Source organism: Mercenaria mercenaria, chromosome 15 (genome assembly GCF_021730395.1).
Source record: "Mercenaria mercenaria strain notata chromosome 15, MADL_Memer_1, whole genome shotgun sequence".
NCBI classification, from domain to species: domain Eukaryota; kingdom Metazoa; phylum Mollusca; class Bivalvia; order Venerida; family Veneridae; genus Mercenaria; species Mercenaria mercenaria.
Window position 1 is genome coordinate 25,695,109 of NC_069375.1, and position 72,089 is coordinate 25,767,197.

The window sequence follows — 72,089 nt, forward strand, 5'->3', positions numbered from 1 at the left end:
TCATACAGTACTAACTAGACTAATAGAAGCATGGCTTTCAGGTATAGATTCTGGTAAATATGTCGGAACTGTATTTTTATATCTACGAAAAGCTATTGATCTTGTTGATCATAACATTTTATAACATAGCTCTGAGTTAGAGCTTTGCCAGTTAAAAAAAATCCAAGTTAAAAAGGGACATAACTCTGTCAAAATTCAAACAAAGATATGGGAATTGTGTCTCCTGGTGTAGACTTTGATAGTAAATAACTATTTTGAGTTTGAAGTCAAAAGCTTTAATAGTAACAGAGATATTTGACTTTATCAAAAATTAAAAAAAAAATTCTAAGTTAAAAAGGGGCATAATTCTGTCAAAATTCAAATCAGAGTTATGGGGATTGTTACTTCTGGTGTAGACTTTGATGGTAAATAAGTGTTCCAAGTGTCAAGTGAAAGGCTTTGATAGTAACAGAGATATTTGACTTTTTCAAAAACTTTAACCAAACATTCTAAGTCAAAAAGGAGCATAATTCTGTCAAAATTTAAATCAGAGTTATGGGGATTGTTTCTCCTGGTGTAGACTTTGATAGTAAATAACTATTTTGAGTTTCAAGTCAAAATCTTTAATAGTAACAGAGATATTTGACTTTATCAAAAATTTTAATAAAAAATTCTAAGTTAAAAAGGGGTATAATTCTGTCAATATTCAACTCAGAGATATGGAGATTATTTCTCCTGGTGTAGACTTTAATGGTAAATAAGTATTTTAAGTCTCAAGTCCATAACTTTGATAGTAGCAAAGATATTTGACTTTATCAAAGAACTTTAACCAAAAATTCTAAGTTAAAAAGGGTCATAATTCTGTAAAAATTCAAACCAGAGTTATGGGGATTGTTGGTACCTAGTATATTGAACAAGCGATAATTTATCTTCCATCGTGCACCAGTCACATTGTCTCGATATTCCATATTGCTGAGATTATCAACATATTTTATGCGTTCGTCAACGTTACAGAAAAAACTTGCTTGACCTTCCCTAATGAACATCCGGTTCATCTTGTATATGATCTTTAATTTGAAATCGTATATTGGTCTGCATCTGTTCTGTTTATTTTATTCATTTTGCACATTTATGCTGCATTTTCACATTTTAGCGAACACGTATAGTAAAATGACGATTGAGATACATTTTCACATTAGCCAATCAGAATGGTTTTGTAATCTAGAACGGAACTTCACCAGGGAAGTTCAAGCAAGTTTTTTGAGTAACGTTGAAATAACTATAAACTACGCGTTGTTTTTCTAAGATAAGATGTATTGAAGAAATGTGACCAGTACACAATGGAAGACTAGAGCTATCACTAAAGGTGATGAATGTACCCCCCTCATGCACTGACACAGTACATTGCAATTTGACACACACAAGATTGCATAATTATGTGGACTGTATGTATACAGACTGTATGTATACAGTATAGTAACAAAAAACAAAGTCCCATAACTATGCAGAATATTTATCTAAAAGAACGTAACATGCCCATGCACAACTAGGGGTTGGTACTGATCACTTGTGTTGAAGTTTCATTAAATTATGTGCAAGGGTTCGGAAGATTAGGGCGCGCACAAGATTGCATATGCAGACTGTATGTAAAATAGATGTTAACAAGAAACAAAGTCCATAACTCCCGCAATTTTTGTTGTTTTAAAGAACCTAACATGCCCCATGCACAAACTACTGTTGTTACTGATCACTTATGTGAAGTTTCATTAAATTGTTGGGCAAGGGATAAGAAGAGATGGTGCGCACAAGACTGTGTCTATGTATATAGTATAGTAACAAAAAGCAAAGTCCCGTAACTCTGCAAAAAAATTTTCTGAAAGAACCTAACATGCCCCATGCACAACTACTGTTGTTACTGATCACTTGTGTGAAGTTTCATTAAATTGTGTCAAGGGGATGAGGAGAGATGGAGCGCACAAGATTGTGTCTATGTATATAGTATAGTAACAAAAAACAAAGTCCCGTAACTCTGCAATTTTTTTTTCTGAAAGATACTAACATGCCCCATGCACAACTACTGTTGTTACTGATCACTTGTGTGAAGTTTCATTAAATTGTGTCAAGGGGATGAGGAGAGATGGAGCGCACGAGATTGTGTCTACGGACAGACGGACAGACGGACGGACAGACAACCTGAAACCAGTATACCCCCCTTACAACTTTGTTGTCGGGGGGTACAATAAATTACCACTTGTTTGATATCCATAGTGCACATTCACCGAACTGCGTGTTTTAGGTATGAAATGCGCGATTGAAACGGGTTAGTATGTTTTTCCCTTCATGACCATGGTTCTTATAGAATACCTAGGGGCAGGGTATAACATGTACAGAGGCATTGTCTTTCTGGTCTGGTGCCAGTGGTTCTGGTAACCGGACTTCTAGAGTAAACAACCCCTACAGGTCAGACTAGAGGTCCGGTAATCAATATGAATACTGAGAATAATATTTACCTAGAGGAGACTATCACGGTTTTATCTTTAAAACCGGGAGATGATTTCAAATGTTTGCTCTCGTATTTTTCTAATCGTTTTAAATCCCTTATAAGTGGCAGAAAACAAGTAGAATCTATTGATAATAATTCAATCCCGAAATAAATACGATCGCAAGTTCGATAAATAATAAAATAAGTGTCATTTTTTTACGCCGTAATCGGAAACTGTTCTCAAATGATTTGATACTAGTTCGCGGGATATTTGCAGGTAAACTGTTAATGAAGAGCTTTGATAAGAGCAGGTAATTGTTGATCAGTTAATTTGTAACATTATCTGTAAGGTCATAGTATGAGTCTGATAAGTTAATGACAACCAGATATTTTGGACATGTTTAGAGGAAAATCTGTATGCATTACAGACCTTTTTCATTTATAAGTGAAGGATGAGAGGAATATATTCTTGTTTGTGGTAAGTCAGAAAATTTTAGTTTAAATATCTATACTCATATATCTGAATAAACATGAGGAATTTTGAAAATAAAATAAATGCTTAAACTTTTGCAGAGCTGAAACAGATTATCTAAAAATAAATATAAAACTAACTATGACAATTTCTAAGCTTCATAAGTTTGATAATTAACATGTAAAACTATGACAGATTTGTAGTCGTACATATAACTTATAAGCGGTGTGAAGAAAAAACATTGGAATGAAATGAATACATGCACTGAGACACTAGTTGTTATTGAATAAATACAAGTAACAGTTAAAATTCAAGTATATTTCATTAAAGTTCAAAATGCACCAAATAGGATATGAAAAAAATAGATATAGAGAATAGACATAGATATATCAATGCCATATAAAAATAATCTTGGATCCATCTAATGAAATCCTAAGTTATGTAATGGGGAATACAAGGAAATGCTGCGTAAATGAATTCTATTGTACTGAACAAATTCAGATATCAATATTTTGCATTATACTTTGTATATTATGTAATTAATAATTTTATTGTAAATGTATTAAATATGTTATAATGACATTGCTCATGTAATTTGTAAGATGTTTTCTGTGTATATATTTAAATAGTTGTTATGTCAGTTACTGAAAGTGGAATAAAAGAATATATATTGATTAAAAGAAAAAATATTCAACAGATCAAACCCCGCCATGCGCATACGAATGTAAAATTGGAGAGTTCCAGCTTACAGATGAGGTTCAACGTTATTGGCGAAGTACAGCCAAGGCATTGTGGTCCTACCTATATGGTGGTTTAATGCTGTACGTTATAGCATATAAGTGCTGAGCATCCAGGAGTCAGGGCAATCATATTGTGTTGCAGCTTCTACTAAGAGAACATAGGCTGAAAATCTATGCGAAATGACTCGTATGTTGTCAATTCAAAGACATCGTCTGACAGGAACTTAAACAAAAAAAAACAAAAAAAAAAAAAAAACAGTATAGTATCCCCAGCCTATAGGAGTTTTATTAGTCGAAGGTTGCTCGTTTGAAACATTGAGCGATTCACCTGATTATCATTTACTGAAGACTGAGTTATTCGCTTGATCCCTGAAATTATCTAGCTTATAATTGAAATAAGTTTTGAATTATTGGTACACAAAACATTAGGCGAGGTAGCCAGAGAAATATTTTTTATACGGGGTATAAAGTCTCACCATCTCTACGTTTAAACAAACGACTTTCTACATAGTTTGTCAGCTAGTCTGATACATAGTCACCTTAGCGATTGGACCGGCATTACATTGTTCAAGATACTAAAGGCGTAGGCACTTTCCTGGGCCATCCTGACATACATGATATCGAATAACATTTCATTACTCAATCAAACTGAGCCTGCTATTATTCTTCTTGGTTGCATTCTTTGCTTCCAAAAGATCTTTTTACAGATTTTATTATATATTAAATAATGGTTACCGATTGCCTACCTGCCTGGTGCCTGGCATTATAAAATAGGAATCGGGAAGTAATGCTGTTCAATGTATGTAGGTGTCTCATAAGCCAACTTGGCTGGCCCTTTCAATAGGGGTGAGGGGCCTCCGTGGCCGAGGGGTTAAGGTCGCTGACTTCAAATCACTTGCCCCTCATCGATGTGGGTTCGAGCCTCACTCGGGGCGTTGAATTCTTCATGTGAGGAAGCCATCCAGCTGGCTTACGGAAGGTTGGTGGTTCTACGGAGGGGCACGGAGGGGCACCTGGGGTCTTCCTCCACCATTAAAGCTGGAAAGTCGCCATATGACCTATCATGTGTCGGTGCGACGTTAAATCCAAAAAAAAAAAAAAAAAATAGGGGTCACACTATAATAAACAAACTCCTTACTGCATTTTTATCGATTATATATATGCTATGTGGAAGTGTTGTTATGATATAGATTTCTATGTTATTGTGAATCGTATTTTAGTTTAAATGTATTCAATTAATGTTTTTGTTAAAGGTTATAACACACTTAATAGCTTAATAGCTGTTGTTCTTTATTCTGTATTAAATTCAATCTACTGCAGCACACATCAGCACCTATTTTGAATGTCTGTAACTAACATTTTCTTGCAGAATATTGTCAATCCTGAATAAAAATCAAAAGAAAAGCGGCGTCATGTTTGATGCAGGAAAAATACATACACTGCAAAAATTAGCTAAACAATGAGACCCCAAATTGTAGTGGTGGTGTATGATCTAAGTATACATGACAAATTCTGTAGTGTTGTTATTTCATTATGAAAATGCTACCTACATGTCAAACATAGATAGGTCATGTGATTTCATCAAACTTGCAAAGAAAATAAGGAAAATAGCTCTACAGGGCAAACAAAAAAAAAAAACAAGGAAAAAAAAACAAAACAAAAAAACAACAACCTGAGGACTATTTGAATCCGCCTATATATTTGTAAAAAAATCTCTAAGATTGTGCCAGTTTCATTTTAAATGTACAAACAACCTAAATGCATGAAAAAAAAAATACAAGGTTTTAACTTGATACCAACAATTTCTAAGGTTTTATGGCAATTTCAGTAAAGTATGACAACTCGTCAAATTTTGTCAACAATAGCTCTCGCGACATAATTTCAAATCAGTTATCATATCACTGTAGCCTACTTTTGCCCTGTTTTGTCATTTTCTACACTGATCTGCATACAAAATACACATTTAAACTGTTTAATATGTTCAATTTAACCTCTTACTACTAGAAATTAGCAATTTTTAGGCTACCAATATGCAGTTTTGAGAAAAAATACTGTACACCCAAAACATTGAAAACGTGATATTTTTGTGTTTTATCAACATTTAACGCAACATTGCAATACATTTGTCATTTTCTATCAAATTCTAATCAACGTAGACCTTTTCCACACTCGTCATGAGCTTAAATGTTTTATGTTATGATTCTCTACTACCACGCAAAATTTCGCTTTCTTAATAAGAATATTGACATTATTATGGGTCGATTCCAGAAATTCACAGTTTCAATTATATTTTTATAGTTTGTACCCCAAAAAATGCATTTTGCACCATGACATTTTTCTATACTTTTAGTATGCTGTTACATACATCTTGTGTAATGCTTTCACCAAAAATCAATTCTTCGCGAATTTTACCCCCTATTTTCATAAATGGCCTTTACTAATTATACCATTAAATTTATATTGAGAAGAATGTGTTTTATATTATTACTTCAGTTTGAACACGAAATAGTAAAAGTAAACAAGGAGGCAATAAATTACGTAACTATAAATATTTGAAAGTAGAATATGATCCAGAAAACTATTGTAAAACTATACTATCCCGATTACAATGATCCACTTTGGCTTTTAGGTGTGGTTTGGCACCGTTACGTATTGAGGACGGAAAATATGAAAGATTGCCCGTAAAGAAAAAAATATGTCCCTTTGTAAAGACCAGATTGAAATGGAAAAACATGTTCTTAAGGTATTAGATCACTAATAGAGAACCTCCTTTTTGAAGAGTATTCAATTCCTACCATAAACCTATTTTTACTGCAAAAATTCTTAGTGGGCGTAGGTTCAAGCCTAACTGGACAAATTTTTTTTCGTATTTCCCTTTTTTAACTATAAGTATTTACTTCTTTTTCAAACTTTCATTGATTTTTTGTACAAAAATGAAATAAGATGATCCTATAAGCAATTTCTTGGTGTTACAAAGAGAATTTACTACTTAAACAGAAGATTAGAGTTACAAATCTTTAAAAAATATTGGTTACGTACGGTGAAAGTTTCTATTTTGCTTTCAACTCTTGTTTATACATTGTGGAGGAATTTTAGGTAGGTTATACGTCTTCCCTAAAGTAATTTTTAAATGGAGTAAGCAAAATTCAAAACGTGAGAACACATCATTCGGCCTTATTTTTCAATGTTGAAGTATGAATTCTGTCTCATTAAATTCATTTACTTGAGGCACCATAGAAATAATGAATTGACATTATATAAATTGTGATTTTATAATTGTTTACCAAAGTTTGATGTTTCTTCTATTGAAATTAATGGTAAAATGAGTTTCTGCAAACATTTTGGATGTGCCTATCACTTTGAAATTTGTCTCTACTTGAGCTTGAGGGAGGTAACAAAAGTTATTCAAATTTTTTTTAAAACAGACGTTAAAAGTTGTTTAAAATTTGCAAATAGTGCAAAACCGGTTACCTTTCAGAATATACCAAGCAAAGGCCATTTTGTAAACATTACTATTAGTGACCTAATACCTTAAGAAATGTGAATTATATAGTGACATCCAAGATCATATGTACACAAAATTTACATACATAAATGAGAACTGTATAAATATGTCTGAAAATGATCAGTTCATATTTATTTTTACTAGTGGAGAAATAACATTTTATACAGCCAAATCCTGATTTTTTTATTCTGAGAAGACTGAACAAATTCATGTATATATAATAATGTCCTCTGTATTTTATGTAATATTATAGTTTAAAAATGTTAGAAAATTTCTTAGTTATACACATAAAAGCAATGTTTTTCAGTTCTTCCCATGTAATTTAAAATTGAATGTCTTTATGCGCTTTACACTGTTTTATTATGTATATGTAATTGGTGTACACTGATGAGATGTAAATAAATAAATTCATTCAAAAAGTATTTAAACAAAGTCAGACACCATCTTTCGTCTAGACATTAACAAACTGCATGGGAAGGTGGACCAGCAAGCGACTGAAACAGTGGGTAAATCATTTAACTCTAGGCATTTAAATGTTGTTGTTCGCGGGCTCCATGAAAAGGGAAAATTTAAATAGAAAGTCCATGATTCAGGAGGGTCTTGGTCTGAGGGCTGTGAACATTGTCAGTGCGGAAAGGAAAGATTCAGACCGTGAGAGCAAGCCCGGAACGGAACGATGATTGCTACTTTACAATCAGCTGAGGACAGGAAATCTGTTTTGTCTACAAAATCAAAATGAAAAACTCAATATAAGGACGTGAACATTATGAAGGATCAGTCATACGAGGAAAGAACATCTAATAAAAATCTGAACGTCATCATTGGCGCATTACGGGAGAAAGGATGTAATGTTCGGCTCCAGGGAAACCATGTTAGGCGTAACACCAGACGATATGATTCAGGGAGCAATGGTGCACGTCCCCATTAGGCCTAAAAACCTTTGTTTCCGGTAACATGCTCAAAAACATTAGGGTAGGTAGGTCAGAAATATTTTTTGTTTTGGATTTTTTTTATTAAGTGAGACTTTCGGAAATTATTTTTGTGTCAAAAAAATGAATACAAATGAGGAGTTTAAGCCTTTAGAGCATCAGTAAGTTGATTTCTAACATAACTAACCATGTTGCAAGAGATCATGATAACAATCGCAATAGGCATTCTGACAATGACAGCCTTAGCTCTTTTTCAGGAAAACGTGGTCGTGGTAACAACAGAGGCCATGGTAACAACAATGGAAACAGCTACAGAGGTCGTGGTAGAGGGCAGAGATCCAACGGGAACAGAAGAAGTCAATATTAGGTTCAAGCAGGTTTTTGGAATGTCAGAGGGTGGAATTTAGATAACAGTTCAGATAATTTTATGCTTAGAAAACATTGTATAGATTTTTTGGATTTTGATATAATAGGAATAGCTGAAAGTCATCTATTAGGCTCAGATACTATTGACATAGAAAATTACACTTGGTATTGCAACAACAGAAAAAGCTCATTAAAATGCAAAACATGGTTCTGGGGGTGTTGGTTTTTTTACTAAAGAACAGTCTTTTAAGTGATTGTAATGTAAATGTTTTAAATAGTTCACATGAGGGCATACTCTGGTTAGAACTAACACATAAATATGAGGATGTGTCCATATACCCATGTGTCTGCTACTTGCCCCCGTTTCTCTGACGCATATACTTTTAATGAAGGTCTATTGCAAGATATCTATGAAAATCAAAAATAGGGGTCTGATTTTTGTTTGCGGTGATTTAAACAGCCGCTGTGGTGATAATGAGGATTTTATTCTGGGTGTAGATAATATTATACGGCGTGAAATTGTTGATTTTACTAGTAATTCGTATGGTGACTTGTTAATACAATTTTTGATAGACTGCAGTATGTGTATACTATATATGTAATGACTATACATCTGTATCCACAAAGGCTGTGCATTTGTCGACTATTGTCTTGTCATATATGAAAGCTAGAGTACTTTTCAGACTTTAATGTCACACATACTGTGGAGTTTCTACAGAATATTGGTTTACAGAATTGTGTTGCAAGAAATTTACCAGATCATTCTATGTTATCATGGAAAGTCAGTATTTTTGACGGCCATCATTCGGAAAATATGGATATTTTTTCAAATGCGGAAGAGTGTGCACCCAGTTTTGACAAATTTAATTTGAAAAATATTCCGCATGCTTTTTTGCTGGATAGTCATACTTTATCAGAATTTAATCGTGTTATTGAGGCGCTTGATCAGGGTATGCGAGTGCAGGCCGACATAGATACTGCCTATAATGGTTGGCGTAAAATTGTGGAACATGAAATATGTGATAAATTGTCTTTTAAAACAGTACACCCTGGTACTGTTAATGAAAAGAGAAACAGGTGTACAAAACCTTGGTGGAGTCCGATTTTAACTGATATTTTTAAGAGAATGCATTTAGCTGAAAAAGAGTGGCTGAAATGTAAAGTAAGAGCCCAGAAGTCTGTTTTAAAACGTAAATACACATGTATGTATCTATTAGAAATGAATTTGATAGGGAAGTTCAGAAAAGCAAGCGTTTTATTGGTATAAAAACAGAATGAATTGTTATCTGAACTAAGTAGTAACAATACAGAACATTTTTGGAAAAGTATTGGAAAAGTTGGTATTATAACTAACTGTAATTCTTCTATCCCAATGCAAGTTGTGCTCGAGGATGGCACTGTTTCTTATGAATTGAAAGCTGTTTTAAATTAGTGGAAAACTGACTTTTGTAATTGATTAAATGTAGAGATGGCTGATAATAGTACTGTTTTTACTGATTCTTTAGAAATGTATTATGCGATGCTCTTGAGAGTAATATTGACCTATTATAGAAGTTGTAAAAGCTATAGAGACTGCTACACTAGGTACAGCAGCAGGTGTAGACAAAATACCGTCCGAAGTGCTTAAAATGATAAATCCTTGTTTGTATTGCATAGCTTGTTCAATGTATGTTTTGAAACAAGTCAGGTACCATCTCTGTGGACCAAGAGTATCATAAAAAGGATAAAAGAGATCCTCTTTCATATCGAGGGATATCGCTAGCAGCAACCATGTATAAGATGTACACTAGTATTTTGAATAACCGTATTGTAACTTGGGCTGATGAGAGAGATGTTATTGTAGATGAACAGAATGGGTTCCGGAAAAAGCGTAGCACTGTTGATCATATACTAGTATCGAGCTGATCTAATATCATTGATACACGCAAAAAAAACCATCTGTCAACTTTCTGCGCCTTCGTCGATTTCAGAAAGGCTTTCGACCCGATTAACAGGGACCGTTTGTGGAAAAAATTAGCAGATATAGGCTTGTCGACCAAAATGCATTCTGCAGTAAAATCTCTCTACAGTAATATTTCATCTTGTGTGCGTGAAAATGGTTATTTTACCGATTTGTTTACTGTTAATATTACGTCAGAGCTGTTCGTTATCTACTGGTCTCTTCAATATCTACATTAATGATCTTGCATTATTGTTAAAAAGTAAACAATAGGGTTTAGACATTGATAATGAAAAGGTGTGTATCCTTCTGTATGCGGACGATATTGTCCTGATAGCAGGAAACGAACCTGACCTGCAATTTATGTTAAATGTATTGAGTGACTGGTGTAAAACATATTTCCTGTCAGTTAATGCCAATAAAAGTAATATTGTGCACTTCAGACCTAACTCTGTACAGAGTTCAGACTATGTATTTACATGTGGAGAGTCAAGAACTGATTATGTAAATAAGTATTTGTATCTCGGTATTATTTTGACTGAGCATCTTCATTACTAGTATAATGTTTCAGCAAATGTTATAGCTTAAAGTGCTGGGCTTGCCTTGGGGCTTCTCATTGCACGGTTAAATACAATGGAGGTTTGCCGTATGATGTTTACACAAAATTGTATTACTCACTTGTTGTACCTATCATAACATATGGCTCCTTCGTTTTGGGGGACTAAATCCTTTTCCTGAATAAATGCAGTCCATCACCGAGCAATGAGATTCTACCTTGGCACTGGTAAAAATACACGCCAAATGCGGCTGTCTATGGTGAAATGGCTTGGAAGTCAATATTTGTAGATCAATGGATATCAGTATGTAGTCATTGGCATCGGTGTCTGAGCTATGATGATACACGTACAGTTTTAATCATGATTTTTTTTATACATTACTTGTACATAATCAAATAATAAAACACAACATATTTTTATTGTGTTTATTTTTTAAACATAATATTTTAAATTTTATTTCAAATTTGAAATAAATTATTTGTCTAATAACAACATAGTATCTTATGTCTAAAACATACATAAATGATAACAGAATCCAAACATAAATGGCATACACGTAGTTGTATTAAACAATTGAGCTTGCTATTTAGTAAACTTGAATTAAAAGACTCCCTGTCATATGTGACCTTTTATGGATGGTCTCGTGGAAAGTCACATATGACAAGTTTGACTGTACATGTATTAATAAAAAATAACTGGGCTTGTACTAAAGGTGACTGTAGATGTAAGAATTGGTCTTTTAGTTTATACAGTTTATACAAAATTTCCTTTAGGTTGATTGTGAAAGAAGTTCTTCAACTTATATTAATCACTCTCCACATCTCATTCCTGATGGAATCCATCGCTACGAGGGTATGAGAGAAGAGACCAGTTCCCTTTTAATGCTGAGCGATAAGCAAGGGAGCTACTGGTACCATTTTTCACGTCTTTGGTATGACGCGGCCTGGGATCGAACCCACGACCTCCCGCACTCGAAGCGGACGCTCTACCACGAGGCGGTCTTTTATTGTCAGGGATAAATTCAGATGCCTAGGGTTAAATGATTTTGTACAATTACCATTCTCAAGAAAACATTTGATTGATACTATATCTACTGCATTGTTAGATGCTCATATTGAATAATGGTCAATTGATATTGCACGGGTGACTGGTGCAAACGGCTCGGGTCGGAATAAATTACAAACATATAAAATGTTTAAGAATGACTATTCTGTAGAACAGTATTGTAAAATGCATTTACCACTTGCACACAGAGCTGCATTGGCGAAATTTCGAAGTGGCGTTGCACCCATAAGACTGGAAACCGGCCGCTATGAAGGGTTGCCTGAGAACCAACGTATGTGCCCCTTTGGCTGTAATGTTGTAGAGTCAGAAATGCTTTTCATTTTGGACTGTCCACTATACACAGTTGAGTCAAATTTTTTATTACAAAAGATCACTTGTGTTGTTGAAAATGTTGAAAGCCTAAGTAACGAAGAAAAGCTTACACTTATTTACTCACTCAAATTTGATAAGAATTGTAGCAAAAATCTGCTTCAACATACTTAAGCAAAGAAATAATACTCTGTAGAGTAAAACACAGTTAAATAGATAATAGGATATTTTATACCCACTTACTCAACACCCATATATTCATGCACTCACTTGGTCATTTATTCAACATACATACATATAGTCAGGTACTCATTTGGTCACTTACTCAACATTCGTGTATTCATGTACTCACTCGGCCGCTTACTCAACATCGGAACATTCATGTACCCACGCATTCTCTTACTCAACATTCGTGCATGTATTAATGTACTCACTCGATCACTTACTCAACATCCGTACATTCATGTACTCACTCGGTCACTTACTCACCATCCGTACATGTATTCATGTACTCACTAGGTCAATTACTCAAAATATATACATGTATTTATGTACTCACTCGGTCACTTACACAACATACGTACAATCATGTACTCACGCGGTCTCTTACTCAACATCTGTACATGTATTTGTGTATTCACTCAGTCACTTACTTAACAACGGTACAGCCCGCCCGCTTAGCTCAGTAGGTAAGAGCGTTGGTCCACGGATCGCGGGGTCGTGAGTTCGATCCTCGGGCGGGGCGTATGTTCTCCTTGACTATTTGATAAACGACATTGTGTCTGAAATCATTAGTCCTCCACCTCTGATTCATGTGGGGAAGTTGGCAGTTACTTGCGGAGAACAGGTTTGTACTGGTACAGAATCCAGGAACACTTGTTAGGTTAACTGCCCGCCGTTACATGACTGAAATACTGTTGAAAAAAAACGGCGTTAAACCCAAAACCAACCAACATAACATGTACTCATTCGGTCACTTACTCAACATCCGTACATTCATGTACTCACTCGGCCACTTACTCAAAATTCTTACATCCGTGTACTCACTTAATTGGTCAGTTACCCAACATTCGTGCATTCATGTACTCACTCAACATCCGTACATGTTTTCATGTACTCACTTGGTCAGTTATTCAACATTCATACATTCAGGTACTCACTCATTTTATTTGCAACTTTTAACTGTTAGATAGTCTCATCTTGAACAGAGATTTTTTATTCATCTGCGTTGCATATAAAACAAATTTAATTCTTAACTGGTTAAAATGTGTTTTTGAGAAGATTTTAGTTCATGTAAGCATATATATAAATAGCGGACATGATTAGCCCAAATATTGAATTTTTTGTAATATCATGTATTTTCCCTGTAACTGTCAATTTTATGTAGTTTCATATCAGAGATGTTTTTTTTATATTTATAAATAATACAGAATATAGTACACATGATTTTTTATTCTGTAGGGATAACGCATGTTTTTTCAAGTTATAACATCTGAAGAATCCCGAGGGATTCTGCAAATGTTATAACACGAAATGAACATTCGCTAACGCTATTCTAGCATAAAACGCGTAGAAACTGCTGATAAATGGATAAAATGTCTCTCAACGTCATTAATTTTCCACCAAATGCGCGGGAATGTCTAAGTTGTCTTTTTACGTTGACGTCATTTTGTTTTGAATTATCCGTTTTGGGGTCGAATGACGTTTACGCTTTGCCACAGAACGCGCATATAGAAAAAGGTGTTATAACAGCACGCGAGCGCCAGAATCTCTCTGTTAACACACGTTTTCTCTCCTGTTAAAACACCCCCGAAAAGTGACAAGAACAGCAGTTTTGTGCTAGAATAATTGTTAAAAATGTTTTAGAAGGTATAGATCTATTGCCTCTTGTAGTTCTAGTTAGAACGGTCATTTACAATTGTTTTATGTTGTATGCAAATTTTTATGTTTGTAAATGAATGAGGCATAAATAAACTATAAAATCTGCAAAAGTCAGTGGCATAGACACCACTGGTAAATTTAAGCTTGTTTATGCTGCATATCTAATCTCGTTTATAAAGCAAGAAGTTTCTGAGTCTACTCCCTATCCTCTACGTATTAATAACGACTATGAAACATTAGCTCGCCGTACTCAGATATACAATTAATATTTTATTCCATCAGCAACTTCTCTCTCTTTGGAATAGTCTTGAACCAAACATAAGAAACTCGGACTAAATAAATATTTTTAAAACTATTTGAACGACAAAATTTATTAAAGCGCATACGATTCCTAAGTCTTATAATAGGTGACAGACAAAATTCAGTGCATCATGCACGCATGCGTAATTATTTTGTTATAATCTAAATAGCGATCTTTTTTGTAATCACCTTAGTAACAATCCTATTTGCAAATGTGACCATCAAAATGATGAGGCAGAACATTTCTTCTTCAGCTTTTATTATTACTTTCAAACTCAGAGAATTAAATTATTTTGCGATAGTTTTTTATCCGCTTAATTTAGAAGTTTTGTCCTTTGGTAGCGATAGATATACGGATGAAGAGAATACATTTATATTCCCACAGGTTAAAAAATACATAAAACAGACTTGAAGATTCAAAGAGTAATGCACTAACTTAAAATGGGATTAAAATGTTTTACCTATACGACTGACTTCCCGAGAAGCTGGACAATTTCTATCCTCTATCTCTCTCATAAATATTTCATTTTTCATATTTACATAAGCTTCGATTCAGAATAAAATCGGCAAATCCAAGAATTGTGCTAGCTATCTTATAGTTACAGTATATTTCCTTTCCGTTTGTAAGCATGTTTATTTTGTAAATTGCACATGTTTTGTTGCATGTGTAATATTATCATCAGCTTCCCGGTCATTCTGACTAGACATAACAACTACATCGTCATCTAAGGAAAGTTCTCCCTGACTACACATGGACGTCGTCAAAACACTTGCACGTTATATCGCAACCTTTGCGCCTTTCCTTTTGCGGTTCATACAAAATCAACGTCATAATTTTCAATAGAGAATGGGGAGAATGTACATATACGTATGCATTTTATTGCAATCAGACGTCAATAGATGAATTAATTAACAACGCGGTTGGTTGTCCTTGTTGTTTTACCAGAAGTTTTGATTTTAATTCGCGTGCACTCTTTACGTGTGGCAAAAAGACCGCTCAACAATAAGTAAACATACATATAATCAAAATTACGAATTTTATTGCAAAAATAAAAAAGATTTTGATCATACAATATGTTGTACAGGGTGCCTTGATTAAAGACAGATATGCCATTAATCATTTCTTATATCTCAGGCTAGATCCTCTCACAAAACAAATCATGTTATGAAATGTCCAAAAAAATATTAGCTTTATTTTGATGGTTAATATCAGTTTCCCATTTTTCTTCAACCTATATCTGTGCAAATGAAAGATCAATTTGGCTGATAAATAGTTTACATCCTGTTCATTAAATCAATTATTATCATTTATAATGCGCATTCTAGCATAAAACTGCTGTTATTGTCACTTTTCGGGGGTGTTTTAACGGGAGAGAAAACGTGTGTTAACAGAGAGATTCTCGCGCTCACGTGCTGTTATAACACCTTTTTATATATGCGCGTTCCGTGGCAAAGCGTAAACGCATTACGGCCCCAAAACGGATAATTCAAAAGGAAATGACGTCAACATGATAACAACGTAAACTTTACCGCGCATTTCATGGAAATTTAATGACGTTGAGGGACAATATATCCATTTACTTGGTATTTTACGCGTTTTATGCTAGAATAGCGTTAGCGCATATTCTTTTCGTGTTATAACATCTTCAGAATCCCTCGGGAATCGTTGGTACCCGAGCCCGGCGAGGGTACCAACGATTCCCGAGGGATTCTGAAGATGTTATAACACGAAAAAACATGCGTTATCCCTACATTAGTCGAAGTTTCTTATTCTGAGCAAGGTAGTTGTTTAACATTATATTTTTCTTTGTCTTGCACTAGTAATTTATTACGAGGGGTGTTCATAAATACCCGGAAAAGTGCTCTAATATCTTTATGTATGGTCCCACTTTGCTAAAATTTGAAAATATGACAGATACGAACATATTAAATGCGAACGTTTAAATTACAGCTTTTAGAACATGCACATTAATTATTTATCATCTCCTAGGCAACGTCACTACATCAAAAACGGTCCGATAACATTATGACCTTGTCATATCACACACAATTAATCAATACAACTCGTTATTACCATTGGTTCAATGTTTATCACCATGAAATGCATTTTGTACAATTTCCTACGAATAAATGGATTGTGTTCATATGATATTCCTGCCGATTTGATGAAATGGGACACTTAACTGTGATTCTGCATCAAGGAGCTCTTTAACTTATAAAACTCGACTAAACGTTATTTTTCATGTATGTACCACGAGTCGTAAGCAATATTCGCCTGGTCGCTTTTAAACGTCCCGTTCCAGAAATAATATGTTGTTTCCTTCAGGACATTGCCTCTTAAACCTTCTACATCATTGCATTTGTCTGTTTTCCTTCAGTTTTGATTCAAAACACAAAATTTTATCTCATGTCTCCGTTCAACACCGCTTTTCAAGTGATGACCAACACAAAATGTCTGCCAAACATTTTGATGATGTCTCATTTATAAGTTGACGTTATTACTTCACATTGGTTTTCACCCAACTTAAGAAAATGTAGCTCGAAATATAAGTAAGGAATGTTTAAGCGCATGTAAAATAGAAAAGTAGACGAAATTGGGCCGGATGACGTCAAATAACTTTGCCATGGGGACTAGCATTTACTTATTTATAAGTTATTTATCCAAAGAAAAGTAATTTTGACGTATCAACTACGTATTCCCTTAGCTACATTATATAGCAGTTTCATTCATTTTTGATGATACATTAAGAAATGATAGCATTTTTTCCGGGTATTAATTGAACACCCCTCGTATAATACAGACTGATATTGACCAAAATGATCGGGAGATACATGATGTGATAGTTTACAATCTGTGTCCTACAAGTGCCCTAAAGTGCAAATTCTCAAATGTTTACATCCGTAATTAAGAACCGAATGTAAAATCCTCTATAAAATGACTTATTCCAAGTGTCTACGATTTATTGGGACAACCTTAGTTTAATGCATTTTAAATGAAACATGGACTTAATACGTTGTTTTATAGAAATTTACATCATTGAAAATGTATATTTAATCTTATTTAAGTTCATCAATTTAGATATTTACGGAAGGTCGGTGGTTCTACCCAGGTGCCCGCTCGTGATGAAATAATGCACGGAGGGGCGCCTGGGTTCTTCCTCCACCATCAAAGCTGGAAAGTCGCCATGTGACCTATAATTGTGTCGGTGCGACGTTAAACCCAATAAAATAAATAAAATAATATACGTGATGCGTTGTCCTGCAATTTAGGGGTAGGACAAGATTGTACTCGAATGATTTAGAATAAAAGCATTTACTGATAAAACTACAAAACGGCCATGATGACCCAAGATCGCTCACCTGAGTTTCAGATATTAACAGACTAGAAAATGTGCAACTTTGAAAGAGGTCCATAATATGCTGCAGGTGTTGAAAGTTCCAGAGGCAATAGAAGTTGATTAAATAAATTAGTGTGACAGATGACAAGCCGTTCAAACAGTATATGCTTCTTAGGTCTTTACAATTGGGTGAAAAAACAAGCAGATCACTGGAACAGGTATTTGCTTTTTTTAGCTCAAGCGGCCACTAAAAGGGGCCGGGTGTCCGTTTGAACAAATGCAGGAGCAGACCTTACAATGAAGCAACAGACCAAGTTTAATGAAGATCCATCACGCAGTTCATGAGAAGTTGTTTAAAGGCATTTTTATTTTCAGAATCTGCCGACTTTAAAAGGGACCATTCGCACCTGTTTGAACAAAATCAGGAGAGGACATTATAATAATGCTACATACAAAGTTTGATGAAGATTCGTCACGCAGTTCATGAGAAAAAGTCGTTGAAAGGTATTTCTATGTGAAACTCTAGCGGACCCTAAAAGGGACGGGTGCCCCAATTTGAAATAATTTGGAAAAGTATTTTCATTTTCAGCTCTAGCGGCCCCCCAAAATGGACCAAGCTCACCAATTTGAAAAACATCTGGGGAAGAACTTATAACGATGTTACAAACAAAGTTTGGTGAAGATCCATCAAACTCTTCATGAGAAAAGGTCATTTGAAGGTATTTCTATTTTGAGCTCTAGCGGCCTCTCAAAGAGTCCAAGCGCCTTACAATGATGATACAGACCAAGTTTGACGAAGACCCATCAAGCGGTACATGAGAAGGTCACTTAAAAGTATTTCTATTTCAGCTGTAAAAGCCCTTTACAGGGGCCAAGCGCTCTAATGTGAAAACATTTTTGATGATCTTATAATGATGTTACAGACCAAGTTTGATGAAGATCCATCAAGCCGTTCATGAGAAGAAATCATTTAAAATTTTCTCTTTCTAGCTCTTGCAACCACTAAAAGTGGCAAAGCTGATTTATTTCAACAAACTTGATAGAGGACTGTGCCAGGATGCCACTGACCAAGTGTGGTGCAATTCTGACCAGTAAATGCAGAGGAGATGTTACATGAAGAATAATGTGGACGGACGGACGAACAGACAACGGACAGTGAGCGATCACAATAGCTCACCCAGAGCTCTTCGTGCTAAGGTGAGCAAAAATCCATGGCCTCCATACCAGCTTCATAAACTCCAAGTTTTGTCGTCACAATACTTTATTTCTTATTGAAGCTATTGAGCAAAAACCATTTTCTATGGGTTTTTTTAGTAATAGTGAACCTGACTTGGACCCCTGTGACCAGGCCCCGTGTTCACAAAACATTTTTCGGTCTCGGCTGAGTTTGAGTTCGAAATTTTAATATTAATTTAACTAAAACTTTAAGGTTAAATTCCAATTGAGGCTGATCATCAATACTGAATAGTCACTTGAAAATAGTTGTTAACTTAAAGTTTAGTTTTAAACATGATATGTAGATATAAATGACAAATAAAGTTTCATTATCAAACTCAGCTGAGACTGAAAATGTTTTGTGAACACTGGGCCAGAACGCATACTGTCTCAAAGATAGCTAAAATTGTACTAAATCAAAATAGCCCATAGCAAGACTGAACCTTAGAATGACATTTGCAAAGAAATACCCTATATAGGAACTATTATATAAGGACTAAGGGCCATAACTCACGTGTTCCTCAAGCAATTTCACTAAGGGTTTAAAATTTTTACGTGATCTGACCAACCTAAAAATACAGAATGAAGAAAAATGACTGAAATGAAATTGGTTATACAACAATAAACCTATCAAATTCTAATACCTAAAAACCAATACATTTAAACTAAATAGAACTGTTTGCCAATCAGGGAGTCTTAGCAAAACAAAACAAGATCTACTTGATTTTGAAATGATATAAAATTCAAGTTCTCAGTAATTAATCGATTTTAATGCAGCAATAAAATCGCCTAGTAAATAAATGCTCACCTAGTTTCTTAAACTTATATATATATTAAGAAGACATAAGACATTTTTTTAATAATAAATATTTAATAGGTTTTCAATATTGATCACGATTTAAAAGATGTTTAATATTATACTAACTACTCAATTATCAATAATTAGAATTCAGTCATTACTACAGATTTCTAAGTGACCATGTAGTAGTAGTAGTAATAAACTATGAAATGACCGTAATCATTATAAATATTTACAAAAACGCCAACCAAAAGGCCGAGCATTACACAAAAACATCACACAAACTTATACATTTAACAACAACATTATTTCACATCAACAATATATAACTCCTTGGGAATTAAAGAAGGATATCATAATCTATAAATTTGATATTATAAAACATTACATTATACTATAATGTTTTCAAGTCTTTCTTGATGATTATATTTTCAGGGAAATTTTAAATACAATTTCCTTTAAAAAATTTAACTCAATGTGTAACTTATTACTTTGTAGTTAAATGTATACCTCCGATAAATTATTTTCAGAGAGTAACATAACTATGCCTGAACGGTAATACATTACATGATATTTACCACTCAATAAAAATCAATATACTATATATTAAGTGCATACAAATCATCGGAATAACTACCACTGTCTTTTTCTATAGACAAGTTAAATACCCTTATCTTCTAGAAACCATATTCCAAAGTAAAGCAAAACTACTTTATGAATAATAAAACTTCTTTTGATAATTTTGTTTTTCAAAGCGAGGTACACTGTCCAAATTCAACATTAAATCAATTTTTTTATTGAATGAAAAACACACATTATTAGTCAACTATGTAAGGACGCTTGTCCTTTTTTCTCTAGCGAAACGTCACATACCATTTCTTATAGTTTGTTTGTTTGTTTTGGGTTTAACGCCGTTTTTCAACAGTATTTCAGTCATGTAACGGCGGGCAGTTAACCTAACCAGTGTTCCTGGATTCTGTACTAGTACAAACCTGTTCTCCGCAAGTAACTGCCAACTTCCCCACATGAATCAGAGGTGGAGGACTAATGATTTCAGACACAATGTCGTTTATCAAATAGTCACGGAGAACATACGCCCCGCCCGAGGATCGAACTCACGACCCCGCGATCCGTAGACCAACGCTCTTACCTACTGAGCTACAATTTTTACTACTTTTAAAAGTTAGCTTTTAGGAAAGGTCGGAATAACTTTAGAAATTTTATTTTTCTGTCTTTACAAATGTGTTCGAGAGACAAGTTGATTTCTTTAACTTTGGACCCTGTTTCAGACAAGAGAGCCAAGATGGCCCTAGGCCGCTCACCTGAGAAACACACCATAACAGTGTAAACATGTTTGACCAAGTGCTTTCCTGGAAAAAAATATTCTGACCAATTATCATTAAAATCGGAGCAAAAATCTTGAGTGTAAATAAGTATTTTCTTTGATTTCACCTAGTGACCTAGTTTTTGACCCCAGATGACCCATATTCGAAATCGACCTAGATTTCACCAAGGCTATCATTCTGACCAAATTTTATGAAGATCAATTGAAAAATACAGCCTCTATCGCATAGACAAGGTTTTTCTTTGATTTGACCTAGTGACCTTGTTTTTGACCCCAGACTACCCATATTCGAACTTGACCTAGATTTCATCAAGGCAACCATTCTGACAAAATTTCATGAAATCAGTTGAACAAATTTAGCCTCTATCGCATACACAAGGTTTTTCTTTGATTTGACCTAGTGACCTACTTTTTGACCCAGATCACCTATATTCTAACCTGACATAGATTTCATCAAGGCAATCATTCTGACCAAATTTCATGAAGATCAATTGAAAAATACAGCCTCATTGCATACAGAAGGGTTTTCTTTGATTTGAAATAGTGACCTACTTTTTCATCCAAGATGACCCTTAATCAAATTTAACGTAGATTTTATCAAGGCAATCATTCTGACCAAATTTCATGAAGATCAACTGAAAAATACAGCCTCTATCGCATACACAAGGTTTTTTTTTATTTGACCTAGTGACCTACTTTTTGACCCCAGATGACCCATATTCAAACTTGACCTAGATTTTATCAAGGCAATCATCCTGACCAAATTTCATGAAGATTAATTGAAAAATACAGCCTCTATCGCATATACAAGCTTTTCCTTTGATTTGACCTAGTGACCTACTTTTTGACCCCAGATGACCCATATTCAAACTTGACCTAGATTTTATCAAGGCAATCATCCTGACCAAAATTCATGAAGATTAATTGAAAAATACAGCCTCTATCGCATACACAAGGTTTTTCTTTGATTTGACCTAGTGACCTAGATTTTTTACCCCAGATGACCCGTTTTCGAATTCGGCCTAGATTTCATCAAGGTAATCATTCTGACCAAAATTCATGAAGATTAATTGAACAAGAGCTGTCTCCGTAGGATGACACATGCCCCCGATGGCACTTTGAATGAATAGTTATGGCCGATGTTAGAGTTTAGGACCTTTGACCTACGGAGCTGGGTCTTGCGCGCGACACATCGTCTTACTGTGTCACACATTCATGCATAGTTATTTTAAAATCCATGCATGAATGACAAAGATATGGACCGGACATGCCCATCAATGCACTATCATGAAAAATGATCTTTAACGTCTAAGTGTGACCTTGACCTTTGAGCTACGGACCTGGGTCTTGCGTGTGACATGTCTTACTGTGGTACAAATTCATGCCAAGTTATTTGAAAATCCATCCATCGATGACAAAGATATGGACCGGACACGCCCATCAATGCACTATCCTTTAACGTCTAAGTGTGACCTTGACCTTTAAGCTACGGACCTGGGTCTTGCGCACTGCACGTCGTCTTACTGTGGTACACATTCATGCAAAGTTATTTGAAAATCCATCCATCGATGACAAAGATATGGACCGGACATGCCCATCAATGCACTATCCTTTAACGTCTAAGTGTGACCTTGACCTTTGAGCTACGGACCTGGGTCTTGCGCACTGCACGTCGTCTTACTGTGGTACACATTCATGCCAAGTTATTCGAAAATCCATCCATCGATGACAAAGATATGGACCGGACATGCCCATCAATGCACTATCCTTTAACGTCTAAGTGTGACCTAGACCTTTGAGCTACGGACCTGGGTCTTGCGCACTGCACGTCGTCTTACTGTGGTACACATTCATGCCAAGTTATTTGAAAATCCATCCATCGATGACAAAGATATGGACCGGACACGAAAATTGCGGACAGACCGACAGACTGACAGACCGACAGACGGTTCAAAAACTATATGCCTCCCTTCGGGGGCATAAAAATATAGTCTCTATCGCATACACAAGGTTTTTATTTGATTTGACCTAGTGACCTAGTTTTTGATCCAAGATGATCCATTTTCGAACTCGGCCTAGATTTCATCAAGATAATCATTCTGACCAAAATTCATGAAGACTAATTGAAAAATATAGCCTCTATCGCATACACAAGATTTTTCTTTGATTTGACGTAGTGATCTAGTTTTTGACCACAGATGACCCATTTTCGAACTGGGCGGCCTAGATTTCATCAAGGTTATCATTCTGACCAAATTTCATGAATATCAGTTGAAAAATACAGCCTCTATCGCATACACAAGCTAAATGTTGACAGACAGACAGACAGACAGACGACAGACGCCGGACATCGAGTGGTCAGAAATACTCAGGTGAGCTAACAAGAGCGCCGCCAAGCGGGGCAATATATGCCCGAAGGCTTACATCCTATGATGGGAGCAAAATTTTAAGAACTTGACTGTTGTAGTTCCAAAGGACTGGAACAACAAAAGGAAAACTTCAAAAAACAAATCTAAGTCCACAAATAAAATATTCAAAGTCTACAAAAAAATCCTTATCAGGTACAGGTATGTAAAAATACACCTAAAAATGGAGGTACCACCCATGTTGTACCACAGAAAAGTGGTCTCGGTTTTTCCCTACGGCCAATAATAAAAAAGTTTCAAAAAAAGCTATTTATAGTAACATAAAAGGGAAGTAATTCAAAAAAAAATTTATTGTAAGTACAAAAAAGAGATCTGCCAAATAAAAACAAGAGCACTGCAATGCAGAGCAATATACACAAAGCAAAGTCATATATGACCTTTGACCCTTAAGTGTGACCTTGACTTTGAAGCGAGTCATACGGAACATGCTCTCTGCACATCGTTACAATGTGGTGAACATTTCTGCCAAGTTTCTTTGAAATCCTTCCAGCAGTTCAAGAGTTACAGAGCGGACACGAAACAAACTGATATTACGTTTGACCCCTAAGTGTGACCTTGACCTTGAAGCAAGTCATCTGGAACATGCGCTCTGCACGTTGTCTTGGTGTGGTGAACATTTGTGTCAAGTTTCTTTGAAATTCTTCAAGGGGTTCAAGAGTTACAGAGCGGACACGAAACAAACTGATATGACCTTTGACTACTAAGTGTGACCTTGACCTTGAAGCGAGACATCCAAAACATGCGCTCTGCACATCGTCTCGGTGTGGTGAACATTTGTGTAAAGTTTCCTTGAAATCCTTCAAGGGGTTCAAGAGTTACAGAGCGGACACGAAATTGCTAACGGACAGACAGACGGACACCAGCGTAATAACATAATACGTCCCTTCGGGCGTATAAAAAGTCAACATGACTAGGAAAGAAAGAAGACAAAAAGATTGTAACAGAACTATCAGTAAAAGTCATAACAGCTGTTATCAGATTGATAAGCAAAGATGAAATCTCACCAGCGGAATAACTGTTGACATCATTGGTACCAACATGAATAATTCAAATTTATAGAACCTTTCATAATTGTTGATGTCAAATGTCTCTGGAAAGGGCCGAATATCTATTTCCCGAATGTCGGTAATATGTTTTGCGTTTTGCCATAGAGTCGGAGAGAATTAAACATATCACTTCAATTTTGGATTCCTGAGATGATTAATGCGAGAAGCTGAAGAAAACAATAGATACATATAAAAAGAATTTTAATTATATGAAAATAAAAAAGTTTATTTTGTGCAGATAGAGAAATGTATCGTTTATAAACGTCTGAATGCCAATCACCTAATATTTTGATTTCGTCGGCTGCAACGTTTGACCTGAATGCAAAAGTGACAAAGCCTCTCTACGAAAGGAAAGTGATGAGAATAACAAAGAATCATTGCATAGAGCCTAGCCTAGACTTCATTTATTAACAAAACATAATTGACTACTTTCTTGTCACTCAAATAAAAATAAAGCTTGACCCAACCTTGAAGTAGGAATTAAATCAAGCATGAAACTGGACAAAAGCACGAAGAATGTAACCTTAATAAGGAAGTTTTCCTTGTCTCCGAACTGAACAATCTTTGACCATCTTAAACTCACACGTAAGGAATCACGTAACTCCTTAATAGGAAATCACCGGTCAGAATTATTATCATCTTTAAGAATTAGGAACTAAATTTGACTTTCTAGCCACTAGGAAAAAGGAAAAAAGACCAAACACAACCCCCCAACATATTCTGTATTAGACATATCTAATCAAGAGTTGTCACTATTAGTGACAAATGTCCCGAAGCGTGCCCAAGAATGCTACAGTTCCCTGCGCAAAGTATGCCAGAGTAGTTTAGGTATGAATCATTTTGTGACCTTGACCTTGAACTAAGAGACCCGGGTCATAAGCGCGACACATCTTCCAAATATGGTCAACCTTTGTGTCAAATTATTTTCAAATCTCTCGATAAATGGCGGAGTTATGGTCCAGACAAGAAACAGACCATGTTAACATTTGACTACTTAGTGTGACCTTGACCTTAAAGCTAGGCGTCTAGGCTTTGCATAGCACACGTCACTCATTATGGGGAACATTATGCCAAGTAGTTTTAAAATCTCTTAATGGATCGTAGAGTTAAGGACCGGACAAAAATAGACCATGTTAACCTTCAGCCTCTAAGTGTGACCTTGATCTTAGAGCTAGAGGTCTAGATCTTGCGCATGACACGTCGTCTTATAACGGGGAACATTTATGCTGAGTCATTTTAAAATCTCCCGATGAATGCAGTTATGAACCGGACACGAAACAGACCCTTCTTACCTTTGACGTCTAAGAGTGACATTAACCTTGGAGCTAGGGGTCTCGGTGTCGCGCCTGACATTTTTTCTCATTGTGGTAAACATTTATGCAAAGTTATTTCAAACTCCCTTCATAGATGGCAGAGTTATGGATCGGACACGAAACAGACCAAGTTAACCTTCAACCTCTAATCGGCCTTTTATCTTAGAGTTAGATGTCTTGATCTTGCGCATGACACGTCGTCTCATTATGGTGAACATTTATGCAAAGTTATTTCAAAATCATTTTACGGCTGGCAGAGTTACAGCCTGGAAAAGAATTTACACGGACGGACGCACGGACGGACAGTGTGATTTTAATATGCCTACCTTCGGGGGCATAAAAGTAAAATTCTGCTGAGAATGACTGGTGTATTTGCTTCAGCCTGTTTAATGGAATGTTGTTTTAACCTAGTTAAACTTTTGGAGCCAAATTGATCAGGAACTGATTACAGTTATCTAGTGAAACACATATCAAAAATGCATTGTTCTAACACCACTTAAGTAATTTCTAATAATGTCTACTGACTTAAAACTGAGCATACAACTGAAAGGTGTAAGTATCAGCTGGCAGAGATTTTAAACCAAAAGATAAACAAACAAGAGGGTGATGATGACCCTGGATCGCTCACCTGAGTAATATGAGCCACATGTTTCAAAGATCAAACTGATGATAAAATATTAAGAAAGTCAGTAGGTCACATTCATGATCAATGATATTCAGTTTTACGATTGGTGTGCAAAACTGTGTATGTCATCAAATTTCAAGGCTGTATGTTAAAAAACAAGGAAGTAGGTCAGTAGGTCAAGGTCAAAGTCAAGTGACATCATATTACTTGGGATCATCAGGTAATTATTATTAAACAGTCTTGGAAATACATGTAGGATCAAATGATTTTTTAAGTATTTTTTCCTATATAACTCACATAGTAACTAAGTTACCCCAGGGTGGGGCTTCTTTTAATCCCAGGGGCATAATTTGAACAATTTTGGTAGAGGACTACTAGACAATGCATCATACCAAATATCAAAAGCATAGGTTGTATGGTTTCAGACAAGAGTTTTAAAGTTTTTTTCCTATGTAAGTCTATATAAAACTTTGGACCCCCAGGGCAGGGCCTCTTTTCACCCCAGGGGTACAATTTTAACAATTTTGGTTGAGGACCATAAGACAATGCTACAAACCAAATATCAAAGGTCTAAATGTTGTGCTTTCAGACAAGAAGATTTTTAAACTTTTTACATATATAAGTCTATGTAAAACTTGAGACCTCCGGGGCGGGGCCATATTTGACCCTAGAGGGATAATTTGAACAGCTTTGGTAGAGGACCACCAGATGATGCTACATACCAAATATCAAAGCCCTAGGCTATGTGGTTTTGTACAAGAAGATTTTCAAAGTTTTCCCTATGTAAGTCTATATAAACCATGTGACCCCCGGGGCGGGGCCATATTTGACTCTAGGGGGATAATTTGAACAACTTTGGTAGAGGACCACTAGATGATGCTACACACCATATATCAAAGCCCTAGACCCTATGGTTTTGGACAAGAATATTTTTAAAGTTTTTCCTTTCAGTTGCCATGGCAACCAGAGTTCTGCATGGAATTCAACAATTTTGAAAGGGGGCCACCCAAGGATCATTCCTGTGAAGTTTGGTGTAATTCTGCCCAGTGGTTTTCAAGAAGATTTTTAGAAAATGTTGACGGACACACGACGAACACCGCACGACGGACATTGAGCGGTCACAATTGCTCACCATGAGCCTTTGGCTCAGGTGAGCTAAAAAATAAAAAGGATTCCCACTGAATCTTTAAATTATATCTGGAACCATCAGCATAAACTGATAATTTTGAAACTTTGAGATCAAGCTTTAAATCGTTATAATTTTTTTTTTCTGAAAAGAAAATATCAATGCTACCAGTCCTTCAAAAATAGAAATATGTCGTCAGGAATGAAACACTCGTAAGTTTTAAAATGTTTTGTTAAATTTTTTAAATCATCTTTGCAATGTTTTCAGCAAAACAAAACAAGATCTATCTGATTTTGAAGTAATAAAAATTTTAGTTCTTAATAATTAATCAATATAATGCAGCAATACTTTGCCCACATAATTCATGGAATGTTTCTACAAGTGTAATGCACCATGTGTCATATCATTTGCCTAATAATGTGTAACAATTATTTTGAATTTGAATCAAATCAATTTAGTAATAAATAAGATAGACATACAATTCTAAGTAAAAAGTAAAAAGGGGGCATTATAAATAAATTATTGGTGCCAGAATTATGGATATTGCAGGATGATGAACGCCAGATCATCCACCTACACTAATAGCTAAAAATGTACAATTTGTAATGTTTAAGAAATAATATATCTCATCGGTGATTTGTCGCTGAATAAATCACTGTTTGGAGTTCAGATGCGAAGGAATTATATCACGAGGGCGTAGCCTGAATGATATAATGCTACGCATCTGAACGACAAACAGTGATTTATTCAAGAGCAAATCACTAAATGAGATATATTATTTCGATTCTAACACGTTATCAAGCACTTTAAAGTACACCCTTGTCGGCATGCATTAAATATTTGCCCGTTTTCAGTCGGGTTCTTTTCCAGCGCGCCGCTACGCCGCTTGACGCTATGACGTAATAGTTGTGACGTCAGAACAATGAATTGTTGTTTAATAATTCACTGTTTCCAGCCTTCTTTGTTTAATAGGAAAGTGAATCGGATCGTGTTAGAATTGTTTATTACAGCCATGTCAGTGTCACTCCTTTTGAAAGGAACAGCCAGTATGGAGACACTTTCGTCTTGTATATAATTACTACCGAAATCTAATCCTTTAACGTCAGGCATCAGGCAAGTAGGCAATTAATAACCTTAACCTTTCTTCAATTAGCGGCTCACCATCTGGTCAGTCTGGGATGGATCCAATGGGATTCGAACCAGTACCTCCTGAGTCAGAGTAAGAGATGCCTTGACCACTAGGTCACTGTGTACAGTGATTATATTGGAGTATAAAAAGTAATTGGTAGAATAAATCAGCTACAATAATACTTCCCATTTACTTTTCACCATCTAAAATAGTAGACACATTAAACCTCAGTCAAACAAGTCCTGAACTATATCAGCAGGCACGCTAGCTTTTATCCATTCAAATATATACTGCATTTTCGCACCAACTTCAAGACGAAGGTTATTTGGAAAGTGACATTTCATATTTTCTGGTAGACTGAAGTAAATTAAGGGTAAACCATGAGTTAGAACTCCAACAACTTCAACCGACTGATTTTCATATGTCAGAGCTGGGGCTCCTGATCCTCCATGTTCCATAAAACAGTCAAATACAATTTTCGACGAATGGTCGTAACCTTTGTATCCTGTGTCCACAAGACCTGGATCTAGACCCATCTTTCCTAATTCTGATCTGTAATAGCCGGAGTTCTGCTGTAACAATGCTTGAGCTGACTGTATTCTCTTTGAACTCGGAGTAACAATCTGGCATTTTGGATCTAAGTGTTTGTTTGGTGTACCAGGATGACCGTAACCAATCAAGGACACCTCAGTTGCCCATGTTGCAGCCTTGCGTAACTTTAATTTCTGTGGTAAGTTGGTTGGGTTTGATATTTCAAGCACAGCTACATCTAAATCAACGTTGAAGATAAACTCTTTCCTGAGCTTATATGCTATTCCTGGAGGTGTACATGGTGACTCGTTAAAGTTTATAAACGTTTCATCACTTTCTAATCTTGTATTGTCATGTGAACCAGACTTAGAGTGATCTATGAAATACAATATATACGATGTGTTTACAAAATATAATTACTAACTGTAAACATTTAGGTTTCTTATTTAAATTCTTAGTAGTTCATGACATCAAACATATAATTATAATCATATGTGTTCTGACTGAGACTTCCATTTTGCATTCTTTCCTTTTATAAATGCATTTCTTATAGGCTAGTAATACGGTCCTGTACGACTAGCTTAAATACAAGTATTGATCTACATTAGATCAATTAATGTACTGCCTTTGTTACGATTTTCTTGTTAATATTCTAGTGTTCACTTGATATATCAATCTTACACTAAAACAAGAAGTATATTTCTTTTCTATAGTATGGATCTGAAATATGTACATATTCTTCTTTTGTCATTTCAGAATTATGCACTGAACGAATATTACTAGAAACATTCTTCATCTCGATTTTCAATATTTCTTTAAACTTATACAATAGTACTTGTAAATATGTATATAATTATATTGTTCTAAAATGAACAGATTGCAAACTTTGATCATAGTAAATAACTATTTTAAGTTTCAAGTCAATAGCTTTGATAATAACAGAGATATTTCACTTTATCAAAAACTTTAACAAAAATTCTAAGTTAACAAGAGATCACAGAGTGATCTTGGCGCCCACCATTGAGCCATTTTTAATTGTTCCAAATTTCAAGACTAGCTCAAGGTCAAAATCAAGGTCAAATTTCATTTCAGTACACATCACTGTGCATGTGGTCCAAATTCGAAAGCTGTAGCTTGAGAAATGTGAAAGATGGCCACAAGATCAATTTCAAGGTCAAAGTTCATTTCGGTATATAAAATGAAGCATGTGCTTCAAATTTGGAGGCTGCAGCTTGAGAAATGTGAAAGTAGGTACTAGATAAAAATCAATGTCAAATTTCAATTTAGAACACAAAAATATGCATGTGGTCCAAATCTGAAGCCTGTAGCTTCAGAAATGTGAAAGTAGGTCACTAGGTCAATCTCAAGATCAAAAGTTCATTTCTGTACACAAAACTATGCATGTGGTCCAAATTTGAAGGCTGTAACTTGAGAAATGTGAAAGTAGGTCACTAGGTCAAAATCCAGGTCAAATTTCATTTCGGAACACAAAACTATGCAAGTGGTCCAAATTTGAAGCCTGTACCTTCAAAAATGTGAAAGTAGGTCACTAGGTCAATGGCAAGGTCAAATTTTTTTTCGGTACACAAAACTATGCATGTGGTCCAAATTTGAAGGTTGTAGCTTGAGAAATGTGATAGTAGGTCACTAGGTCAATGTCAAGGTCACAGTTTTTTCGGTACACAAAACTATGCCTGTGGTCCAAATTTGAAGGCTGTAGCTTGAGAAATGTGAAAGTAGGTCACTAGGTCAAAATCAAGGTCAAATTTCATTTCGGAACAAAACTATGCATGTGGTCCAAATTTGAAGCCTGTACCTTCAAAAATGTGAAAGTAGGTCACTAGGTCAATGTCAAGGTCAAAGTTTTTTCCGGTGCACAAAACTATGCATGTGGTCCAAATTTGAAGGCTGTAGCTACAGAAATGTGAAAGTAGGTCACAAGGTCAAAATCAAGGTCAACTCATGTCAATGTTCATCTTGCCACTCAAAACTATACATGTGGTTCAAATTTGAATGTTGTAGGTTATAGACAAGAAGATTTTAAAAGCTTTTCCCTATATAAGTCTATATGAACCATGTGACCTCCGGGGCGGGGCCATATTTGACCCTTGGGGGATAATTTGAATAAACTTGGTAGAGAACCACTAGATGATGCTACATAACAAATATCAAAGCCCTAGGCTTTGTGGTTTGGACAAGAAGATTTTCAAAGTTTTTCCCTATATAAGTCTATATAAACCATGTGACCCCCAGGGCGGGCCATATTTGACCCTAGGGGGATAATTTGAACAATCTAAGTAGAAGACCACTATCAATACATCATTCTGACAAAGTTTGGTAAAAATTCCCCCAGTAGTTTCTGAGGAGATGCGATAACGAGAAATTGTCGGACGGACCACGGACGCAGAGTGATTTGAATAGCCCATCATCAGATGGTGGGCTAAAAGGGACATAACTCTGTCAAATTCAAATCAGAGTTATGGGGTTTGTTTCTCCTGGTGTAGACTTTGATAGTAAATAACTACTTTTAGTTATAAGTCAATAGCTTTGATAGTACCACAGATATTTGACTTTATCAAAAACTTTAACCAAAAATTCTAAGTCAAAAAGGGACATAACTCCATCAAAATTCAAATCAGAGTTATGGAGATTGTTCCTCCTGGTGTAGACTTTGATAGTAAATAACTATTTTAAGTTTCAAGTCAATAGCTTTGATAGTACTAGAGATATTTGACTTTATAAAAAAACTTTAACCAACGGCAACGCCGACGCCGACACCGGGTCGAGTGCAATAGCTCTACTTTTTCTTCAAAAAGTCGAGCTAAAAAGGAATGAAAAAAAAGAGTTTTTTTGGGGGGTGGGGGGGGGGGGGTGCGGGGCGGGGGAGACTAGGTTAGGGTACAAAACCTCACATGTTGATTATAAATATTGATGGAAAATAAAAAAAGAAAGAAAAAAGATGTTGGAGGTGTGTGTGGGGGAGTTAATGCATGATCGGAGTGGTGGGCATGTCTGGCTGGAGTAGCGAGGTGGGGAACGGTACAACTTTTCATGTTGATAAATATTCATGGAAGGTTTGAAATAAAATTTAAAATTGGGTGGGTGGGGTGGGGTGGGGGAGGGGGTGAAACCAAGGCAAGGGGGTGCCCAGGTGTGGGTACACAACTTCACATGTTTGTAATAAATGTCCATGGAAAAGAATGAAATAAGTTTAATGAAATTCTACCAATATGGCTCCGGACATGGAATTTTCATTAAATCAAGGGCTAGATACTGAGAAATGGCTGCTGACGGACGCACGGACAGCGCCATTTCAATACCCACTCCCGATTTCATCGGCGGGGGATAAAGATGATTGCATTTATGAGATAACTATGAGTTATTTGTGTTAAGTTAGAGGGACAGATGTTCTAATGGAACATTTCAAAGGGCCCGGCTTTCATTTCAATTTCAATTAATGATCGAGAGAACATTAATTAAAAGGTAGTTAAGTGATTGATATACTGTATTTCAAGTTTTATTTTTAAAACGAATGTATTACTTGTATTGACTACCCTGTTATATCAAGGATTGCCTTTTTGCACGTGATCACGTATATCTAGAATTTCAGGCTTGTTGTAAGGGACCGTATTACTACCCGCATTTTCAATCGCTGTGGCCGGTATTGGACATTTTACGTTAATTGAAAAAATAAACAAGAGGGTCATGATGACCCTGAATCGCTCACCTAAGTAATATGAGCCACATATTTCAAATGGCAAACTGACGCTAAAATATTAGAAAGTAGGTCAGTAGGTCACATTCTTGATCACTGAGTCAGTTTTAAGATATGTGTACAAAAATGTATATGTCATCCAATTTTCAAGGCTTTTCTTAAAAAACAAATAAGTAGGTCAATAGGTCAAGGTCACAGTCAAGTGACTCCTAATTGCTTGGGGTCATCAGGTAATTATAATTAAACAGTCTAGGAAATATGTACTGATAATTTTTGAAGCATTTATTCCTATATAACTCATATAACAAGTGACCCCCAAGGCAGGGCCTCTTTTCATCCCAGGGGCTTAATTTGAAAATTCCTGTTAGAGATCCACTTTGCAATGCTACATACCAAATATCAAAGGCCTAGGCCTTGAACTTTCAGAAAAGAAGATTTTTATTTTTTTCCCTATATAAGTCTATGTTAAATTTGAGACCCCCAGGGCAAGGCCTCTTTTCACCCGGGGGGGGGGGGGCATAATTTGAATAATTTTGGTAGAGGACCACAAGGCAATGAAACATACCAAATATCAAAAGCCTAGGCCTTGCAGTTTCAGGCAAGAAGATTTTCAAAGTTTTTTTCCTATATAGGTCTATGTAAAACTTGAAAACCACCTTTTCATCCCAGGGGCATATATTGAACATTATTGGTAGATACCCACAAGGCAATGCTTCATACCAAATATCAAAGGCCTAGGTCCTGTGGTTTCAGACAAGAAGATTTTCAAAGTTTTTTCCTATACAAGTCTATGTAAAACTTAGGACCCCCCGGTGCGTGGGCTCTTTTTACCCCAGGGGCACAATTTGAACAAATTTCACAGGGGACCATTAGATAATGTCACATGCCAAATATCAAGGCTCTACGCCTTGCAGTTTTGGACAAGAAGATTTTTAAAGTTTTTCCTTTTGGTTGCCATGGCAACAAGAGTTCTGCATGGAATTAAATTCTTTGAACAATTTTGAAAGGGAGCCACCCAAGGATCATTGCTGTGATGTTTGGTGTATTTCTGCCCAGTGGTTTCTAAGAAGATTTTTTTAGAAAATGTTGACGGACACACGACGGACGACTGACGACACACGCCATACGACTGAAGACGGACATTGAGCGGTCACAAAAGCTCACCATGAGCCTTTGGTTCAGGTGAGCTAAAAACACGAACATATCTTCAGTTGGTTAAAAGCGGAAGGGTTGGTTTCTATCAAAAGGAAAGGTCAATGCAATGAAAACAAAGATGCACGTTTACAAGTAAGAACAAGCGCTCCGCAAAGCGGGACAACGTAGGGCCATTTCTCTACATTACTTCTGAAAATAAGGAAGTAAAATTAAAACAAGACGGCCAAGATGACCCTAGGTCGCTCACTTTGTAACACACCGTAACAGTGTAAACATGTTTTACCTAGTGATTACATGGAGACAAACGAGTGTAAGCAAGCATTTTCTTTGAATTGACCTAGCGACCTAGTTTTTTACCCCACATGACCCAGATTCGAACTTGTCCAAGACTTCATGATAAAAAACATTCTGACCAAAATTCATATTATGAAGATAGAATAAAAAATGTGCCCCCTAGGGTGTAAACAAGCTTATTCTTTGATTTGACCTGGTAACCTAGATTTTGACCCTACATGACCCAGATAAAAATTCATACGATATTTCATGCAGACAAACATTCTGACCAAGTTTCATGCACATCAAATTAACAAGCATGTTAACACGCTTTTCCTTTGATTTCACTGGGTGACCCCATATGACCCAGTTTCAAACTTGGCCAAGGAACCATCAAGATAAACATTCTGTCATGAAGATGGGGTCATAAATGTGGTCTGAAGAGTGTTAACAAGCTTTTCCTTTGATATGACCTGACGACATAGTTTCTGACCTCATATGACCTTCATGAAACTTGGCCTAGAAATCATCAAGATAAACATTATGACCAAGTTTCATGAAGGTATGGTCATAAATGGGGCCTCTAGGTTGTTAAAAAGCTTTTCCTTTGATTTGACAAGATGACCTAGTTTTTGACCCGACATGACCTAGTTTCGATCCAGGCCTAGAGATCATCAAGATAATCATTCTGTGCAAGTTTGTATCAAACCAAAGCATAAATAAAACCTCTATATGGCTGAAAAGGCTGAAATAGAAAATTTTGCCCCTTTCAGGAGCAGTAACTTTAGAATCCATGAAGGAATATAGCCGGTTTTCGAAAGGAACCAAGATCTTACTGTGACTTAAGTTGTATGTAAGTGTGGTTAAAATCAAATATAAAATGTCACTTCTATCGTGTTCACAAGGTAAAAATTACCAACTTTTGGCTCTTTTAGAGGTCAATCAGGGGCCGCAACTCCGGAACCTATGATTGGATCTGACAGATTCATCATGGAATCCAAGATTTATTGTTGTTGAAAATATTTTGCAAGTTTGTATCTAATCAAATCATAAATGAAATCTCTATCTAAATCTGCCCATTAGTTTTGAAGAAGATTTTTTTAAATAATTGTTGACGTACGGACATCAAGTAGTCACAAAAGCTCGAGCCTTTGACTCAGGTGGGCTAAAAACTATGTGGATCAAACAGCCAAGCCATGTCTTACCTAAGACAATTTTTATGACATGAAGAGCTGTCATTACACATCTACTACCAACTCTGAAGACCGTCCCAATTGGCTTTCCACAAAAAATCAAAACACCAACAGACTTCATTTGTTCACTCATAGCTGACACCATCGACTGACTTAGTGTGTCATCATATTCTTTCTTGAATGGTTGTCCAGAGAATATTGAGCTTCCAGATGACGCAGTTCCAGAATCTATAACAGCTGTTGTGTCTCCTGTAATATGTTTGTTTTAAACAATTTGATATTCAAATTCTCCTTTATGTACTTCAAGTAGAAATATTTGCTTAATAATCATACCGGAAGTTTGTAAAATAGGTAAATTTGGTATGATTCAAATAGTTTCGGACAGGTGATAGGTTGCATGAATTTATATTTCCGTCGAACAGGTTATTTTGTGAATGACGGGACTATATTTTATAATTTTATAAGATATTTTATTTCCAAATATACACAAGGTATGAACAAAAGGACCGAACTCCTATTTGTACAAAGTAGAGGACAACCTACATTCTATAGTAATCTATATTTGTTTGAATTTTCATGAAGATCAAGCAATGGGTTACTTTGTTTTGTGGGAATTTATGGATTTGAGAACAACAAGAGCTGATAGAACACGAAATGCCCCCTTGATGCACTCAGTAATTGCACAAGGAACAGAAATTATTTGCTCACTGTTAACAACAGTTCTACTGTTCTGGTTCAATGCGACCTTGTCCTTTGACCCACTGACCTCAAAATCTACAGAGGTCATCTGCTGGTCACGATCAACATCCCTATTAGGTTTCTTGATCCTAGGCTCAAGTTATCGTCCAGGATGTGTTTAACCGTTCTGGGTCAAAGTGACCTTGACCTTTGGCCTACTGACCTCAAAATGTATAGGGGTCATCTACTGGTCATGACCAATCTCCCTATCAAGCTTCGTGATCCTAGGCCCAAACCTTCTTAAGTAATCATCTGGAAACGGTTTAACTGTTCCGGGTCACTGTAACGATGACCTTTGATCTGCTGACCTCAAAATCAATAGGGGTCAACTCTGGTCATGATTAACCTCTCTATCAACTTTCATGATCCTTGGCCCAAGCGTTCTCGAGTTACCTTCCGGAAACCTTCCAATATGATCTTGAACTTTGACCTCAAAATCAATAAGGGTCATCTGCTGGTCATGTCAAACCTCCCTATCAATTTTCTTGATCCTAGGCCCAAGCGCTTTTGAGTTATTGTCCAGAAACCGTTTAACTGTTCCTGGTCACTGTGACCTTAACCTTTGACCTACTGATCTCAAAATCAATAGCGGTCTCATCACCGGGTGATGACCAACCTCCCTATAAACGTTCACGATCCTAGGCCCAAGCATAGTTGAGACCGTTAAACTGTTCCTGGTCACAGTGAACTTGATCTTTGACCTACGGACCTCAAAATCAACAGGGACCATCTGCTGGTCAGGACCAACCTCCCTATCAACTGTCATGATCCTAGGCCCAAGCATTATTGAGTTATCATCCGGAAACCGTTTAACTGTTCCGGGTTACTGTGACCTTGCCTTTGACATACTGATCTCAAAATCAATAGGGGTCATCTGCTTATGATGACCAACGTCCTTATCAACTTTCATGATCCTAGGCCAAAGCGTTCTTGAGTTATCATCCGGAAACGGATTGGTCTACATACCGACCGACCGACCGACAGACCGACATCTACAAAACAATATACCCCTCCTTCTTCGAAAGGGGCATAATTAAAGGGTTCCTGAAGAGATCCTGATGATAGATAAGCATGCAACACCGCCCAGTAGTGATCTTTATTTGTCTTAGATATCTTGAAGATTCATCATTGGATTATTTTGTTTAGTGTGAATGTATTGATTGCAAAATAAAACAAGGGGGTCTAAGATGACCCGAGTTTAGTTGCAATGTTTTTTGGTGAAACAGAACTAGAGCTGTCACTGAAGTGACAAATTATACCCCCACACTACGCCCTTGTCACAGAAATAAACAGATGTCAAAGTTGAACCTCAAAAGGGGTCATCCGCTAGTCATGATCTACCTCTCTATTATGTTTCATGATCCTAGACCCAAACGTTCCCAGGTCATCGTCCGGAAATGATTTAACTGTTCTGGGTCACTGTGACCTTGACCTTTGAACTAATGGCATCAAGAAAAGTAGGTGTCATCTGCTGGTCATGACCTACTTTCCTGTCAACTTTCGTGATCCTAGGCCTAAGCGTTCTCAAGGTATCGTCCGGAACTGGTTTAACTATTCTAGGTCACAATGAACTTGACCTTTCAAAGACTGACCTAACTAAAGCTATCATTAAAGGTGATGAATGTACCCCCGCATGCACTGACACAGTACATTGCAATTTGACGCACACAAGATTGCATAATTATGTGGACTGTATGTATATAGACTGTATGTATACAGTAGAGTAACAAAAAACAAAGTCCCATACCTATGCAGAATATTTATCTAAAAGAACGTAACATGCACCATGCACAACTAGGGTTGGTACTGATCACTTGTGTGAAGTTTCATTAAATTGTGTGCAAGGGTTCGGAAGATTAGGCGCGCACAAGAATGCATATGCACACTTTATGTACAGAGTATGTTTACAAGAAACAAAGTCCCGTAACTGTGCAATTTTTGTTGTTGAAAGAACCTAACATGCCCCATGCACAACTACTGTTGTTACTGATCACTTGTGTAAAGTTTCATTAAATTGTGTCAAGGGGATGAGGAGAGATGGTACGCAAAAGATTGTGTCTATGTATAGAATATAGTAACAAAAAACAAATTCCCGTAACTCTGCAAATTTCTTTTCTGAAAGAACCTAACATGCCCCATGCACAATTACTGTTGTTACTGATCACTTGTGTGAAGTTACATTAAATTGTGTTGAGGGGACGAGGAGAGATGGTGCACACAAGATTGTGTCTATGTATATAGTATAGCAAGAAAAAACAAAGTCCCGCAACTCTGCATTTTTTTCTGAAATAACCTAACATGTCCCATGTACAACTACTGTTGTTACTGATCACTTGTGTGAAGTTTCATTAAATTGTGTCAAGGGGATGAGGAGAGATGGTGCGGACAAAATTGTGTCTACGGACAGACAACCTGAAACCAGTATACCCCCCTCTTACAACTTTGTTGTCGGGGGGTATAAAAATCAACAGGGGTCATCTGCATGTGATGATCAACCTCCCTATCAACTTTCATGATTCTAGGCCCAAGCGTTTTTAAGTTATGATCAGGCAACCGTTCAACTGTTCCGTGTCAATGTGACCTTGACCCTTGACCTACTGACCTTTAAGTCGAACTTGGCCTGTATTTTACGATGTTACACCTGTGAACCAAATTTATGATCCTAAGCCCAAGCGTTCTCAAGTTATCATCCGGAAATGGTTTGACTGTTCCAGGTCACTGTTACCTTGACCTTTGACTTACTGACCTCAAAATCAATAGGGGTCATTTGCATGGTATGGCCAGCCCCGCTGTCAACTTTCATTATCCTAGGCTTAAGCAGTCTCAAGTTAACATCCAGAAACCGTTCAACTATTCCGGGTCATTGTGACCTTGACTCTGGACCTGCTGACCTCAAAATAAGCTTGACCTGTATTTTATGATGTTACACCTGTGTACAAAAATTTATGATCCTAGGCGCAAGCATTCTCAAGTTATCATCCGGAAACCATTTAAAAGTTCCGGGTCATTGTGGCCATGACCTTTGACCTTCTAACTTCAAAGTCGAACTTTACCTATATTTAATGATGTCACAACTTACACCTGTGTACCAAACTTTATGATCCTAGGCCCAAGCATTCGGAAGTTATCATCCAGAAACCGTGTAACTGTTCCGGGTCATTGTGACCTTGACCTTTGATCTATTGACCTCAAAGACGACATGATGTTCACTGGTGTACCAAAAATTACTTGAATCTGTCAAGACTTTCACGAGTTATTGTCCGGAAACCATGAAAACTAACGGATAGATCTACAGACCGACCGGCAAGCTCACTCTTATTTAACCCCCTAACATTTGTGGGGGTTTAATAATTTCTACAATTTTCTTAAAGGGTCACCCAAAAAACATTTGTATAATATTACTTTAAAATGCGGACTGCTGTTTCTGACAAAAATATTTCAAAAGTTTCCAATATACATATACAGGAAAATAGTGTTCACACCCACTTGAGGCCATGTTTTTGACTAAAAAAATCTGAATAATCTTAGGCCACTATGTAAAAGTATTTCAAAATCGGACCAGCAGTTTCATCAATAATTGTTTTTAAGTTTTCACTATATACATATAGGGAAGTTGACTATGCCCATTGGTGGCCTTCATTTTAATCTCGCGGACTTTTTTTTGATAAATATGTATGTAGAGTGAAGATATCCAGTACCTATCAATATATGAAAGTACCTCTCTTAGAAATAGTTTGAAATTTATTAGAATACTGGTATGTATGCAGATGCATAAAACTGCAAAACGAGTTTTCGTATTTCGTATTAAGAGTAGGCATATATACTACAATTAAATCAACAACTGGGCAAAAACAAACCAACATAATTACATTTACATTTGACAATCAACGAAATATTTCAATCTAATATTTTAGATAGTACTATAATATTATGAGACGAGTTTTGAAGATAAGAAATGTTTTAAAATAAAGGGAAGTAATACAAAAGTAACTAACCACCATTATAGCGGAAAATAATATAAACATATTAAATGTACCTTAAGATACAAAAAATGATGCTTGTCCAATACGTGTATATAATGTGTAACTGTAATACTAATACAAAACGTAAATAAAACAAGTTTTCTATATTAAATTTCTTTCATCTGCAATTTTTGGTCCACTCCAGAATGTCCAGCTCTTAGTTTTGTCGGTATACCTTAATTCTGCTCTCTTTTAGTTATCAATTCATAATTTCGACAAGTTTCTAAAAATTGTAATAATTCTGCCACCCTATGAAGTTTGAATCATTAGGGGTCATCTTCTGTGCATGTCCTATAATCCTATGATTCAGAAATATAACATTATTGGTCAAGTGATTCTCAAGTTATTGATCGGAAAAGGTTTTCCATGTTTAGGCCCCTGTGACCTTGACCTTGAGCAGAGTGACCCCAAAAGCAATAGGGGTCCTCTACTTCATAAGCCCTGCCACCCTATGAAGTTTGAAGGTTCTATGTCAAATGGTTCTCAAGTTACTGAACGCATTTTATTTCTATGTTCTGTCCGCTGTGACCTTGACCTTTAATAAGTGACCCCAAAATCAATTGGGGTCTACAACTCTGTTCTATCATACGATAAGGTTTCAACATTCTGGGTCAAGTGGTTTCTCAACTTATTGATCGGAAATGGTTTTCCATATTCAGGCCCTTGTGACATTGACCTTTGATAGAGTGACCCCTAAAACAACAGTCTACTCCATAACCTCTGCCATCTTATGAAGTTTAAAGGTTCTAGGTCAAATGGTTCTCCAGCTATTGATCGGAAATGGAGTGTGACGGACGGACAGGGCAAAAACAATAAGTCTCCCCCACACGCCAAATATCAAGGCATAAAGCCTTGTGGTTTTGGACAAGATTTTTAAAGTTTTTTTCTATATAAGTCTATGTAAAACTTGAGACCCCCCGGGGTAGGGCCTCTTTTCACCCCAGAGTTATAATGTGAACAATTTTGGTAGAGGACCACAAGGAAATGCTACACACCAATTATCAAAGGCCTGGGTCATGTGGTTTTAGACAAGAAGATTTTCAAAGATTTTTCCTATATAAGTCTATGTAAAATTTGTGACACCCGGGGCGGGGCCTCTTTTTCATCCTAGGGGCACAATTTGAACAATCTTTATAGAGGACCATAAGATTATGTGACACGCCAAATATCAAGGCATAAAGCCTTGCGGTTTTGGACAAGAAGATTTTTACAGTTTTTCCTTTCGGTTGCCATGGCAACAACCAGAGTTCTGCATGGAATTCAAGTTTTTGAATAATTTTGAAAGGGAGCCATCCAAGAATTACTCCTGTGAAGTTTTGTGTAATTCTGCCCAGTGGTTTTCAAGAGAGGATTTTTTAGAAAATGTTGACGGACGCAAGACGGACGACTGACGACGGACATTGAGCTGTCACAAAAGCTCACCATGAGCCTTTGGCTCAGGTGAGCTAAAAAGTCCATTAAAAATCTGCCAATTTCTCCACATGAATCAGAGATGGAGGACAAACACCCCTTCCAGGGATTGTACATCTGTGATCTCCCTTAGAGCTAAGCAGGCAAACTCGACTGCATTTCTATATTTCCCTCCCACTTTCGAAGCTTGGATTAATATAAACTCTTACCATCATTTCTATCATCAGAAAACCAACATCCTGTCAAGTCGAGGCTTGGTAACTCATATTCATGATAATCACAATAAACTGAGCTGTCCTTTTTAAGTTTATCATGTGGATACATTGCATCCTTCTGAGAAGGACCAGTCGGGCATTTGAAGTGACGTTCAACTTCGCACTTTTTGAAAACTTTTTCAAAGAAATCATCCATGTGCTTTTTAACTTCGACACATATTTCTTTTGATGGTGATTTTTTACTACATCTCACAATCCAAATCTGCACAACGTTATCACGGAAATGTACATAAAGAATATGAGCGTTTTGTAGACTAAATATTCCACATCCACAATATATGTCTACGCGTTCTTCTCCACGCTCGTGGTTCTTTTTTCTGTGAATTTCCCATCTTGATATGCAATCTGCAAGTAATCTGTTGAAAATGGCCATTGGAATAAACTTTGATTTTGTTGTATAGCATAACTTGCTGGTAAAGGTCTTCTCATCAGTGGAAAAAGGACATTCCCCTTTCTTGGTGTCACAGAGCTTCAGCAAACTTTCTGATGGAGCTTGCTTGAGTACACAGGGAGCAAAATATGAATCTCGTTTCTGAAAAAGGTCAAGATACAAAATAGTGTGCTGTGCGACCCCGAGTTGCCAACTTGTGTTAGATTTCATAACTAGGATTGTTTGCCTTTCTGCAGACTGAATAAAACCCCCGTTACATCGCCTTCCTGTACGAAAGAAAGGTCTGTTGTATAAATCTTAAGTAGAAAAGGGACCATAACTTTTGCCGAAATTGGTTGATTGTAACCGAAATCGAACATGGCCTGCATTATTTAAATAATCACCTACACTTTAAGACTCTGACCAGGTCTAATATATAAATAAAATTGAAATTATGCCCTATCATTTGACTTGGTTATCTTGTTCTGACACATTATGATTCAGTCTCAATATTGGGAAAGATTACATGTACATTCTGACCAGGTGTCATACTGATCAAGTAGAAAGTGTGACCTGTAGAATGTTAACAAATCATTTCCTATTATTTTACACAGTCGCCTATTTTTGAACCCAAGATGACCTGGTTCCAATCCTGACAGATTTCATAATGACAAAGATTTTGTTTTAAATTAAGTAGTACTAATGATCTTAAGAGTGTAAACAATGTTTTCCTATTATATGACCAAGTAACCTATAGTCTGACTCCAGATGACCCAGTTTCAAACTTGACCTAAATTTTATAAAGAAAAACAGTTTTAATCAGGTCTCAATTAGAAAATACGGCCGGCATCTAGAGTGTTAGTACGTTTTTCTATGATTTTAACTAGTTTTTCACACAATATAACCAAGTTTAAAATTTGCCATTGATCTGATAAAGACAAACATTTTGACAGGTGTCATAAAGACCAGGGAGAAAATAGGACCGTTAGAATGTTCGATACCAAAACATATTATATATGAATAATTTGCAAGTATATAGCAGTCCCTTTAGAAAAGTTACAAAAGCTATATAAATTAAAATTAGTAATCAATATAGTGGGTTTCAAATAGAAACAAATGTGTAGGAGTGTACACTATATGCCTGTCTACAAAAAAGGACGAAAAATAATACGTTCAGTTTCCTTTAACAGACTTATAAAAAGCATGCGTATCCATATAGTAAAGTTCCAATCCTTCATAAAATAAGAAAAATGTAGACAGATTGGACAAAAGCATACAATTTAGCACAGAGGTAGTTTGGACCAATATAGGAATTTTGGCTGTAAAGGCAAATAACACAGTATTTTGGAATTCTGTTTTTAGAAAATTCAAAATCGCCGCCTTCCAAAAAAACTTTAATTTCGTTAAATCAAGTGATTCATTTCGTTTTCACAGGTTTTTATCAATTAATTCATTAATGCTTATTAATTTAATAACTATATATAATTAATATACAAGTAATATTGATGATCAGTTGATGTCAGATGAAACGATATACAAAGACATGACAGAATATCAAGATAATTGATATTTTGGCATGTTAAACACTTATAAAAGATGACCAAGGTCAGTATTGTGCGTATTTCTGTTTATAGCAAATTCAAAATAGCCGTCATCTGCTCTATTATAAATTAAAATAAAATTGCCAATGTATACTATATTCCTCTGTGTAAGAGTTTCCTGCTTTCTGGTTCTTTTACAATCTTCTTCTTAATACCCTATAGCTTATAACTTGTCGAAGTAAACAAAAAATATTAAACTTGAATACATTATTCTATATCGTTTCTGATATCGGTCATTTATCATGTATAATGAAGCAGTCTCATGGAGAATCAACATCTAAAAAGTTCCTTTTGCTACACAATGTAAATAAATAAGAAGTAGTTACAGCACAGTTGTTTCCTTTACACGACTTACGCCATTTGTAATGAAAGTAAACCCCCACTTCTATAACATGAATTTCTGCAACATACAAATTGTCACTGAAACTGAAGGTAAACTTGTGCAAAAACTAAGCAAAAATATTAAGGTGGCATTATTATAGGTCACTTATTTAAGACACTGGCACCAGACCAGAAAGAAAATGCATCTGTACTTGTTATACCCTGTCCCTAGGTATTCTATAAGGACCATGGTCATAAACGGGAAAATATAATGGCCCATTTCAATCGCGCATTTCATACCTAAATCGCGCAGTTCGGTAAATGGATGCTATGGATATTGAACAAGTTGTAATTCATCATCCATTGTGTACCGGTCACATTTCTTCAATATTTCTTATCTGAGAGAAACAACGTGTAGTTTATAGTTTTTTTTCCAACTTTATACAAAAAACGTCGTTGAACTTCCCTAGTGAAGTTCCGGTCTGGATTACAATTGTATATGCAGCATAAATGTGCAATATGTATTAAATAAACAGTACAGATGTATACCAATGTATGACTTCAAATTCAAAATCATATATGAGATGAATTTCATTCAACATTTCGAGTTTTACTGTAAAACTGTGAATATTTTGCATTCTGTTTATGTTTGTTTACATTTCGCCTAACATGTGCACACTACTGTGACCTCTAGACCGGATGTTCATTAGGGAAGTTCACGTAAGTTTTTTCTGTAACGTTGATGAAAGCATAAAGCATGTGGAGTATATCTGCAATATGGAATATTGAGACAATGTGACTGGTGCACGATGGAAGATAAAGTACCGCTTGTGTAACGTAACACAACACGAGTCTGAACGTTTTTGATGTTTATTTATACAGTAGAATATTTCGTACATAACTTTCATAATTCATTTTGTAACTTCTCAAGTCTGATTTTAACAAGTGTCATATCTAAAACCTAACTTGATATTAATATCTATAAGACCCATTTTCTAGGTCTTAGCTTCGGACTCCAGATTTACACCTGGACTGTCTCAGACCCTTTCTGCACTATCCGAGATATCTAAAACAGCAATATATAGCAATTCTCTAACATCAGTTATATGCACTGTCTGACAATTTGACGTATAAAACGTATGGGTTTGATATAATAATAAAAATTATTTTGCCTAAAAATAATTACATTTATTTTCTCACGAAATTGATGGCTATCTTGTTGCTAGGTGTGTAAACTAGAAACTATCGTTGTTGTCAAGTAATCCAGTTTTGTGATTTATTGGTTACCTGTCTAAACACAATAGAGTAATGATGAACGCCTTAGCGTCTGGGAACCACTCAAGCGTTATATTAACTTCAGATCAGGTGCAATATTTACAGTTTAATTTAAGGTGTACTGGCTAGCGTTTCAGATCGATGTTAAATTGAATAGCTAGATCTACATGCCACGTGGACGATACAGAGCGCGCCAGAAACGTAGAGGCGAGCCAGCTTGTTTAGAGGATGACCAAGGAAAGCAAACAAAAGACGGCGGATTTGCCAGTAAATCCCAGGCATCAAACAAATGCTGGTAGGTCTGTTGTTATTGATTTCAAACACGCAAATAATTTTGCAGTCTAATAATTATCGTTCTTTTGTTGAGAATCTAAATATGGGGTGTGGCGGCCCTAATTCTCATAATTTGCAGATTCGAACCAAAGCATTAGCGTTTCTCGTTTAACAACTGTAAAAATTTGTTTTTCTCGTACTTCCAAAATACGATATTCACAAATAGCATTTGCGCTAACTATTCGCAAGGTGCTCGTAGAGGAAGTTAGTGACGTCACATCGCTTAGGACGAGGACATTTTGCACATTTATTTCTAGCTATTAAATAGCAAATTTGCAGAGGGTCTTACATTAATCACGCCTTGGAAGCTAAAAGGGGCCGTTAAATTGTCTAAATAGTGAATGGCCCAGTATGCGGGTTAAGTTTGGACGAGTTTATCGGAACTGGGCAGAAAGATTGTAAGGAAAAATTAGCGTCTTTGATAGTAGATAAATTTGTTTTATTATTTATACTAGTAGCTCTATGTCAATTGATGTTCAAGTAAGTTTTTATCATACATGCGCTTACAATCACCGGCCGTCATCCTGCGATAAGTCGCACAGGACCGGGAGAATCTGCCGGCATGCGTGAAACGCAGGCACCTGCACAAATAGGTATTTTTTCACAGCAGACATTTCTTTTAAAAGTCTGACCAGGTTACACAACATAGTTCTATCGAGATCTTAAAATCAGCAAATTCACTAGTCAAAATTTAGGATTTAGAAGTATTTACAATTTTCCCCTGAATGATTTCATTAATGTACAAGAGTCCACGTACATCCAGATAATAAGAATTTAAGATCCACTGTTTAAATTCAGATTGGATAAAATCTAACATAAATAAAGAGGTCGAAATTGTTAGGGTTGCAGGTCGACCTTAGAATTTTTTTTGTAATACAGGTAATATACAGCTATACAAAGTTGTCAGGTGTACAGTTTAGGCTGTTCCTGGATAAATTGGTTTGCGCAACGTTATTTGCAAACTTGTTTATACAATATCTTTTCAGCATAGTTTTTAAAGGTATAGATGAATAATTGCCTAATATTGCAGAAACAGTGATTGAAATGTAACAAAATACATGGACGTAGATCTATATACATATTGCTATATTAATTCAATAAAATGTTAAGACATTAAACACATTGTCTAGGCCTGGAATATGTCACTGTCAATTTCAAACTAAATTCTTGTGTATCTCTTATTTTTCATGCAAATCGTGTATAGTTACCGTCATTGAATACAAACGAATACAGTTCTTTAATACATAGTTATAAACAGAAAATGATAACGTTATTGGAAAAGTTGATTATGCTTTTCTTTTCTTTATGTTAAATCAGGCTTTTCTTTTCAGTCAGTACGATTCAAAAGTAGTACAACTCTTTTGTAATGGATAATTGTTTCAATATTCGATTCCCCTTTTATCAATGATATCGTTACAAATAATCTTATTTTATCTTTTTATTCATATCGACGTCAAATGCTCACAAGCGGTATTAAAACAAAATACATGTGGTCTTTTGTGCAAATAAGTTGAAATGTATTTGACAGTTCCTTTTGTTTGGTGTTCAGGATTGATAGTTTTGGATCCATCCGACACCGGAGAATGTTGCATTACTGCGTTTTTGTTTTGGAGTTGGAGAGGAATTTTTTTGTCAAAGCTCGAACTTTCGTACATGTATCCATTAGCTACATAAAATATTTGAGAGGCTGTTTTTGCATTTCCTGGAATGCATATAGTTTAAAGTAAACAACGCTCAAGTGGTCTTAAACATTTCTTGGTTTAAAAAAAAAAATCTGGGGCGGACCGAGTTAGTAATGTTATGAACTTGTGGTCCGGCCCAACCATTTCATTATTCTTAGAATGTTTTGTTTTGTATATACAGTACATGTATTTGTTATTAAAAAAGGAAGGAATGTTTAATCGAATTAAGTCAAATCACCTTAATTATATTAATTAATATAGTTTGGGATTCTATCGGTATGACCGTGAGAATATTAGAGTAAAAATAAATAAATAAATAAATAATGTGGTTAGCTTTTCTACAAAATTTAAGGATTGTCATTAATTCTTGATAGATATTTGTTTCGAACTCTAACATAAAGCTGTTACATATTTATTTCGAAGGGCACTTGTGTCAGGTTACATGTTATTTTGGATGGCATTCACGGGGGATAATAGCAGATATAACTGTTTTTTTTTTTTCAATTGTTCCCAAATGACAATGTCACTGTTTGTTTTGTAATTAAAGATTCATAATAGAACATCATAGTTGTAAATATAAGATAAGCTGGCACGTTTTAGGCCAATTCCAACATCGCATATCATATTGTTCTTAACATTTCTTTTGAAATTATCAAATTCTATTACAACATACTTGGCTGTTCAGGATAATTTTATCATTTGTGTAGCAAAATTTTAGAAGGTTGTCGCAGGAACCGGGTAATACGGGATTTAGTTGATCTGCAGCTGTATTTGTATATCAGTGATGTTAGATATGCCTACTCGGTATTTAACCCTTACCCTGCTAAATGTCTATAATGAACTTTTCCATCTTTCAATTTGGACAGTACCATTAACTGTTAACTTCAAAATCTACACTGGTCGCAAAGGCAGAATAGATCGTGTCCAGCATGATAAGGGTTAATTTCAGACTGTGTACAAATATTAAACGATCAGTTCATTGATAAAATAGAATATTTAGTGGCTATTTTTTCTGTGTAGAAAGTATACAGAAGATTATGTTGTGACGCAAATTTTTATAGAAATATGATTTGGAAATATCACCACATATATCTACTACATGTATTTTTTGTTTGTTTCCCTATTAACACAAATTATTTTGATTTTTAGACTGTAAATGCAGAGGCAGAGCTACAGAATAAAAATTCATCGAACGCATTGTCTAACGGAACAGACAGTTCAGTGAAATATGGAACAATGAATGGAGATCTACCGGAGAAGGAAGAGACTGGAGAAGGACATGATGCTATTGATACTCATTTTTAAATTTTGTTGAACACCTTAATTTGTATAATCAGAAAATTATTGTTATTTACGTTCTAACTTGTGTTGATGTTCAGCCATGTACAGCTGTTTTATTTCTGAATACGTTTATTTCAAAGAATGTTTATGTTATAATATTATTTATATACATTTGTTAAGTTTCAGTTCAAGCGAATCAGTGGTAAATGCTATAGTCCCGATGTTAGGGTTCATGCCGTAACACCACGTAGAATAGAAAAATAGTGTTCTCATTACAGTTTATTTGATAAAATGTAGATTAGTATGGATTCTGTACTGCCATGCCAATATTTTGATGATTATTATTAATGTTGTATATCTCAAATATGTTACTTGAAGCGAAGACAATGTTTCAATTTATTGACTGGTGAAATGGAATGTTTTTATATCTATATGGTTTTTAAGTGCATTTATACTGCCAGCGATGTGAAACCTTAGTTGAAAAGAAAAACTAGGTGTAAATTGATTTGAAGTTTTTGTAGGTGATTGTACATTAATTACGGTTTCTCAAGGCGATATTCTTTATAACATTGTTTAACCAATAATTTGTTCAAAGACAAGCTGTTGAAAGAAAGTTCTTTTTTTTCATTGCTAGTTTTTCTACGCTTTAGTTAAGTTTATTCCGCAAATGGAACCACCTTTTTACGTCTACGAGTCCAGTAACATTACCGTGTAAAATTATGCAAATATGACAGGCTGTGTTAATCGATTCAAACACTACATTAACAGTTCAAAATAATTTCTTTAATTAATGTTTAAGCCTGTCCTTTGAAACAATAAGCACATTTTTGCTCAGGTGTATAACTAAATGGAGATACAAATGTATGCATTTACTGTATGGCTTGCCGGCCAATAGTTAAGAATATTGCCCGATGATCGAAGTCATTCAATAAGTGTTTCAAAAATAAAGTTTCACGTTCTTTATAGACATTTGCAGCAAAAGTATAGCGCGTCACGTGACACAAAATGCGGACTGGGGTCATGTAATAAATGTACGTTTTGAAAGAAAATATTTGAAATGTGCAATACTATAAAAAAGTGACAAAACCGAACTTTTAAACTTTCTGTCCCATTTATATTTAATCGCACGTTTTGTCGTCTGCTGTGCAGAAGACATAGTTCATGCATTATAAGCCTTATGTAACCTCCGTATTGGGAGGTGATATCGTTGCTTTTAACTTTTATTTCAGTCGTGTACTATAATCCGTGTTTCGTTTAGCAAAACATGTTATATGTATTACTTTATATGATTTACGGAGAAAATAAAGATATTCTTGAATGGATTTTGCACGTATGTTGTCATTTCACACGCTTTAACTTCAAACATATCACTTGGAAGGATTATTATCATACTTGACAGAACTATAATCGTTATTTAAATGTTATTAATTATTATGTTTTAGAGAAGCGGACTGAATAGTATTAAAACCAAAATCACTAGTCCTTCCTGTGAACAGAAGCTGGATACCAATCTCATCATCCAAGTTGGTTATTTCGTCACCTTATCGCAAAAAGTGAATAAGTCCTTGGAGTTATCCATTTCTTGCGTTGAGGTGACGATTTGTTCTGCGAGGAAAACGCTATCTTGTCATACATGTATATGATAAGACACATTATTATCCCCCGACGAAAGTCGGAGGGATATAGTTTTGGCGTTGTCCGTCCGTCCGTCCGTCCGTCCGTCCTTCCGTCCGTCTTTCCGTCCGTCCGTCCTTCCGTCTTTCCGTCCGTCCGTCCGTCCGGAGCCATATCTAGGAAATGGTTGGGAATATTTATTTAAAACTTCATATACATGTTCACCACAATGAGTTCTTGCGGCCCGTCAAGTTTCAGTCAGATTGCCCAAGTAACACCATAGTTATGGCCCTTAGAAGTTTCTAGTGTTAACTATATAGGGTACTATAAATATGGCAATTTCTGCATCATAACTTTTGATATATTTGACCTAGAACTATGAAACTTAAACAGAATTTAGATCACCATAATGTGGTTGTGTACACACAATTTCATTTTGATTTATTTGTAAATTAAGAGTTATTGCCCTTTAATTGTATAAAAATCCACATATTTGTACATAACAAACTTACCATTTGGTAGAATTTCATTAAATTTCTTTCATTCTTTTCCATGAACATTTATTGTAAACATGTGAAGTTGTTTACCCACACCTGGTCACCCCCTTACCTTGATCACACACCTCCCCCCTATCCCCCGACACCCCCCTCCCCAACCCCCCCCCCAAAAAAAAAAAAATCATTCCTTATTTTAGATTTTTTTCAAACAAACTTCATATACATGTTCACCACTATGAGGTTATGGGGCCCATCAAGTTTCAGACAGATTGCCCAAGTAACACCAGAGTTATGGCCCTTAGAAGTTTCTAGTGTTAACTATATAGGGTACTATAGATCTATAGATATGCCAATTTCTGCATCATAACTTTTGATATATTTGACCTAGAACTATGAAACTTTAACAGAATTTAGAGCACTATAATGTGGTTGTACACAGACAATTTTTACGGATTTCTTTTTGTAACTTCAGAGTTATTGCCCTTTAATTGTCTAAAAATCCACATATTTGTACATAACAAACTTAACATTTGGCAGAATTTCATTAAATTTCTTTCATTCTTTTCTGTGAACATTTATTATAAACATGTGAAGTTGCGAACCCACACCTGGTCACCCACTTGCCTTGGTCACCCCCCCTCCCAATTTTTTTTTTTCATTTCTTATTTTAGATATTTTTCAAATCTTCCAAGTTGTACCATTCCCCCACCTCACTTCTCCACCCAGGCATGCCTACCACTGATCATGCATCCTCTGCCCCCCACCCCCCCTCCCCTCCAACTTCACCCTTTTACCTTTTTTTTTTTCATTTTTAATTTTCAATCAATATTTATAATCAACATGTGAAATTTTGTTTCCTCTCCCATTCCCCTGCACCCCCACCCCCTAAAAAATAAATATATACATATATCTATATATAGATATATATATTTCCATTCCTTTTTTTTTTTTATATGTTCAAACCTTCAACATGTTAAGTTCAGCCATGTTCAAGATATCTTACCTGTGTTCTCTTAAGGACATCTGATCTTTTAAGTTCAAATGTACATGTAAAACAGCAACACCTGGTGCCAAACCACTCAAAGACAATATTTCATTCCAGTTAAACTTCAAGCTCACATTTCAATTAACTGCATTTAATTTTAAAAGCTAAGCTTATTACAGTAAGCATATCCCATTCAAAATAAATTCTTTAGTCAGACTCAAAGTATCATACATTTATTATGTACTCTTTAATTAAACATTTGTTTTCTGTTAAATTGATTTTGACTAATGAAATTATTTGCTTCTTATTAACATCCTTAACTTTTTGCCGGATATATCTTTTTGCCATTCCTCACCACAAACCCTTTCGGCGGGGGATACCAATTCATCGAATTTGCTTGTTTTGTATTTCATTTTCCCTCATTTAGATGAGGACGTACCCAGTTCAGCATCGAATGGGATATATAAATTATTATATTTAAGTTAATTACCCCGCACAAATTTCCCCGTTAGCATGTCCGTCTGTCCGTCCGTCCCGAAACAAAGACAACAAGTTTGACAATTCTAAACGAAATTTTATGACAGATTGCAATAAGAGAAAATGTGGAGCTTAAGGAAAATAACTGTATCTGAAATGAATTTAGAATTGTTTTACCGTCTGTACTCAGTTCTGAAACTTTTTTTTACATTTAAGGCTATAACATTGCTACCACTTATAAAAAATTTATGTCTCAGTATATTTAAGAAATAATAAGTTCCCAAACGTGGTTTATCGTAGAATAACCCGACTTTTGAGTTCTTATGCGTAAGAATATATCAGGAAGGCCGTAGGCCTGAGTGATATATTGCTTCGCATAAGAACGAAAATCTCGGGTTATTCTACGATAAATCAAACTTGGGAACTTATTATTTCGATTCTAACACGACATACTAGTATCAACAGTGTTAGAAAAAATGGTAACTATTTAGTTTATTGCAGAATAACCCGAGATAGATTTTGCTCTTTCCACTTTTTAAACTTAGTCTTTACCTTTAAATTATGTGTATAGAAAATGTAAGTTGATGTAATGAAAGATGACAGTGAGTGGAGACATGTACAGCTAAAAAAAACAACGCAACTCTTTGAATAGATTTAAATTATCTCCCTATTTTACATTTAAGACAGTAACTTCATCTGGTGCGTGGGGTGGGAGGGGGTATGAATCACTTTTATTGAAAACTTTAGTTAGGTTTGCAAAACAAGTTGCGTGAAGTCATGTTTGTATTATGATTTTGAAAACTTAATGAACGTAATCAGTTTATGACCGATGAACTTTTCGGCAGGACTACAGTCACGATAATCTGGGTCGTCGTACGCTTTTAGTTCATGGCAATGTTCCCACTGAATGTAGGTAAGTTTTGAAGAGATCATGACCCAACTGATATGAAACGCAGCGCATGTTTTGTGTTCAATCTTTAACAGTCGGTCGATGAAACTTTTTTTCGGCGGGGCCTAGGTGACTGTCTCTCATACAAAGGTATTGGGTATATCCTTTTAATGATTCGACCCACTGATGCATCAAGGTGCACGCACTATGTATATGAAATATTCCTGGCAGCATTGCCATTTCAAAAATAATCCTGTCAATCTGCCAGACTTTCAGAACAAATGGAACCATATGATTGGTCAATTCCGGCAGTTCTTGCACTATCAGGGTTATATAATAGTGCCAAGACTTGTCACCTGGGACACTTTCAACTTTGTTAACAAACAACAAGGTCGTGAAAACTTGTAACAAACTCTGGTAAATGATTTTAGATTATGACTATTCTGCTGAAATATACAACCAAAACTTTTGAATGTCTTTAGCCCATATTAAGAATTACTCAGTTTACAATAAGATTTATCGACAAGTGAAATTAACCGAGGGTATGTTTCTACCTTTACTGGTATTAGTTTTACCCAACTTTTCAAATGTTTATCCAATATAAATTCTATATGACTTGCCACTTTGCCCATCTTGCAAGACCGGTGCACATCGGCGTACGCCGGATAGATTCGGGCAGTGCCGGGAAGCCAAACGAATGCGTACGCCGCCTAAGTAAAACGAATTGGCCCAAGTCACATTGTACATAGTGATCTGTGTACAAGTTATTGCATATAATAAATACGTTAACCTTTGTGTAATTGATCTTGTAGACCTCTTTATCAGTGATCACATAAAACTCTTTTCGTGTATTACACAGTCACAGACCCACGTAGACCGTGTCATTTATCACTTAGATCACTATATTTTCTGTAACGTACAATTGCGTATCATTTATCAAAAAGAACTCTTCATATGGACAGACCTCTGTGACAGGTAGCGCCAGTTGCTACCAAGACTGTTATATTAGTTGTTGTAAGATTATGTGATTGCATGGAGCGCAAAGGGACATGCCTAGCAGATCATCGACTTGTTCGGCGACTTGTATTAACATGTAGTAGATCAGCGACTTGTATGAGAATCTGGTAGATCGGCGACTTGCTTGTATGAACATGTAGGAGATCGGCGACTTGCATGAGCATCTGGTAGATCATCGACTTGTATGAATATTTAGAAGATAGTCGACTTGTATGAACAACTTAGCAGCTCGTCGACCTGTATAAACATTTAGTAGCTAGACCGTCGACTTGTATAAACTTCTAGTAGATGGGTGACTTGTATGAACATCTAGTACATGTAGATCGGTAACTTTAATGAACATAAGTAGATTGGTGACTTATATGGTCATCTAGTAGATCAGCGACTTGTATATGAAAATCGTTTAGATCGTTGACTTGTATAAACAACAAGTAGATCTGCAAACTTGTTTAAATGTAATGTAAATCGGCAATTGGCATTGGCTTTATCAGTGAGCAAGACTTTATGTTAAAAAAGTGTGACATCTAAAGTTCTTGTTTCCAATTACGTTTCAGTCATATGTTTGATTCCCAACAAATTCTTATCTAAGTTTGTATAATTTTCGCACTAAGGTTTGGACCACCAGACAAGTAAGTTCATTTTTCATATTATTAAACTCATTTTATGCAAATGCATTTGAATGAGAAATGTAGAATGCAAACTAATATATATATATATAAATGTTTTGCCGGTAAAGTTTTTAATTTTGAAGCTTTAAAGACGCGTCACAAAATCACTATTTCATATGGAAATTATACATGATATGCATGAAAAATAGAAGAGATATTCAAGTATTTAGTTACAAATTGACAGTACCATATATTAGGCCAAGGCAATGTGTTTAATGTCTTAACATGTTATTGAATTATTGTAGCAATATGTACAGTAATCAGTGTATTTAGTTAAATTTTGATCAACTTTTGTTTCTACAGTGTAAGAAAGTTACTCATCTATGTTAAAAAAACTATGCTGAAAAGAGGTTGACTGAATAAATTTGCATATGAAGTTGTGAGAACACAATTATTCAGGAAGGGCCTAAATTGTCCACCTGAAAACTTGTAGTATGGCTGAATATTACCTGCATTATAAGAATGATTTTCATGAAGTTCTTGTGGGAGAAAAAAAGTAGGTCACTAGGTTGTAGTGGGTCTTTGAAGCAACTGATTCACAGATGGACAGAATTATTTCGTTTTTTTTGTGAACATATAAATGTGTCGTAAAAAGTCGGACAGAAATACGATAGAGATCGATTTTTCACTCCGTATTCACAAGTAGAAGGAGGAATGGTTGGATGACGAGTAGAGTATCGGTTTTATGTCGATAAATGTCTTGGTTTTTGTACGTTTTGTAACGGCTATGACGGTACATGAGCCTATCGGTACAGCAGTTTGCATTGTTTATATGGACTAAAACGACCAAATTATCTACATTTAATTTTCCCCAAACATTTCTTGGTACAACCGTCTTTGAAAAAACCCTGATTTTGTTTAACTATAATTTTTAGAAACAGACACACACTTGTAAAGTATTCAAAATAGCTTCCTTTTTTTAAACCTTCGTAGAAATATGAGACACTTGATACCTAAATCATAGCAAAAGCGTATAAGAATAAAAAAGTCGATTTTCTTTAAGAAATACCTTTATTTTTGCCAAGTTTTACTTATTTAAAAAAAAAATAAAATGTATTGCATATATTTTGTAAGTTTTCCTCTGATTTCTGGTTCAATATCTTGTACTTACTTTTCTATAAAATCGACAGTCATTACTTAAATCTATGACTGGGCAATGATATGCTATAACATTTATTTAACTAATACATTGTGCTTTAGAATATCACAGGAAAACTTAAAAAAAAACAAAAACAAAACAAAACACCCCCCTAAAAAACAACAACAACAACAACAACAAAAGCAACAACAAACAAACAAACAACAACAACAACTACTACAACAAAACATTATTACCTAAGTTTATTTTCTCTTGAATTGACGAATTTTGATTTTTTTTTTTTAAAAACTTGGAACTATCAAATTTGGAATTCAGTCGATATGAAATGAGTTGTTTTCGTACCAGCTGAAAAATAAGAAATTAAATACAGTGTTAAAAATAAAACATTACGGCCTTGCGAATCGAATCAAAATGAAAAAGTACTGTATGCCGTAAGGTTTAGCAGTACATCACAAAATAACAGAAATTATTAGTAAACGAGCAAACAACTTATCTGTCCAATATATGTTTTACTGTTCTGTCCCGTGGAATTGGATACTTAAAATAATCTAAAGGTGTTGTCCCCCCTTTACAAAAAATGTCATTTGTAAATAAAAAAATGTAAACAATTGTCGAAAACGATGTTTTACCTAGTTATGTTAAGTTTAAACACTGGACCGTTGTTGCAAATGCATCAAAACAAAGACATATAACAGCTTTTTAGAACTGGTGAGTTTTTAAGGGCGCTGAACTGTCCAGAAGTGTGGCCCCCTCATGCAGTCCCTTTCCGGAATTCAGTATAGGGATAATACACGTTTTTTTTGTGTATTAACGTCTGCAGAAGCCCGCGGGATTGTTTGTGACCGAGACCGAACACATGGGCGGATCCAGTGAAAAAAGTAGTTTTTATGCAAGAATACATTTATGAGTATTTTTTTTTCAGGGGGTGGGGGTAGACAGTGGTTTTATAGAATAATATACATGCTTTATATGCTGTTTATTTTTCATATAAAACAATGCTTTTTTTCTATGATTTGGGGATGTTCAAACTTGTTTTCCGAACCATGGACCTAACTCTTAAACGGAGTGCGTTACCGCTCGGCCACGAAAAAGCTGTCTATGCTCTTTATCTTACACTATTCCTCTGTTTGTTAACTCTTCAAAGCGTTCTAATACTGTGCGATACCTACACCTGGTGAAACTTAACTGTTTCATACATTCTCATCCATCAGTAGTTCGTCAAAATCCCGAGGCGGGAACCATGGTAGACCTCTCATGCGAGAATGGTTTAATAATACAATATAACTTAGTTTATTACAATAAACATGTTATAGACGCGTTTAAATTTTCAAGAGGAAATACTTTGTAAAGTTACGTCTGCCACACATGTTCCAACAAGGACTTAAAGCAAATGTTTAAGCTAGCTGGCTTATATCGTTAAAAGATGTAGTTTGTTAAAATGTTAAGTATTCATGTGAAATTCTCTTTAGGAGGCAGTTTGTATAAACGTGGAGAACAAGTTAGCTGTTGCCGTATAGTAATCATAGAAATTACATTGTGGCTAACTTTTACCACTTGCAGTCGTTTATGAAGGCTAGTCACTTGAAACCGTAACTTTATTTGTGCTGAAAGTTTAACATTTTTTATATTTATATATCACATATATTGAGATCTTTCTAACAAAACAAAATGGATCGATGAAATGGTCCACAGTTGTTCATTAGATATTCATGTTCTGAAAAGGTATTTGAAGACTGAGTCTTTCACTAGGTCACTCAGAACCGAGACGATTTGAAGGCGAAAAACGAGATCAAATTGATATCGACATCATATGAGTTATATAGTCGTCATACAACTGTGACGTCTCCAGATTTTAATCTGATCATTTTAGACAAAACGTCATGAAGCGCATTTGAAGAAATGAATGAAAATCTATTTTATGTGCACATATTTAATTGCTGGTTTTCGCTGCTTTTATTTTTCAATGCAAGTAAAAGAGATAATAGCGACCCAATTCTAAAGAAAAAAATAAATTATTAACAAATTCATGTTATTTATAGAATGTTTGTTGCTTTTATATTTCTCTTATTTTCAGTATGTTGCGAATACTAGCTGCCTTATCTGTACTGCTTCCTCTTGTCCTCAGGTAGGATAACGTTGCTATATAATCCAGTCTAGTGTTATACAGGTAGGATAACATTGCTATACAGTGTTAGAACACTATGAAATCGTGAATATTCGTGGGGGACTTATTTTAGTGGATCTCGTAGTTGAGTAAATCCACGAAATTAAATCCAACGAACAAATCAAATTCCCATTCCTTTTATATTCAAAAGTTGAATTATGCGATTTTAAATCTACAAACGATTACTAATTTTGACCTAAACCAATTTTTGTGCCCTCGATATTTAATGTAAACAGAGTACTGATAACACTGCTATATTCATAGGCATACAGACACTATATAGGAAAATGGCGCGAATGAAAATGGTAGTCTCATAACGGCGGATCAAATAGTTCTCAGGTGTTTGCTCTGTAGAATTATTTTCCTTATTTTCTTTACATTTTTTTTGCTGAAATCACATGACAGATCTATGCTTGACATGTAGGTAGCATTTTCATAATAAAATAATAACATGACATATTTTGTCATGGAAAATTAGATCATACACCACCACTACAATTTGGGGTCTCATTTTTAGCTGATTTTACATTTTGTGTGTTTGACTGAAAATATTTTTCTTGCATGAAACATGACCCCAACTTTTCTTTTAATTTCTATTCAGCACTGGCAATATTCTTCAAAAAAATGTAAGTTACACACATTTAGAATGGGTCATCGTATGTGCTGCGGCCATTGGACATATGTCAATTTTATATAGAATAAAGAAGAACCGCTATTTAGTGTATTGTACCCCTAATAGAATCCAGTCTAATGTTATTTATGCATAATAACATTGCAACATAATCCAGTCTAATGTTATACGTGTACAATAAAATTGCCGTGTAATTTTGTCGAATGTTACACATGAAGAATAAATTTGTTATATAATGATCCAGTTTTTGAGAGTTACATATACAATGTTAATATAAGTCGCTTGGATATGTTATAAAAATAAGGAAAATATCTCGACTATTTTTGTGTGATATAGTACTAAGAATAAGGTACTAGTAAGTACGTTTTATTCGTCTAATATTTTTGTTGCAGTCAATGTGACGTCGATTCTAAGATACTTGCTATTTGGTATGATATGGATATATTCCCAAATGATGCGAAAGTTACCCCTACCGAAATGCAAGTGTTCTTCTCCAACATGAGTGACCCGATCACTGGTATGTAGATCTATATCCTATAGGAAGAGTAAATATTTCTACTACATTTTTAATACCCAAAAACTTGCGAAAATGACTTTCTCTGGTCTTTGTCATTTATTTCTATTTCGTTTCTTTTTTAAATAAAGAAATAATCACATTCCAGAACAATTGAGCTCCCTTAAACCATTATAATTTACATTTGGAATTTGAGCCGCGCCATGAGAAAACCAACATAGTGGCTTTGCGACCAGCATAGATCCAGACCAGCCTGCGCATCCGCGCAGTCTGGTCAGGATCCATGCTGTTCGCTAACGGTTTCTCTAAATGCAATAGTATTTGAAAGCGAACAGCATGGATCCTGACCAGACTGTGTGGATGCGCAGGCTGGTCTGGATCCATGCTGGTCGCAAAGCCACTATGTTGGTTTTCTCATGGCGCGGCTCATTTCATTCTTAGACAAAGGAAAGGAATACGGATTTCAAAAACTGAAATTTAGCAGACATAGCAAGAAGTGGTGGATTTGATCTATCAGTGATTTATTTGAAAAAGTCATAGAACTGTAATAAATGAACATTTCAGAATAATAGAACATTGACCTTTTAACTATATGCAATTGAAACAATGGACACAAAACCAAAAGTCACAAGTTCAAGATAAAAGAGCAATGACTCTTTCATCACAATACAAAAACAATGCTGCTACAGGCGGTGCATAATTAGTTACTCCGGGAATACAAGTTTCCCAAATCGGACATAAATGTTGTTTAATAAAATGGAAAGCGCTTTACACACTTCGTCAAAAGTCCACATTTTCCGTTGAACAAAATTCAAAAAACTGTTTAACAACTATACATACACTGGCTCCAACTTAGACTCAATGCATTTTTGAAACATAAGTTTTTTTAATAAAATACTACATATAACACTGGGTTACTCCGAAAATATTGAGAGAAACCCGGCCGATTCCTTCAAAGTGTTTTAAGTCCATGCAGTGAACTTGCTTAACGCAATGCGGACGTACGGCGGAGTTTGGAAAACCCTGTTCAACATTTATGTAAAGTTTGAGACCCTATTAGTCACCTCTTACGACCATACAAGGGTATGGAAGTGTTTTTATTTAATATCGATAAAGAATTCGTGTATTTTGTATATTTTCCTGTATTTCTCGACATGTTGATATCACGTGCCAATCGTCAAACACAGTTCATGAAATCTGTGCTCTGACTGGATAACTGATACAAAAAAAGATCATGTGACCTTTCTTGTGTCATAACAGGAAAAAGAAGAATTGTTTGTTAGTAATGATAAAAATACACGAATTTTTTGAGGTGTATAAATGTTTGCAGTTAGTGTATTTGTTATCATTCTTAAGAACCATAACTTGTTTCACCACGTTCTACCGCTATTTATTGCATTTAACACCTGGACATGACCGTGTAATATATTTTACGCGAGTGTGTAGACGGCTGTGTTGACATATAGAAAATTATAAATTATGACTTTGTGGAGCATTTTAAGGTGGAAAAAGTATACATTTTCGGTTAGAGTGATCCTTTGCTCGTGTAGTCCAGTTGTTATAAGTCGGATATCACCAGCTTTTCAATTTCTTTTACTTTAGAGGCAAATAAATTATATTTTCCAAAACCTGACAACTTATTAACACATATGTAGGTATTCTTGCCTTTATAAACAATACAGTGGTATAATTATAAGTGTAATAGGGTAAAGGCTTCTTGCTTCAAAGTGTATCAAGAAATAAAAACTTGTGGATTTCTAAAAGTTCTGATGTAACTTAAACGGTGTTAATTTATGGAACTGCATATACCAACAACTGACGTATGATTCAATATAGTCTTTTGAAATAATAACGTTCATAATTGTCTCATTAGTCAAAAAATAGAAAAAATATGAACAGAACAGAATAGAACAGAGCTTTGATTTTTCACCAAACTGTTTATGAGAACAATACGAATCAACATAAATTACATTATTTCCGACTGAAAGCAAAATGTTTGGAATATTGAAACAGTCGAAAACAGGAGAAAAGCTACGTCAAAGAATAATTGATTTTCACTAGATGTTCAATATAAGCGATGGTGATACTTTTAAAACAAAATTGGAAGCAAGAAGATGTTCAGTTAGAATAAATATTTTCACATGGAATTGAAGAGGAGAAATTCATGTATACTGTCATATGTGTTAAAATATCCAGAAACTTAAATATATATTTGAAATTAATCATTGAAAATAAATTTCCTATATAATCTATTGCTCAAAGTGACATCACTAGGCAAACCAATATTGATTATCGGATAAAATTATTTTCAAGGGGGATAACCTACTAGGATATGCCAGTCAAATACAATAAAAGCTGGGGATGTGTGCCTATTTTTGCTGGAAATATGACGCTTCTAATGATCAAACACATGTAAAACAGTTATGAATATTATATGTACATGAATAAAATGTTGTTTTAGGAGAACAGATTGGCAAAAAATAATCAGGAATGGGGTTGCGCCCCGGAAATGGAGTTGCTCGTATACATTATATAATCAAATAATCCTTTTTACATCCCAATTTTTTTTACAATGTCCTTGTTTCCTTCTTATATTATTTTTATTTATTTAGTTTTTGTAGCCAGTGTCCTTATAATAGCAGTTTAGTCAATATTCATTGCTACGTATTCAGAAGCTGTTCTCCAAAGTAGGAGGTGAAGAAAACAATTACACCAACGTAATCGTCAACATATTACACTTGGGTTATAATTTTTTGTTCCTTTAAATCTGTGAGTTTAAGGCCATTAGGCGGGATAAAATGATATATTTATTGATTTTGTTGGGATTAACGTCGCACCGACACAATTATAGATCATATGACGACTTTCCAGCTTTGATGGTGGAGGAAGACCCCAGATGCCCCTTCTTGTATTATTTCATCACGAGCGAGCCCTGAGTCAGGCTCGAACCCACATCGATGAAGGGCAAGTGATTTGAAGTCACTCGGCCACGGAGGCCCTGGAATTAAATGATATTTGTTGTGTTTCATTCATTGTATATCTCTGTCTTTCCTCATCATTTAACTTGAAAGTATCATATACAGCCCACATTCCTGATTAGACATCTGAGCTAACTCAGACATTTCAGATGAACAGCTACGTAAGGCTGAATTTAAGCACAACCTTGCACATGTACGAGTATACGATACGTTTTATTCCATTCCATATACGGAAACTTAGAGGTCAGTTTCGCATACGGGTCATGATCAGTCAATAATTAGGTCACTAAATACAACAATAAAAATCTTGCTCACAGTATAAAGACAATGATTTTTCTCTAACATTCATGAAACCCCATCAGAATGTCTATTTGCCTATGGTCTACAACAAAGACACAAGTATCGTTATATCATCTCCTGTTCTATCAGTACTACATACACTGCTTTGTTTGGCGTGGATTTTCCTTTTGCTGCATTTTGCAGCAACTTTCGTACTTGTTTCATATTTTATTCACGTTTCGTGTCGCCAGAGCTTTTGTGATAACAGAGCCGAATCATAAATTACAAACCGGATATTTTACATATATGATGTATTATCATATTTGTGTCGAATAGCATTTTGCTTTTTTTCGAGAAAAAATATTGCTGTCTCATACTGAGCAAAATCATAACTTCATTACCTCAGTTTCGTCTTTCTTACGCGGAACACCAGCACCGGACGTTAAGCGTATTCCAAGTGGGAATTGCATTGCACGTTTCCCACCCGTGATATATATCTAACTATATAATTACAGGAATAATGTATACAGGAATATATCTATTTATGTCCCTGATAATTATGAAATGCACAATGTTCATAGTGCTGATACACATAGCTAGGTCCATTTCAGGTAAAATCTTACCTCATGTTGATGAATAATACTTTGGTGTGAAAAGTTGCCATAAAATATTTCCCCTCACAATTGTATACTACCGAATGACATCAAAATTCTGTGACCTAGCCTTTCAAAACATTTTCAATCTCAGCTTAGTTTGAAAATAAAACTTTATTCGGCGTAGCTGTAATAGCATGGATTTTGACCTATACGGAACAGGTGCGCGCTGAAAAGATAAACCCTTAAATGACATTGAATATCAGAAGGCAGATATTAAATAGAGGGTATTTAGTAATTTTGTTACCCAAAACTGAAATGATATATTCTATTTTTTAAAGTCTTTAGTAATTCATTCGCAAGAGAAATCAAAAGTGAACGTCTTCAGCCGTTGCGTACCTCGCTTACAGATGAATAAGTGGTCGCTGGTTGTTACTGTAGAGTCAGTGTACCAGGTTTCGCCCTGTACGCGGCATGAAATTATTTTAGAATCAGCACAGGACGTCAATTCATTTTTACCTTCTATCTCTGAATGGATGCCTATTGATCATCTAAATTTGCTACTTAATTGAAATATTTGTAAATGAATCACGTGTTCATAGATGCATATCAAAAATATTTTCTGCCTGTACATCCTCCTTGATTTGGAATTTTCCACGCGCCACACATTATTACCTCTACGTCGTTTGTCTTTTTTTTAAAGGCATTCTTATATCCTCAATGCAGTCATTATCCGACTAGATCAGATGGCCAAGCGCTGGGGCTTTAGTATAGAATTTTCTCGTAAATGCTTATCTAAACTTTTAATATCAAGTTAATCACCGTGACTTAAAACCGCATAACGCTGCAGAACTTGGATCTAGAACTCTCAAACTTAGTAGGAAGGTTCTTCAAGTGAGTCTGACTTTCACTGACCTTTACCATGACCTACTGACCTACTTTCTATATTTGAAGCTACAGCAATGGGATTTTGACTACCTGTAATCTTTTTGCATGATTAGAAAATAAATTTAAAAATCTCCTTGAATCGACCCGGATTTGAATCCGGTACTTTGAGTTCTCTTAGCGGACATTCTACCAAGTCGCCATAAAAGCGAGCTGATGGGCAAGTGAGTAGAAGTGCCGTATTATACCTCTACTTCACATAGCCCTCTTGTTATCTGCAGTTACTTGAAATCAGACCAAAACTTGTTTGCCTTACAAACATCAATTGCAGTCATTAAAATGTCTTCATATTTTGTGTCCTGTATATCATGGACTTTACTTTTTGTGCCTCATAAACACGAAAACGGATAACGGCCATGCTGCTTCAACAAATAGATCCATCTCCATGAAATAACAATGGCAATACATGTAAAAATGGCAAAACATGAAAAAATTGCAATATATGTAAAAATGACAATACATGAAAAAATTGCAATATATGTAAAAATGGCAATATATGTTTAGAGTTATTAGGTCATAACACAAGTTTCCAATACAGAATGTAAAAAATCCTTATGAATATTTGAAAAATCTGAAAATAAATAAATAAAAATATACATCATAGATTCTATGCAAAATTAAAGTTAATTTCAAAATATACATAATTTAGGTGTTAAATATTAATACAAATTTACCCATGTATAATATTCATGACTAAATTTCAGGAATAGTGTTTTATGGCGCCTTTCATAGTTTTTGGAGTCAGCGCTATTGTGGTGAGACCAGTCAAGTCACAGATTACTTCTTCAAGCAATGGGATCTTTTTCCTCAAAATATCCCTGACGGATATTTAACACTTGATGACTTGGTCCTGGCCTTCAATACGATCGACACCGACGACCCAGACTGTAAGTTTGTATGATGTGTATATTTCATAGTTTCCAATTCTGTCAAAGAAATGAAAACCCACGCCGAATAGCTCTTTTTGGTAAGAAGGTATTTTTTATAGTAGTGCTCTTAAATGTTTGGCTTACTAAAAATTCGAGAAAATAAGTCTTCTATTTTGATTTTTAATAGTGTCATTATATTTTCTAAAGTATATATTAGTTTTTATAATAACTAAAAAATTCTAAAACAGTTGCAACAATAAATCTATATTTGTTTTAATTAAGAGACAACAATCCCATGTTTTATCTAATAAGTTTTCAGTGCGTTATGTAGAACACCTCACAATTTATTTCAAGAATAAACATACTAAAACAGAAGGGTCGGGTGACAAATGTTGCAAATGTTTCTAACATAAAGTCAGTCCTACCCGATTGCGTCAATATTTTTGTTCCGCTTTTAACAGCCGTATAAGGAGGCTATCTTGTCTGATTCAGCACATTACCTTAAAGAAAAACAAAACAGGAATAAACAGAGAGAAAAACATGGTTCTAACGCTGCCGTAGAACAGATTACACTCGTATGCTGCTCGAGAACGTTAACAGACAACACTTTTATGCTGCCGGACAACAGATGACACTCTCATGCTACTCGACAACAGACGATTCTCTCATGCTGCCGGACAACAGACGAAACTCTCATGTTGCCGGACAACAGACAAAACTCTCATGCTGCCCGACAACAGACGACACTCTCATGCTGCTCGACAACAGACGACACCCTCATGCTGCTCGACAACAGACGACACTCTCATGCTGCCCGACAACAGACGACACTTTCATGCTGCCGGACAACAGACGACACTCTCATGTTGCTCGACAACAGACGAAACTCTCATGCTGCTCGACAACAGATAACATTCTCATGCTGCTCGACAACAGACGACACTCTCATGCTGCTCGACAACAGACGACACTCTCATGCTGCTCGACAACAGACGACACTCTCATGCTGCTCGACAACAGATAACACTCTCATGCTGCCGGACAAAAGAAGACACTCTCATGCTGCCGGACAAAAGACGACACTCTCATGCTGCTCGACAACTGACGACACTCTTATACTGTTCGAAAACAGAAGACACTCTAATGCTGCCCAACAACAGACGACACTCTCATGCTGCTCGGCAACAGCAGACACTCTCATGCTGCTGAACAACAGACGACATTTTCATGGTGCCGGACAACAGACGGCACTCTCATGCTGCCGGAAAACAGACGACACTCTCATGCTGCCGGACAACAGACGACGCTCTGATGCTGCTCGACAACAGACGACACTTTCATGTTGCTTGTCATCAGAAGACACTATCTTGCTGCTTGGCAACATACGACACTATCATGCTGCTTGACAACAGACGATACTAACATGAAACCCGACAACGGACGACACTCTGAGAGAAGACACTCTGATGCTGCTTGACATTAGAGGACACTATCATGCTGCTTGACAACAGACGACACTATCAAGCTGCTTGACAGCAGACAATACTATCATGCCTCCCGACAACAGATGACACTATCATGCTGCTTGACAGCAGACGACACTATCATGCTGCTTGACAGCAGACAATACTATCATGCCTCCCGACAACAGACGGCACTCTAATGCTGCTTGACATCAGACGACACTATAATGCTGCTTGACAGCAGACAATACTATCATGCCTCCCGACAACAGACAGCACTCTAATGCTGCTTGACATCAGACGATACTCTGATTCTGCTTGGCAGCAGACGATACTATCATGCATCCCGACAACAAACGACACTCTCATGCTGCCGGACAATAGACGACACTATAATGCTGCTTGACAACAGAAGACACTCTCATGCTGCCGGACAACAGACGACACCCTCTAACTACTGGACAACAGACAACACTATCATGCTGCCGAACAACAGACGACATTTTCATGCTGTCGGACAACAGACGACACTATGACACTGCTCGACAACAGATGATACTCTTATGCGGCTGGATAACAGACGACACTCTCATTCTGCCCGACAACAGTTGATACTCTCATGCTGCCGGACAAAAGAAGACACTCTCATGCTGCCAGACAAAAGACGACACTCTCATGCTGCTCGACAACTGACGACACTCTTATACTGGTCGAAAACAGAAGACACTCTAATGCTGCCCAACAACAGACGACACTCTTATGCTGCTCGGCAACAGCAGACACTCTCATGCTGCTGAACAACATACGACATTTTCTTGCTGCCGGACAACAGACGGCACTCTCATGCTGCCGGACAACAGACGACACTCTCATGCTGCCGGAAAACAGACGACACTCTCATGCTACCGGACAACAGACGACGCTCTGATGCTGCTCGACAACAGACGACACTCAGATGCTGATCGACAACAGAATACACTCTCATGCTGCCCGACAACAGACTACACTTTCATGTTGCTTGTCATCAGAAGACACTATCTTGCTGCTTGGCAACATACGACACTATCATGCTGCTTGACAACAGACGATACTAACATGAAACCCGACAACGGACGACACTCTGAGAGAAGACACTCTGATGCTGCTTGACATTAGAGGACACTATCATCCTGCTTGACATCAAACGACACTATCAAGCTGCTTGACATCAGACGACACTATCATGCTGCTTGACAACAGATGACACTATCATGCTGCTTGACAGCAGACAATACTATCATACCTCCCGACAACAGACGGCACTCTGATGCTGCTTGACATCAGACGACACTCTGATTCTGCTTGGCAGCAGACGATACTATCATGCATCCCGACAACAGACGACACTCTGATGCTGTTTGACATCAGACGACAGTATCATGCTGCTTGACATCAGATGATACTGTCATGCTGCTTGACAGCAGACGATACTATATTGCATCCCGAAAACAGACGACGCTCTGACAGACGACACTCTCATGCTGCTTGATATCAGACGACACCCTGATGCTGCTTGACATCATACGATACGACACTCTGATGTTGCTTGACAACAGACGACACTTTCAAGTAGCCAGACAATAGACGACACTCTCATGCAGCTGGACAGCAGACGACACTATCATGCAGCTTGACAGCAGACGACACTATCACGCTGCTCGACAAGAGTCGACACTCTCAAGCAGCCCGACAACAGACGTCATTCTCATGCAGCCCGAAAATAGACGACACTCACGTGCTGCTCGACAACAGACGACATCAGGCTGCTTGACATTAGACGACACTATTATGCTGCCAGACAACAGACGACACTCTCATGCTGCCCAACAACAGACGACACTCTCATGCTGCTCGACAACAGACGACACTCTCATGCTGCCCAACAACAGACGACACTCTCATGCTGCTCGACAACAGACGTCAATAATTTTGTCGTTTCCATGCCGACGACTCGTAACAATTATGTATAAATGCGAGTGTAGTGAAAACACTGAAATTAAATACGTAGTGTCATTACGAAATAAAAATAAATATTAATTAAAAAAGTTATTACGAATTCTTAGCATGTTAATTACAAAAATGCCTTGCATTGATTCTTACTCTTTCAGCTGTAGGATTTATTGACCTCTTCACCGAGTGGCATCCATATTTTACAAAGGTATTGCAAAAAGGACTTTTTTATGGAGAACTACATTTTAACTGCTTTCAGTCTTACGCAGTAATAAAACCTTTAGACATACTAAGGTGTATGGATATAGTTTGCAGGGAATCACTTTACGTTATGCTGATCGAGTTTATGTAAAATCATATTGTTAAAACTCAAAACAAAAAAACACAATAATGAAAACACTAATTACAACAACAACAACAATAAAAACATATGGATATATCCTTTTGTTTGAAACTTAAAAGTAATAGATCTACATAATGTTATATTCTTTTTTCTCACAGAAATTTATTTTTCTATTTTTCAGCTATATTCGGAAGCATTGGCCCAAGCTTGATGTATCATAAATACACAATAAATATGTTCCACATATTTTCATTCAGTTGCTGCATCCCTTTTACCTTTTCACATGTCTACTTAAACGGCCACTATCTTGCAACAATCGGTAATATATACTAAGCTAGTGAGCGACCACTACATAGCCTTACCGTACTGTGGGAGATTATTTCAAAAGTATCGAAAAAAATGTAAGAGTTTGCAAGTATATTGTTTTGTAGTTGCTGAAAATTCTGCTTAGATAACTGTTTACGCAGTCACCCGAAACGCTTCAGGAACAGTAACCATCGAAACAGATATTCCCATCTGCACCTGGAACCAGTAGAATAATGAATTAAAAGTACTAATCTGCTCTATTCCTGTTTGGTACCCGGGAAAAGGCACTATAAAAGCACTTCAAAACGGATGACTGTTTGACGACTCCGATGACTCATTCCTTACTAAAGTTGTTAAGCAGAAACAACTCGTGTATATTTAATAAAAGTACCTAATTTGTAACAGAAGTTATTCTGCAAAACATATTTTATATTTTATTTTGATTACATGTGTATTAATGACCTTGAGTCTCGGTCGCTGTGCAAGGCGCCTAAGTAGCAAGTTTAGTGTAAAGCTTTATGCCTAATTCTTAACTGAAGTTACTAACAAAAAAGATTGTTCTGTTTTAATAACCTATGGCCTAGATCTTTACTTGTTTATTTGTTTGTTTTGATAAAATTAAAGTCGCATCGACACAATTATAGGTCATATGGCAACTTTCCAACTTTAATGGTTGACGAAGATCCATGTACTCCTTCGTGCATTATCGCACCAGGAGCGGGCACCTGGAAAAAACCACCGACTTTTCGTAAGTCGGTTTGATGGCTTACTCACATGAAGATTTCGACACACTCTGAGTGAGGCTCGAACTCACATCGGTGAGAGACAAGTGTTTTGAAGTACGCGACCTTAACTATTCGGTCAAAGAGTCTCCATAGACCTTTACCAAAGGGATCCAAAATGCTGCGGAAGAGGAATACCAAATTTGGTCGAAATTTCTAATTCCTAACTAAATAACTTGATAGAAAACCATTTTTCTATATCTAGTAACAGTTACCATGACCCAAAGCTACCCCAAATGCAAACAAAAACACCGGTCTCTACTAGAGCTGCCTATTTACCAGTTTCGGTTCGCTTACATCATTCTTAACTGTAGTTATGAAACCATTTTTCAATTTTTAGTTGCGATGATCTTGACCTTGTCCCAAGCAACACAAAATACACTATAGTAGAGCTGATGTCCAAGTGCAAGACTACTAAATAATTAATTTGGTCGTAATATCTTGCTTCTTACGTAAGTTAATAAGCAAACCCCAGTGACTGGTACGCATACGGTACCTCATTCTTCAAGAAATCTATATATGCTCGGTCGTATTTCCCGCAATAAGATTAGGCCTATGCCAAAAGTGTTCCTCAGGCAATTTCCGAAAAAAAAATCGCATTTCCCGATAACAGTGAACCTTTTAAAATACCGTGTTTTATTAAAGTCCTTGAACCTTGTCTGAGACAGGACTCCGGACAGACAACAAAACGGAAAGGAAACACTATACTTTTGGATCAAACCTCGTATGTAGCATATATACATGTACAAAGGGTCATAAATCTTTTCATACTCGGGCAATCTGACTGAAACTTAGAGGGTGGAATTTTCCTATAGCAAATGTTGGATTCAGGCGGTGAACCTCTGAGCGATGACAGAATACAGAAGACGAACCTCAAATTAAGGAATGCAGGCGGTGAACATGTCAAATTCTACTTCGTATGACAGAATCAGACTTTGAAAATGTCAATATATTTATTTTAATTTGTTAGGTTTAACGTGGCACCGACATTATTATAGGTCATATGGCGACTTTCCAGCTTTGATGGTGGAGGAAGACCCCTGGTGCCTCTCCGTGCATTATTTCATCACGAGCGGGCACCTGGGTAGAACCACCGACCTTCCGTAAGCTTCCTCACATGAAGAATTTAACGCCTCGAGTAAGGCTCTCGAACCCACATCGGTGAGGGACAAGTGATTTGAAGTCAGTGACCTTAACCACTCGGCCACGGAGGCCCGCCCCCCCACCCTTGAAAGTGTCAAATTCTGCTTCTTATGACGGAATACAGGCGGTGAACATGTCAGATACTACCTCGAATGACGGAATGCTGAAATACTGCTGAAAAACGGCGTTAAACCCAAAACAAACAAAAACATGTCAGATTCTACTTTTAATAACGGAATGCAGATGGTGAACATATCTGTAGTTTGATCTTCACCGACAACTGCTGAAGTGCAACAAGTCCATTTTTAATATCTTTACCTTCTTTTTCAACATAAATAAATATTTTGTGTTATGGCAAAAGTTGTATATGTGAACATATTAATTCTTTATTGTTTACTTATAATTAGATATATTGTCATTGTCTCCAATAAGGCCTAAAATAATTCTTTGTAAGCATTCAAATTTTCTTCCCTTTTCTCAATTTTCTTCAAAAGCTCTTGTCGGGTGTATTGGGTTGCTCGAAACACAGATTTTTTTGGTCAAGTGTAACAGGGAGTTGAGTTGTTTAAAGGTATAAATTCTTACTTCAGATTAAAATGCCAAGATTATTCTAACAAAGAATGTGTTTTCTGAAATACAATTTTCTTTCGAAAGATTTTTGAGAATAGCGTTGTGATTCTACATCTACTTTTAAAAAAAATAGAAACTCTAGCAGCCAAAATTTGCAACTAGCTAAAATGTACGTATGACAACAGACTACCAAGTGATTAATCACCGGTGGCA

General features: G+C 36.0%; 2 protein-coding genes across 4 annotated transcripts; one reads left to right on the plus strand and one right to left on the minus strand.

Annotated features, from left to right (window-relative positions):
• Positions 1-15,547: 15,547 nt before the first annotated feature.
• On the minus strand, positions 15,548-42,727 carry LOC128548974 (uncharacterized). 2 transcript variants are annotated; one of them, XR_008367399.1, is made up of 4 exons: positions 42,133-42,727; positions 35,766-36,002; positions 22,716-29,793; positions 15,548-22,561 (listed from the first exon to the last, which is right to left on the minus strand). XR_008367399.1 is itself a non-coding variant. In XM_053524822.1 (3 exons), the coding sequence occupies exons 1-3, from the start codon at positions 42,569-42,571 to the stop codon at positions 29,114-29,116; spliced, it is 1,356 nt and encodes a 451-aa protein (XP_053380797.1). In that variant the 5' UTR covers positions 42,572-42,727; the 3' UTR covers positions 15,548-29,113. The 2 variants fall into 2 exon arrangements, 1 of the variants encoding a protein (XP_053380797.1); XM_053524822.1 differs by having other exon boundaries at positions 15,548-29,793.
• Positions 42,728-55,094: 12,367 nt separating this feature from the next.
• LOC123549277 (uncharacterized) lies at positions 55,095-69,321 on the plus strand. Of its 2 annotated transcripts, none has more exons than XM_053524824.1 (6): positions 55,095-55,169; positions 58,382-58,432; positions 59,495-59,619; positions 65,116-65,298; positions 68,891-68,940; positions 69,257-69,321. In XM_053524824.1, exons 2-6 carry the CDS (start codon positions 58,383-58,385, stop codon positions 69,284-69,286), a joined length of 438 nt encoding a protein of 145 aa, XP_053380799.1. In that variant the 5' UTR covers positions 55,095-55,169; position 58,382; the 3' UTR covers positions 69,287-69,321. The 2 variants fall into 2 exon arrangements, with proteins under 2 accessions (XP_053380799.1, XP_053380798.1); XM_053524823.1 differs by lacking the exon at positions 55,095-55,169 and adding an exon at positions 55,245-55,270.
• The last annotated feature ends 2,768 nt before the right edge of the window (positions 69,322-72,089 follow it).

What these genes read in the sequence shown, in the direction of transcription:
- LOC128548974 (XM_053524822.1), bottom strand. Translation starts at nt 42,571, where the DNA reads ATGGCCATTTTCAACAGATTACTTGCAGATTGCATATCAAGATGGGAA. An exon ending in TTCTGATGATAGAAATGATG is followed by an intron (nt 36,003 to 42,132) that starts GTAAGAGTTTAT and finishes AACATATTACAG; the next exon opens with GAGACACAACAGCTGTTATA. An exon ending in TGTCATAAAAATTGTCTTAG is followed by an intron (nt 29,794 to 35,765) that starts GTAAGACATGGC and finishes TGTATTTCATAG; the next exon opens with ATCACTCTAAGTCTGGTTCA.
- LOC123549277 (XM_053524823.1), top strand. An exon ending in CTGCTTCCTCTTGTCCTCAG is followed by an intron (nt 58,433 to 59,494) that starts GTAGGATAACGT and finishes TTTTTGTTGCAG; the next exon opens with TCAATGTGACGTCGATTCTA. An exon ending in CGACACCGACGACCCAGACT is followed by an intron (nt 65,299 to 68,890) that starts GTAAGTTTGTAT and finishes TTACTCTTTCAG; the next exon opens with CTGTAGGATTTATTGACCTC.